Raw genomic sequence first — 72,089 nt, 5'->3', positions numbered from 1 at the left:
GAGCTGATAAATGTATGCACCCAGGAAATGCTTCAAGTTGGTGAAATGAGGGCAGGGTGGGGGAATATAAGAGGAGTCCCAGAAGGCTAACATTATGTAACTGCAGTTTTCAATGAAATTTCAAGTAGTGTAGACCTATGGAAGGCGAGTGTGCACAGGGGCTGACAGTGTGTCCTGGAACACCTCAGCTATTTGTGTGGAAAGCCCAGCTAGGGGACAGGAAAGTCTCACCACAACCAAGAACAAAATGTGGTAGGAAGTCATGGATGAAGTTTCTCTTGAGCAAACTTTGACATGAGGATATTTTGTCTGCAAACACCATCCCATGAACCCAGCTAGCTTTCCAATCACCTGAGTTTAGCACTAATTGGGCTACTCTGTCTACCTGACCAACATATGTTACACAAACTACCTTTATTTTCAAGTTTGAAAAGACTTATGAAAAAAATACATACATATCCAAGAAATGTGATCTAGAAACATTATGATGCAGCTGCTATAGAAATCCATCAATTACATTACTTTACCTTTAAACCCAGAATGTGTCTCTCAGAAAATATGAGCTGACCAAGGAGGCTTACCCCCGTTATAGATGGTTAACTCAACATCAGAAGATGTGCATTGCAATTTTTCACTTTAATTAAATTACCCAAAACCCCCCACATTTTATCTCAATAGATGCAGAAAAACATATATTTGATAAACTGAACATTCAAATTTTAAATCTATTTGTAAATATATAAACAATAAATTTCCTTTATCTTTATGAGATATGTTCTAAAAATTAAAATATCAGCAAAAAGCATACTCAAAAGTGAAGTGATAAAAATGGAATGCTTAAATACCAGAAATATGACAATATCAGCTATTGCCACTTTTCACATTATACTATACTCAAGGCCTGGTGCACAAAAATTTGTGCACTTGGGGGGTCCCTCAGCCTGGCCTGTGCCCTCTCACAGTCTGGGACCCCTCAGGGGATGACCACCTGCTTGCTTAGGCCCGCTCCCTGGAGGATTGGCCCTAAGCTGGCAATCAGACATCCCTCTGGCAGCCCGGGAGCCCTCGGGGGATGTCAACTTGCCAGCGGGGAGCAGGCCTAAGCTGCAGTTGGACATCCTTAGTGCTGCTGAGGAGGCAGGAGAGGCTCCCACCACCACCACCACTGTCAGCTCCTGCTGTGGGAGTACACTGATCACCAGGGGGCAGCTCCTACATTGAGCGTCTGCCCCCTGGTGGTCAGTGTGTGTCATAGTGACCAGTCATTCCCAGTCATTCTGCTGTTACGGTCAGTTTGCATATTACCCTTTCATTATATAGGATAGAGGCCTGGTGCTTGGGTGGGGGGCTGACTGGTTTGCCCTGAAGGATGTCCTGGATCAGGGTGGGGGTCCCGCTGGGGTGCCTGGCCAGCCTGGGTGAGGGGCTGATGGCTGTTTGCAGGCTGGTCAAGCCCCACCCCTAGTGGGGACCCTCACCCCATGGAGGTTTGGCCAGCCTGGGTGAGAGGCTGATGGCTGTTTTCAGGCTGGCCAAGCCCCCCCTGGTGACAGAAGCTCCCAGCCTCTCCTTTTTTTCTTTTTTTTTTTTTTTACTCTGGGATTTATTTACCTTCTATAATTGAAACTTTGTAGCCTTGAGAGGAGCTCAGAGCCGGCCAGGGTGGGTGGGAGGGAAGCTTGGCTTCCTCCATCACCAGGGGCAACCCAAGCTCTATGGCCACGGCTGGCTGAAAGCATTGTATCTGGGGTTTATTTATCTTCCAAAATTGAAACTTTGTTGCTTTGGGTGGAGCTCAGAGCTGGCCACGGCAGGCAGGAAGCTTGGCTTCCTCCATCATTGGGACAACCAAGCCTCCTGCTTGCTCCAGCTCCGTGGCTGCTGGCCACCATCTTGGTTGGGTTAATTTGCATATAGTCACTCTGATTGGTGGGCATGGCTTAAGGCATAGCGAAGGTATGGTCAATTTGCATGTTTGTCTTTTATTAGTGTAGATTTTCTTGTCCTGCCATAATACTAGAAAAATAAATCATGGATGAAATACTGAACACTCTAAGAAATCTTAATTAGCTCTAGATTGTTCTACCATTCAACAAAATATCAAAATTCCATCAGCAGAGTAGGGTGTAGTTTTTCTGAGCACATTGATAAGTAAATTCATAAATGTATATGGAATGACAATAGCTAAGATTTAGTAAAAACACATCTGTCTTAGAAGAATACCTTGAAATATGACAGGGCATTGGAGATTGCTGGAGAATGGAGGACCACTCAATAAAGGAAACAGAGACAATGTTTCCTATTTGAAAAAATTAATTAAATTTTAATATATTAAACACCTAAATGTGAGTGAGAATTTTAAATTGTTATGATAAGTATAGGTCAATCTCTTTATGAATTTGGAGTAGTGCATTAGGTAGAATTAAAAGCTCATATATGTTAACAAAAATCCCAAAATTTTAGTGGTTTAACCATTTACTTGCTTAATTCTTCCTCATATAACCTTTGCCACTGTTCCAGGGCACACAACCATGCAAGCTGGCAGATCAAGTCCAATTTGTGCGTTGTTTTGTAGTTTTTGCTCAAGCTTTTAGTGTCATACATAAGAATCCATTGCCAAAGCCAAGGTCAGAAAGACTTACTGTTATGTTTTCTTCTAATTAAGAGTTAATTTATAATTTTCAAACTTATATTCAGCTCTTTGACCTATTTTGAGTTAGTTTTTGTACATGGTGTAAGTAAAGGGTTCAACTATATTAATTTGTATGTGGCTATCCAGTATATCACCACTATTTGTTGAAAAAACAAAACAAAACACCTGTTGTTTTCAACATCAGTTGGTCTTGACACTTTTATTTGAAAGGATTTGGTCATATATGTAAGGGTTTATTCCAGACGCCTTACAATGTTTTCGAGCAGTACCTTCATCTTTTGGCCACTAAAATGCTCTCCTACTACTTTTTTGTTGTTGTTGTTAATCCTCACTGAGGATATTTTTCTCCATTGCTTTTCAGAGAGAGTGGAAGGGAGAGAGGGAGAGAGGGAGGGAGGGAGACAGACACATAGACTGGTTGCTTCCTGCATGCACCCCAACTAGGGGCTGAGAGCAAACCAAAAGCCAGGTATGTGTCCTTGACCAGGAATCAAATCCATGACCCTCCCTTGGGTGGGCCCATGCTCTAACAACTGAGAAACACCGGCCAGGGCCTCCTATTACTTTTTATTTGACTTTTTCTTGATTCATTGTTTGCTTGGTAGCTGTAAACCTTTGACTGTTTTCTAGGGTTCTGACAATCTTGGCTCTGACTATTCCTGCTTGTTTTTTTAATGTTTCTTTTAGGGGACAGGTTCTTGGAGCTCCCTATTCTGACATTTTGTTAATGTCACTCCCCCAGAATGCTCTTTATATTTTAAAAAAAAAGTTTTCTAAAGCATTTTCTAAAGCACAATTGAAATAATTAATGTCATAGAAGAATAAAAACAAAACAAAACAAAAAAAGAATAAAAGGAGGACTTTGCCCCTGTAACATATTAAACTTGTTTTAGCGGCCATTAAAAACAACCCTACAGAGCTAAGTGGAAAATTAGCAAACAGATACAAGAGGTTGCAAGGTTAGTGTGTGATAAAAGTGAGATTTCCAATTAGTATGGAAAAAACAGATTACTCAACTATTGCAGGGCAATAAGCTACCTAAAAAAAAAAAAAATCATAGTCTATGATTTATTTTATAAACAAATTAAATTCCTGTATTTAGTTCTTATCATTTAATAAAGGTGATTATATAATATTGAAGTATGTGGAAGAAATTTCTAAGGTACTCCCTAAAAAAACAACAACAATAACAATAAAACTTCACAAAATAAATTGTATAGGATATCAAAAGATAACTAACTGGAAAAAAATCTGGTATATTTCAGAAAAATATTTAATATAGCACTATAACAATAACGTAAGTACCTATGCATTAAGTAAAATCCTTAATATTTTATTTAATAATAATAGTTAACATACAATTTAATGTATTGTAAATGATATATTTTAAGGCATATATCAAAATTATAATTTTAACTTCATTTTTCACAATATGATCAACAGTTTATAACATCCTTAACTACCTTTTGAGTCTATACCTTTAAATGTCTCCAAAACATTGCATCTCAGAATTCAAATTTTTTTTAACAAATGGAGACCTTTCCCTTTTTGTACACTTAAAACATTTCTGAATCTTGTGTATTACAAAAGCACTGTGTTAAAAATCTTGCACGTGCAACTTTGTGCAAATGTCTGATAATTCCTTTGGGAAACATTTCCTAGAGTGACATTTCTGATTCAATTTATCTCATTGAATTATCAACTTATTTCACTAAATTGATTTAGGTAGCATTTGAATATATTGTACACTCATAAATACTTTTTCAAACATGAAAATTCTTAGTTTTCTTATTCTTTATAAAAACTCTCTATTTTCTAAAAGAGACATGGTATTTTTATTTTACATTATTTTACAAAATATTCTTTCATGGGTGCATCTCCTTTTGTTTTTGAAACTTTTATTTAAATGTTTTTCCAATTCTTTTAGGTATTTTTAAAATAAATTTGTACAGCTTACACATTAATGTTATAACATACAATATGTTACAAATGCACTTTGTTTTTCTCTTTGCATTTTATTTCTGTATTATATATGTTTTATTTTTCAAATTTTCTACAGTTATCACAGTTAAAAATCAAGAGGAAATTAATGAATTAAAAGATTAAATGTATTATAAAGTAAGTAATTAGAAAATATGGAGAAAGGAAAAAAAATGTTGACACATGGAAGCAGTGAGAAGAATGGATTTGTTCACCACTGAGGACAAGGAAGCAGATTCTTGGGAGAAGATTTTTGCAAACAGCAGCTCCAACCAGGGGTTATTATCTAAAAAAAACTCATACAACTCTATACCAAACAAACATTCCAATAAAAAAATGGGCAGAGGACCTGAACAGGCACTTCTCCCAGGAAGACATACAAATGTCCCACAGATATATGAAAAGATGGTCAACTTCACTAGTTATTTGGGAAAAGCAAATGAGATGCCATCTCACACTTGTTAAAATGGCTACTTTAAAAAAGATAGTAATACACGTGTTGGAGAGGTTGTGGTGAAAAAGAAACTCTCATTCACTGCTGGTGGGAATGTAAACTGGTACAGCCACTATGGAAAACAGTATATAGGTTCCTTAAACAGTTAAGACCATACTTACCATATATCTCTGCAACCCCTCTTCTGAGTATTTATTTACCTGAAAATTGTGAAAACATTTATTTGCAAAGATATATGCACCCTTGTGTTCATTGCAGCATTATCCACGGTGGCCAAGATAGGAAAACAACCAATGTGTCCTAAACAGATGATTGGATAAAGAAAATGTGGCACATATACACACGGACTACCGCTCAGCCATAAGAAAAGATGAAATACTGCCATTTGCCACAACATGGATGGACCTTAAGAATATCATGCTAAGTAAAACAGTCAGACAGAAAAAGTTAAGAAACGTATAATTTTACTCATGTGTGGGATACAAAAATAAAACCCAAAATGAATAAACAAGAAAAACAAACAAATAAAAACTCAAAGACACAGACAACAGTATGGTGGTTGCCAGAGAGAAGAGAGGTAGAGGGCAGTAAAGGGTAAAGGGGGTCAAATATAAGGTGACAGGAGATGATTTGACTTCGGGTGGTGGGCACACAATGCAATACACCAACCATGTGTCCTAGAAATGTACATGTGAAACCTATATAATGTTATTAACCATTGTTAACCCAATAAATTTAATTCTTTAAAAAAGAGAGAAAAAAAGAAGTATGAGCTCAACCAGGCAAGTTTCTCCAGCCGATCTACATATATGGAATTGGCAGCAAACAAAAATCACTACCCTCTCTTCACTTCCACATTTTTGAGTCCAAAGAAAATTTATTGGGGTCATGTTTAGCTGGAGAAGGATTTTTTGGGGGAGAGGGTAGGTGGTGTTTAAAAATGGCTTCACCAGACTGCACGTTAAGGTCAAATGTATCTTTAGAAGATGATTTTGGACGGACATTTTCTCTCTGGTCTTTCTCCTGTCTATATTGAACACATTTTAGTTACCTTCCATATAGACCTTAACTCCAATTTCCTTTGCCTCCCTGGTACATTCTTCCCAACATGAGGCCTTATTCCTCTCACTGTTCTTATTCTTTTACTAATTTATTTATCTATAAAGATTAGATTAAACCACACTGAAATCTGGGGAAACTTTCCTTTTATTCTGGTCTTCCACTTTTTTATTATTAAAAAAATAATTTTCATTTTTTCAATTAAGTTGACATACAATTAATTTTAGTTGTATAATCCAGTGATCCAACATCTAACTTTCTATGTGATCACCCTGATAAATCTAGTACCCATCTGACACCACATCCTATCTAATAAAAGAGAAACATGGTAATTAGCTGTGCATCTGCTACCCTTCCCATTGGCTAATCAGGGTGATATGCAAATTAACTGTCAGCCAAGATGGCGGCCGGCAGCCAGGCAGCTTGAAGCTAACAAGAGGCTTGCTTGCTTCAGTGACAGAGGAAACCAACGTTCCCCGCCTGCCTTGCTGGCCTCTGAGCTTTCAGTTTGAAACATTGTTACAAATATAGAAGCTAAACAAAACCCCAGAAACCTGCTTTCAGCCAGCTGGGATCTCAGAGCTGGAGTTGAAACAGTGTTTCAATTATAGAACCCAAACAAACCAGATACCTGCTTTCAGCAGCACAGGCCTCAGAGCTGGAGCCAGAGCTAAAGCTGGCCCAGAATAAATTTAAAAAAAAGAAAAAAAGGAGCAGTTGGGAGCTTCAGTCACCTGCCAGCCTGAAAACAGCCCTCAGCCCCTCACCCAGACTGGCCAGGCACCCCAGGGGGAACCCCCACCCTGAAGGGTGTGTGACCAGCTGCAAACAGCCATCATCCCCTCACCCAGGCTGGCCAGGCACCCCAGTGGGGACCCCCACCCTGATCCAGGACACCCTTCAGGGCAAACCAGCCGTCCCCCACCCATGCACCAGGCCTCTATCCTATATAGTAAAAGGGTGATATGCCTCCCGGCACCAGGATTAGCGTGACAGGGGCCAGCACTCAAACCCCCTGATCGCCCTGTGGCTCTGTGTGTAACAAGGGGGCGGGGCCACAACCTCCCTATCCACTCTGCTCAGTTCGTGACAGGGGAAGGCGCCATAACCCCCTGATCAGCCCTGCTCTGTGCCTGATAGGGGGGAGCACCCCAACCCCTTGATCGCCCTGCGGCTCTGTGTGTGACAGGGTGCAGTGCCCCAACCCCTCCGCCCCCCACAGGCCCTGCACTGTGTGTGACGGGGTAGAGCCATAACCTCCCATCGGCCCTGCCCTGAGTGTGACAGTGGCGGTGCCCCAACCCCCTGATCGGCCCTGCTCTGTGGGTGATAGAGGGTGGCGCCCCAAGCCCCTGATCTGCCCTGCTCTGTGTGTGATGGGGGCGGTGCCCCAACCCCCCTGATGGGCCCTGCTCTGTGCATGACAGGGGGCAGTGCCCCAACCCCCCAATCGGCCCTACCCTGAGCGTGACTGAGGGTGGCATCGCAACCTCCCAATCCGTCCTGTCCTGTGCATGACAGGGGGCGGCGCCCCAACTCCCCAATCAGCCCTGCTCTGAGCCCGACCAGGGGCTGCACCTAGGGATGGGGCCTGCCCTCTGCCACCTGAGAGCAGGCCTAAGCCAGCAGGTCGTTATCTCCCGATGGGTCCTAGACTGTGAGAGGGCACAGGCCAGGCTGAGGGACTCCCCCCCCACCCCCGAGTGCACAAATTTTTGTGCACCGGGCCTCTAGTATAATTATAATATTATTGACTATAATTTTTATGCTGTACTTTACATCTCTGTGACTATTCTGTAAACAATTTGTACTTCTTATTCTTTTATCTTTTCATCTATCCTTCCAATGCCTCTCCCACTTTTTGAAAACCTACTCTCCTAACCAACCTTCACTCTGGCAACCATGAGTTCTCTTTCTGTTTCTATAAGTCTGTTTCAATATTGTTCGTTTATTTTGTTCTTTAGATTCCAAATATCAGTGAATCATATGGTATTTGTCTTTCTCTGACTGACATTTCAGTGAGCATAATACCCCATAGGTCCATCCATGCTGTTGCAAATGGTAAGATTTCATTTTTTATGGTTGAATAATATTCCATTGTATATATGCACCACAGCTTTTTTTATCCACTCATCTACTGAAGGACACGTAGGCTGTTTCTAGATGTTGGGTATTGTAAATAACGCTACAATGAACATAGGTTTGCCTATGTTTTGTCCAAATTAGTATCTTGGGTTTCCTTGGTTAGATCTGTCATGAGGCAGTTCCATTTTTAATTTTTTTTGAGAAAACTTCATCCTTTTTCCTACAGTGGCTGCACCAGTCTGCATTTCCACCAACAGTGCACAAGGGTTCCTTTTTCTGGGGAGACTTTTTCTTACATCAGATTATGTTAGGCCACTGTCATATGTCATCTTTGTTGTTGCACAGATACATTTACCATACTTGACATTTTTAATTGTTTAATGTTTCTCTTCCATGAGTTTAAGAACTTCACTTCTTTTTACTTTAAAGCCTAAATTCTTAGAGGTCTACTCCTGCTGCACAGGCCAGCTTGGTTCTCCTCCAACACAAAGCCATTCTCCTGCATTGGGCCTTTTCCCAGAGATTTCCTCTATGAGAAAGTTATTTCAGATAACTACTTAGATAGCTTCTTCACCTGTGTCAAGCCTTTGCTCAAAAGTTATCATATTTAGTAGAGCTCCAGGATGACCCTATTCATTTCTGCAACTAACTCCCTCTACCCCACACTGCACCCCCTATCAAATCCCACTTCCCTGATTTGTTTTTCTTCAGAACGAATGTTTCAGATAATTTACTCATATTCTGTCACATTCTCATCACAATGCAAGCTTCATGAGAATAAAAATATTGTCTGATTTTTCTACTGATGCATCCAAAAATAAAAGTGATCAGTGGATGAGAGGGGACCAATGAACACTTGTTAAATATATAGTGCTGAAAGTGTCATAGACTTTCAATAAATAGTTGATAAATAAACTAATTCATGAATTAAAGAATACCTCTTCACATGTATCTCTGTAAATCTGTTTTTTTAAAGAAATTATGGAAGGAACATTTATGCCCTTTTTCTTCAGAGATAGTCTTTATTGATTCTCTATTCACATAATAATTAGTCCTCCTGTTTTTTAATTGTGTCATGATTGGATATTTTATTATAAATTTGGTTGAGTAAGAAATTTGCTTAGCTGTTCTTGAAATGATACAACTTGGATTGATAAAATTGCTAAATATGTATTTATTATTTTTAAATTTATTTTCAAAATATTTACATACAATATACTTTTAAATAACACATTATCTTCTTGCTACATTAAATCATTTCTTTCTTTGGCATCATAATTTTTATATGAGCTCAAATGAAGAATGTCCTTCAAAATCTATGCAAATTTTATAGAATACAGTGAGCACTAAATAGATGGAACTTCATATTTAATTAGAAAAAATCAATTGTAGATTACTCTTAATTATTGGTATTCATATTTTATTGTTTCATGTGTACATTTTAATTGTTTGCATAAATTTGTATATCCATTAGAGTTGGTCATTGAACAATGTGGGTGTTAGGAATGCTGACCCCCACACAGTTAAAAATCCACTTAGAACTGTAGTCAGCCCTCCACATCCAAGGATTCCCAAATGCAAATGGAAAATAGTATTTATTCTACTCCATACATCCATCTTGGAAAGTAGTAATGTTAAGGCTAGTCACGATTATTTAAGCTGTTGTTAGAGTTGGTTAAGGTCTTGGAGAACATCTAGTCTAATGTATTTTGTAGATGAAAAGTTCAAGTGTCAGAGCATGAAGGTGACATGATCAAGGTCATGTCACACATTCATCAATATTTGACATCAGAACAAAAAACAACCTAGGCCTTCCAGCCTGTGTATATACTTGAGAGAATATGCTCAGCGGCAATTAAAATGGAAAGATTAAAATTCACCTTTCTTATATTTGCATGCACAGAATTCTTCTCTTTACATCTGTACAAAAAGATATTTTGCCTCATGCCGGGGTCCAACCCCAGCAGGTCCAGGGGTCCCCAAAGGTGTGGACAGAGTTAGTGAAGAAGGAATGACACGAAGAGGGCGTTCAGATGATCATCATAGCAAGGTTCTCTAGCCACGTTCTGGTCAGGATCTCCAGTGAGGTTCTGGTTAGGATCTCCAGCAAGGTTCTGTGTCCATGTTCTCTTGCTAGGTTCCCCAGCCAGGTTCTGTAGCCATGTTCCCTCGCTAGGTTCTCCAGCCAGGTTCTGTCCAGGTTCTCCAGCCAGGTTCAGTCACCAGGTTCTAGCCAGGTTCTCTTGCCAATTTCTGTAGTCAGGTTCAGTCCAGGATCTTTTGCCATGTTCTCTCCAGCGAAGTTCTTCTGTCTGTAGGTTCTGTGTAGGTTCTGTCTTCTTAGTTCTGTGTTCTAAGCTCTGTATTCTAAGTTCTGACTCTTGCTGTCTTGTTACATCTGTATTTATACCAGTTGATTCAATCCTATCAATCTCTATTCCAAAGGTTAGGGCGTTTCTTATCTCCATTCCAGGGAGTAAAGATTATGTAGCTTAAGCATGATTGTTCGTAGTTAAAGTGATTAATTACCCGCCTGGCACTTAGTTGAGGGGTTTTATTCCCTCCCTAACTTCAGGGGAAAATCCCTACCTGGGGAAACAACCTTTCTCAGAGAGGAGACCTTGGTTAAAACACATAGTGCCAAGAAGGTGAGTAAACATATTAAGAACAGTATGCCATATATGCCAGGTCCTTTGAAACAGCAAGGATGGACAGGCTCCCGGCAGCCTCATGGCATAAAAATAAGAAATTTTGCTAGCTTCTGAAATTAGTATGTAAACATTTTCCTCTGCATGAAATAAACAGAAGCTAATAAAATTCAGAGAATCAAACCAAGTGACCCTCATACATTCACTGCCTAACCCCCATCCATCTGTCTCACTAAGTATTCTGATGATGTTACATGAACCAAGTGGAATGGCGATATGAGTCAAAGTATCATGTGAGCAGTAGCTGTGATTTTTGTCTTATAAGTTTTATGGAGGAGATTAGTAAGTTGGGTGGGAACCTAATGAAATTGTTCCCAAAATATGTACAGAGAGCACCTTTCCTATTGTTCCTGTAAAATACAGAAGCTTGGGCCATAGAGAGAGTCAAGTCACTCTAATCAACACTACTTTTAATACTACCATTAGCTAATGTAGCCCCGTTAGTGATATAAAATGTAAGCAATTATGCTAAGATTTTCAACTGTAAGGGAGAATGGGACACTGAGTAGAAGACAGTAAATATGATAGGGATATAAAACTACATTCCTCAGAATAAACACGATCTTGATAAATATTCATCAATGCTCCTTTTATTCATGATAGCAATTCATAACAATTGCAAAAATAATATAAAAAGAGCAATTAGAGATGATTAGAATTCTCAAAATCTTACACTCAGATGAAATGAAATATTTTTTTCAGAAGTCTTCAAATGACAATTTTCAGAATTAGTTTTAAGTTTGCATAACCTAGAGTGATCTGAACTTATCTTACTGATTACTCATGCTGAGAGAATATAATTACGATGATTCTAATATTGTTCAAAATAATTACTGCAGCTCAGCAAGTTCAATATAAACTTGCACTAATGTGAGACTATCTGGAGATAATGTAAAAAGATCATGAACAAAGTCCAGAAGATATATTGATGTCAGACCTGATAACCAAGCTGAAAGCTGTAGATAGTGTCTCTGAAACTAACTTGATACTGTTTTTTGACTATGTGATTTGTTACCTTTCGCAGAAATGGGCTTCTGCTTTAACTGTGATTATGAATAACATGCAATTCCACAAGTCATTTTAATGTTCCTGTGTTGTGTAGTGATAAATATTTTAACATAATTTTATTTGGTGATCTGTCTTAGGTGCATAAATTCTATTTCAATCTATTAAATGAATTATCTTCTTTAAGAAGATTTCAATTAGAATCTGCAATTAAAATTTTGGATGGAGATTTTGATGGGTGATCTATTTATTCTTAATTAAAATTAAAATAAAGATTGCCAAACACCTCATCATTACATTAATTTCTCAATGGACTTGAGAAGCATGATGTTTTGAAGACACAGGAAATATGTATTTGAATTATCAGACTAACTCTAACTTAAAATTTGAGAATATTCTTATGCAGAAAATTCTTCCTTAAGATTAATCACTAAAGTTTCAGGATTAAGAATAATGTTAAAAGTAGAGAAAAAATATGTCAACCAATAATTAAAATTTTGAATTGTCTATTTATTTCATTACTTATCAACTACTTACTGAGCTCCTATTTTAGTCTAGGCTCTAATCTCTGTGCAGGAATATCCCTAATATCCATGTCTCCCAGATTTTCCTGATTATGACATTCACAATATCCAGTTTCCTACTGTCTTCTCTCTACCATCTTTATGATGTGGCTTTGTACTCATGTGTGTTGCATGAAGACTTTAAGATGTCATTCCATCTCCAGTGTCATGTTTATATTAAGCAGGAGGAGGAGAGAAAGAAAGGAGGTTGGTGAGTATATAAGACAAGCAAAAATACCCCCTGAATCCTTAAGAGCTTTGACACACATCTCTTGGCCAGACCTATGGCCTAGGGTCACTCTTGGCTATAAACAAATCTGAAAAATGAACATTTTATTGAGATGTACAGCTTTCTCAACAAAATTAAGGTTTTAGTTATCAATAAAGTGGGGAAGAATATACATTGCACCGGCAACCAACAGTGTCTGCTGAGTTATGGATGAGAAAGACAATGTTGTAAGAAAATGATAGAATTGATAAAATCAGATTATATAAGAATGATTTCTTCTTAACTATTATCAAGACCAAATGTAAACCCATCCCTTCTCCCTTCTTTATACCCTTGAAAATCTATGTTGGCCTGACTTCTTCCTTTGTTTTTTAAGAATGCCCTTGATTCTCAATCCAAATGTTTTAAAAACTACATGAATTTCTACAATAAAATTTCTAAAAAGCAATCTCAAAAAAGTAATTATAACAATTTTCAATGTTTATCCACAAAAATATTGAAGTAATCTAAATACCCAACAATAGGGGTTGGCTTAGTAAGTAAGAGAACAATCACCCAAAAGAATTGCATGTAGCCATTAAAGTGTAAATATATTTGAAAATAAACTGTTTATTAGAAAGACACTCATGATAGGTTTCATCAGTAATGGTAGGATTTTAATAGGATAATCAATGCAATCAATGTTAAATAGGTAGATATGGTCATATACAGGGTGAGACAAAAGTAAATTTTCAATTGTTTGCATGGAAAATAATATAATAATTAATAATAATAATAATAATACAAAAAAACTCTACATTTTATTTAGTCACAATTGTTAGCCTACTTTTGCTTCAACCTGGAATGATATCTTAAAATATTCATGCAACACACTTGAGGACAAAAGCCACATCATAAAGATGGTAAAGAGAAGACAGTAGGAAACTAGGATATTGTGAATGTTATGATCAGGCAAATGTGGGAAACATGGCTATTAGGGATATTCCTGCACAGAGATTAGAGCCTAGACTATAATAGGAGCTCATATTTATATTAAAATATAGATATGTTTCTTGATCTATGTTAATGTTAGGCTATTTTTCTGAATAATAGAGTATAATCTTACTTTATTTTTTGACTTGTTATTATTTTAATAAAATTAAGTCTAATAAGAATTATTTGGTGAACATTAGAAAAGGAGGCAGGAATGAGGCTATTGGTAAATATGATTCTATGTAAAGTTTTTAGTGTGTCTGAGTGTCTAAACCAGGGATAGGAAAGTAGTTTTCTATTTAGGAGACAATGTTGTCTAATTGTATGCAAGACAAACGGGGAGGTACAAGGCAGGCATGGGAATTTTTTCAAAGTCCAGTTTAATCTTAAGAAAAGCAATAAAGTAGATTTGAGTAAAGTTTTTTTTATTATTATTTTTAGCTCACTACCCTAGATGGACAATACAATATTATTTCCCCTTGAAAAACTCTTTGTATTTGATATTTTTTTCTGTAAGAAGATTGTCTCTTATGTTTACATTTGCCACTTAGCTCTGAGTTGCCTGGAAATTTCTATTAAGATTCAACTTTAGATACAATTCTAAAAAGTGAGAATTTCTACTCATATTCTCTATTGTGCATTTTCTCAGTTGCAAGAAACAGAACACACTTTGGCAGCTCAATAAGATGTGAATTATGGAGACGGTAGGATGGATAATTTAATTGTTTAAGAATTTTGGGGAAGATCAAAAGCCAGCCTTTGAAACTGCCCCAGAACACACCTCCCACCACACCATGAACTCCTGGAACACCAGGCCCCGTTGCACAGCACCAATGACAGCTCAGACTCTCCCCAGAGGCTCTGGCACTGCCACCCATGTACTAGGCACCAGTTCCACCACAGTTTTCTGAAGATGAAGATGCTTGCATGTGCTCAACTCCTGGTCGTGCCCACATCTAATTCAGTGTCTCATGGCACAGCACCTGGACCACAGGCCGGTGCTCCAACATCAAAGGAGACAAGGGCCACACTTATTCTGGCTCATGTACGTTCCCAGCACACACAGAGAGGGTTTAATATGCTGGATGTCCTGAAATGACCCATGCTCTCACTACAAATTCTATACCAGGGTGGTTTCAACAAGGTGTCGGGATCACTTTTATTCCATCCAGGTAATGACATATGAGAAATACCTCCCTAGCACTCTTAGTTATAGTGATTGCAAAGGACATGAATCAACCTTAACAACCTACACGCCTGATTACTAAAACACACACACACACACACACACACACACACACACACACACACACACACACAGATACAAGCTTGAATAAGTTACAGCTTTCTAGCTTCTTGGTCATAAGTCCTTTTGTAAAATTTTTCTGTTCTCCTTTTTTCTATTTTTTTATTCAATCTACTCTTTAACTCTACTATACAGTGTCTAGACATGTGGATAGTACTAAAATATGTAGTTAATAGTAATATGTAGTTATGTATTCCAGGATATTATATTTGGAATATTCATCTTCTTTTCTCTTTTGCATTTTTCCCCTCGTGGTACATTTATGATATTCTCTTCAGCCTGCTTCCAGTCTCTGTCTCTCCGTTGTGGATTAGTGTAATTGAATAGAGTGTTTCAAATAATATGCAAAGAAAAAAATCACTTCTGAATCTCAAAATCATGTTTTCTCAGCAAGAAAAACTGGCTTAAAGACATATTTTTTTCCATGGGAAGCATTGCTTTCTAAATAAGGTTAGCATGTCAAAAGTTAAGGTGAGAGGATGTTTATCATAGATTTTTTTTTTCAAATAATGTAGAGAAGATACTATTTCTACTTATTGCTGCTACATCATGTGGTTTAGCCCTAAGTATGGAAGAATATGGTTAAGAATTTAGAAATTGCCTAATTCTGTTCTGTTGGGTTGCACAGATGACAGAATGAAGAGAGGGGAGTAGGGAGAGGGAATGTGATTAGATCAGAGCCAAGGTCCTCATTCTCCACCCCAGCTTCAAATTGGTAAGAGGTATCTTTAAAAGCATTCCTGTCTATAGGCTGCAGCTGGAAAATTCCCAGGCTAGTAGCCCTGTTGACTGCAGCCGATCACAAGCTTCCAGGAGAAACCCTGCCTCCAGGTACTCCACAACCGCAAGTGAAAAATGCAGGGTCATGGGGGATGACCGAAGGAGAGATCCCTCTTCTCTGAGCTTACATTCTGAAGGTGGGTCTGTATGAAATAGTTTGAGATAATAGCAGTGGGGTCTCTGCCCCTTTTCCAAATAGGACTCCTAGACCACTCAATTGGAAGAACCTTTAGCACTTTAGGCAGGAAAAGCTCCTGAGAACAGCTCTCCCCACTTACCCCCGTGTGTGAGGTTGGTGGGGCGGTGGGGGAAGGATGAAAGGGACTCAGAAATAAGATGTGAACCCAAAGACGTCGGCAGACATATTAGCTAGGAATCCTGCCAGAAAAGGCTGCTGGATCTGGTGGAAATGGCTTTGCAGTAAAGATTTATGATTCAGATAGATGGGGCTAAAATGAATTTAGAATCACAGATGGGCCTCAGAAGATAGAGAGCACCCACTTGGAAGAACACGGAGCCTGAGCCATTCAGACGAGATCGGGAGCGTTCCGGGTGGTATGGCCGTAGACAAGCCTGAGCCATCCAAATGGCAAGTGGGCAATACTTTCCCGGAGCACCACATTTTGGCAGGGGGTGCTATGGTGGCGAGGAGCGTCTTAGCAAGCCACCCAAAGCCTTGCTCAAGGGGAGGCCAAGACAACAGAAGAGGAGCCCCGTAGCAGATGGGAGGCACTCTTCTGCCATCCCTTCAAAGCTTCTTCTTAGCATCCCCCACACAAACTTTTTATAAAAAGGTGGGTTATACTGGCATGGCATCTACGAGATAAACTTTCACCCAAAAGCTCAGTTTAAAACATTAAATCAGAATAACATCCCCCAATGCACGGTAGGAGAGGACTCTTCAGGGAGAGTGAATTAGCTGCAGGGAAATGCATGCGGCCCATTGGTTTGCCGCAAACCTGAAAGAATGAGTACTGAAGTCTCTAATGAGAATGTCTAATAAGATAGAGGCTGCGCAACACTGCACATCCGAGCCGCTGTTCTGGGACAGATGAGCGAGTCTGATTTAGTAAAAGTATTTCCCAGGAAAAATAATGAAGGTTAGACAATAACACAAATTACAAAGAGACAATATTTCCAAATAGTAATCAACCAAAATAAATACGATTTATACCGTCAAGATTGCTGTAGCTAAGATTGGTAAACAGTAAAATCCTCCAATTTTAAACACAGAGAAAAGTTCTAATCCCAAAGCTCAGGTGACAGTGACAGAGGATTTAACTAAAGCTAATTATATGGATGCTTCAAATGAATGAGCACCAGCCATTAGCTTTCTGGGTCTCTGATGACACGTGGACCAGAGTGGCATCCATTAGACAAGACAGGCGCACAGTGTGATGCTGAAGGCTTTGGTAAGGGCTGTGGATACTTGAGTAAGCACCTGAGTAATTACAGTCTATTTGATGTGGCAGGACTTTCATGTATAAAAAAAATGCAAGAAAAAATGTAAGAAAGTGTGTATTCGGATCTTTAACTGTAGCCTGTCAGGTTGCAATAATAAAGAGCAAAATAAGATTAGATTTTATAAAGAAAGTAGACTTTCATATAGGTGATGGCGAATACATAGAATTTGAATTCTAGGATGATAAAAGAAGTGAACCTACACTGTCTTCATAACTCTTCAGATTCTTTGGGGATATTAAAAATATATATAATAGTAATCTCTGAAACCACTCATTGTGAATGAAATCATTTTTCAGATGACACAAACACCCACAATCTCATGCACATATTCCTACATCTTGAAATGAAATGATAGCACTGTTTAATAGTAATTGTTCTATTTACTGCTTTTACTTAAAGATGGAAAAAAATGTGAGTTGCTTGCATACATTTTCGTTTTAAAAATTTACTCACCTATAAATCAGGAAGTATAGGAACCACTGGAAAAAAAAACAAACAAACAAAAAAAAAACAGATGGCACCCAAAATTCAGAGAGCTTCCAATGTCCAAGTTAGAGGTTGCATTACTTCCAATAATAGATAAGTAATTCATAATACATATATTCTTATATATAAATTAATATGTATATGTATATAATTTCTTATACATTCTATTTATCACTGAGGAAGACTAAAAGACAAATTCCCAATATGATACACTGTTCTTATTTGCTCTCTGTTTGTTCCTTGGCACATGACCATATATAACATTTTTCCCTTAAATTTTTCATGGATTAAAAATCAGGAAGCAAACCCATCTTCACAGGACACTAGTACAGCACCTGATGCTTTTAGTAATTTTACATCTTGAATGAAAGAGAGATATATTGTTTAGTGTAATACAAACACTAATTACATCATTTATATGTATGTTAAACACCAATCTTACCATTACATAAAGACATTTGAAGTAACGGTGTATTGTTTGAAACATGTAGAATAATTATCCTCATTTCCAAGTGGTGATTCTATGGAACAAAGTCTCAATGCAGGTAGTTCTCCTCTTTTTTTCCCGGTTGTTTTTGTTAAGTAGAAATTGCCTTTGTGGCAGACTTGTTAGCTTAAAAATCCCGAAATTCATTTTCACAGTTCAGCTAAAGTTCACTGTACAATTTCTGGCACAGCAAGAAGAGCCTGAGTCGATAAGTATAGAGAATGATCTGGGAACGAAGTCAGCATTTTTATAGACCACGGTTTTTAAACGCTAGTATCTTTCCTTCTGTAAATCCTTAAAAGCTATCATGGAATTTGTCCCTCTTAACTTTTCTCAATAACTCCAGAAATAACTTCTTTTTAAATATTTGAAGTCATTTCTATAAGTGATATCAAAGCTTGATATATATTTTTAGTTTTAGGCTTTTCTGAACTCAGCTATTTATATTTTCAACAATATGGAAAAGACATCTACTTATGAGGTAAAATGAAACTTGGCTCATAGCTACAGTATTTAACGCCAGTGAAAATGAAGCATTTCTATTCCATATTTAGAAAAGAGTGGGTATTTTGCTTCTCAGATATAATAGCTATCTGAATTTCCTTGCATTCCACTCAAATAAAAATGATCACTTTTTAACAGAATAAAAAAATGAAAAAGGTTCCTGACTTGCCGGGAGCCGGTCCATGCTTGCTGTTTCAAGGGACCTGGCATATATGGCATACTGTTCTTAATATGTTTGCTCACCTTCTTGGCACTATGTGTTTTAACCAAGGTCTCTGAGAAAGGTTGTTTCCCCAGGTAGGGATTTTCCCCTGAAGTTAGGGAGGGAATAAAACCTCTTAACTAGTGCCAGGTGGGTAATTAATCACTTTAACTATGAACAATCATGCTTAAGCTACATAATCTTTACTGCCTGGAATGGAGATAAGAAACGCCCTAACCTTTGTAATAGAGATTGATAGGATTGAATCAACTGGTATAAATACAGATGTAATAAGACAGCAAGACACAGAACTTAGAATACAGAACCAAGAGAGACGGAACCTAGGCACAGAACCTACACAGAACATTCTCTAGAGACAGAAGAACTTCGCTGGAGAGAACATGGCAAAAGATCCTGGACAGAAACTGACCTCAGAACCTAGAGACAGAACCTAGCGAGAGAACATGGCAAAAGATCCTAGACTGAACCTGACTACAGAAATTGGCAAGAGAACCTGACTAGAACCTGGTGACTGAACCTGGCTGGAGAACCTGGGCAGAACCTGGCTGGAGAACCTGGGGAACCTAGCAAGAGAACTTGGACACAGAACCTGGCTGGAGATCCTAACCAGAACTTCACTGGAGATCCTGAACAGAACTTGGCTGGAGATCCTAAGCAGAACTTCGCTGGAGATCCAGACCAGAACTTGGCTGGAGATCCTGGCTAGAGATCCTGGCTAGGCTGCTGATCAACTGAACGCTGTCTCCGTGTCCTTCCTTCTTCGCCGACTCCATCCACACCTTTGGGGACCCCTGGACCTGCTGGGGTTGGACCCCGGCACTGACTAATTTTGTAAGCACTTCTGGTGTGTTGTCTGCTTGTTTACTTGGCCTTCTTCAACCCCCACTGTCCAGGCTGGGTAAGGATCTGTGCCGGCAGAGCCCTGTCATGGTGGACACGGCAGGTTGTCAGCCCCATGGACGAACCACAGCCCCATTTTAGGCCTCTTTGATTTCATTTACTTGCTTTCTGGACATTTACACCTTAGTATGTACTGTCTTTGGGAAGTAAACTGCACAAGGTATGTGTGAACAAAGTCTCTTAGTCATTTTCAATCTTCCTAAATTTTCATTCTGGTTTTGTATTTTAGTTCATGTAAATCAAAGAAGCCCCTACCCAAGTCAGTTTGGCTCAGTGTCAGCCCACAGACAGAAGGGTCCTGGGTTTGATTCTGGTCAAGGGCACAAACTTTGGTTGCAGGCTTCATCCCCGGCACTGGTGGGCCTCCTGCAGGAGGCAACTAATTGATGTGTCTCTCTCACATCCATCTTTTGCTCTCTCTGTCTCTCCCCCTCCCTCCCACTCTCTCTAAAAATCAATGAGAAAATATCCTCTGGTGAGGATTAACAAAAAAAAAAAAATCAAAGAATCCCATCAGTTATAGGTGGGACCTCAGAGACAAATCAGCAGAAGCTCAGGTTCACAGTTTATGAAGACTCTTGTCAGTAATCTGGTTCTTGCTTTATCAACACAAATAATACTATTTTAATCTTTATGTCTAAAATGGTTAAGCTACTTTCTTTTTCTTTTTAGAAGTAGCCCTTCTGACAAAATTTCCTTTTGAAATCCCTCTCCCATCTTGGAAATAATTCACAAAGGGCTGGGATTTAGTTGAGTGATCCTATAGTTTTAATCCCTTTTGCTAGAAGATTAAAAATGAAACTAGATTCAGGCCACCATGAGTGCTGGAGCACAGGGCAGTTGAAATGAGTAAATGGGGCTGAATTAAGCAGGGGCTACATGGAGTAGAAGGCTCTTGACCCAAATCTTTCTCAGAGCACTAAGCTCATTTATGATCATTTCGAAGCCATCCTTCATCAGATTGAAGTGGGCTACATTGGACTTGGTTATTTTGAGGAATTTAAAGTAGAATCAGATATGCTTATACCACAAATAAGAATTTTCTGTATCACTCACATGCTACATGGAGATTTACATATGAGGCAAAAAGCACAGTATTTAATCTTTCAAAATTCCAGGCTTAATATTTTTGGTTTCCAATGTAATTGTAAGGCACGATTTCTTTCCCACTGCAGCAATGACTATAGTAACACAGCAGCTAATGGAGAAAGGAGATTTTGTTTAAATTGATTGCTAACCTAGTGGAACATTGTGTGTGTGTGTGTGTGTGTGTGTGTGTGTGTGTGTGTGTGTGTGTGTGTTGAAATGGGGCAGATGATTGGGTGAATTACTTCAGAACCTGGTTTCTTATCTTTCCTAAAATACTCTCCACTACTTGTTGTATCTTCCTGAGCTTTGTAGAAAATACCCAAGTTGCTGGTTTGATTATTGTCAGTGGAGAGTTTGCGTAAATATACAGTGCTAATCTTTTATTCAGTCCTTTGAGTTCCTTACTATTTATGCTCTAATATACCCCTAACAAAAAGAGCAATTCACCAACAGAATCTGAAAAATAACCTGTGGAACCTCTCTTTTCAAAATGGTTCCCTTACTAGTATCTCCAGGTCGGAAAAGAAAAACAAAAACAAACAACACAAAAACATCCACTGGTGGCCAGCAGCTCCAGACGGCCTTCCTGGCACCTGGGCCTGCCTGGCCGTCCCAGGGACAGCTTCCATCACCCCATAGGCCACAATAACCTGCACATTATTTACCTCCTCTGGTCGAACTCTATACGGGAAGAGGCTGTCTCAGCCCTAAGTGTTATCCTTCTTCCTTTTCTCACAATTTTAGGGGATCTTCAGAAATCTGCCCTGTACCTTCCAAAATCTCAGAGTATATTCTGTCTAGAGATTTGCTCTGTCTGTTTTCCAGGGCAGTGTCCCAAGCATTTCATCTTTTCATTGCTCATTAGTTAGATCAAAATGTTGTCCTCCATCTAGTTTCTTCTACGGCATGAGCCAGATGGCTCTCCTAAGGGCCTGTGAAGGTGGCACTGGCCGATGATCGGCTACTTTGCTTTCCCTTTCCTTTGTATTTGAATTTAATGGGGAGATTAAATGGCCAGAGTTTTAATTCTGAATAGGGAAGCCATAATTCCACCTTGCAACATTCCCTGAAGTGTATTTCTTTGCCCTGGTTCTGAAAAATAACCTTAGAGGAGAAAAGTTTTCCTGAAACAAACTTCTCTTAGAAATTCACATATATCAGCATAATCAAAGCTTGGGAATTTTACCCCTTTCCCCACTGCTGATTTTCAAACCTTTGATTCAGGCTTTTAAAAATATATTTAACCTCTGAACTCTTTTCTCCATAACATTGATTACTACACCTCAGAATTAAAAGGGCCCAACAGAGAATCTCTATGGAGGTTCCTGATGTGGAGGAGATGTGGAATGGATGAATATAGACTCCTGCTGTCTACGGTCCTTCTCAGGACCCAACCCAGGATCTTCTAAGCAGCGGTTCTCAACCTGTGGGTCGCGACCCCTTTGGCGGTCGAAGGACCCTTTCACAAGGGTCGCCTAAGAACATCCTGCATATCAGATATTTACATTACAATTCATAACAGTAGCAACATTACAGTTATGAAGTAGCAACGAAAATAATTTTATGGTTGGGTCACAACATGAGGAACTGTATTTAAAGGGCCAGAAGGTTGAGAACCACTGAAGCTTCCAAAGGCGAGACTGATGGAAGTTCACTCTACCCCTCAAAGTCAGAGTGACATAGGAACTTATTTTTCAAACCAGCTAGTAAGTGTTTCAGTGGAAAGGATCGCCACTGATAGCCAGGCTAGAACAACAGGAGGAAAGTGGGACCACCCCGACAACCTGCCATGTAGTCACCCACGATAAAGTCACCGAAAGCAGCAGTGTATTTATTTTTAAGTATAATATCAAATTATTCCTATTCACATCAGTCTCTAAATTTTAAAGAAATGCATTCTCTAAGAATAAAATTGGAAAAAAGCCTCCAGGCTATTTTGGCTGATGAATCAGCCCACATTTTCATTAGAAACTCGAACACTGTGCAGAACACGATGAATAAAGAATGAGGCTTTGTTTGGCGAACATATGACATGGGGGGTTTAGTAATCTGTCCCTTATTGTGTGTCTAAATTGGAATGCCCAGATAATAATTTAGCCTAAGCCAGCAAGACGAGATGGTGACTTATATAAATCATATACCACTGAGTATATAGCTCACTAAACAAATACCAACAGGAAGACTAATGTTTGCCTAATGGTGGCAAATGTCAGACAAAATGTAGATTCAGCAAAGCAATCACCATGAGCCTATACAGAACAGTTCTGTGAAAAGGAACGTTAAATGGCGTGGGTGCCCCACTGTCTGTGGTGCTCCTCCTTGGATGAAAGTGAAGCATTTCCTTTGTTTTATGACTAGATTGAAGTTTAGTGGGGGAAGAGTGAAAAATATGAATTCAAAGAAAGAAAAAAGGAATGGAAGGAAGGATTAAAGCAACACAGAAAGGAAAAGGTAACATTTTTGATTCATTGAATATGATTTCATTTAGTGATTGTCGTTCTACACTAGAGTATAATAAATCATTTTCTGTCCCACTCACTGCTGTTCACCCTTTGTAATGCCCTGCACACAGTATGTACTCAAATATTAAGTAAAGAAGGAGTAAAGGAAGAAAAGTTTAAGGAAAATTAGACATGTATCTCAAATTAAAATATAGCCCCCCCCAAATACTATGCTATTATTGCCTCTTGTTCACCCCCTACTGAGGATCAAACCTACAACCTGGGCATGTGCCCTGACCAGGAACCGAACCTGTGACCTCTTGGTGCATGGGAGGATCAATGTTCAATAAATTGAGCTACACCGGCCAGGACCTCATTATTATATTTTTAAATACAAATTTAAAAATGAGAAGTTCATCATCTGTTTCTAACTTTTTTGAATTGTGTCCTTTATTGTTTGGAAGATGGTGTTCTTTATAATATAGCTTCATCTAAGTGAACGGTGTATACTTTGTAATAATACCACTCTGTTTAATCAGTAGTTCAACACATTCAGAATCTGAAAATTTATTAGAAATGTTTATAGCAATGTGTCTTAGATACCTGGGCATGTTTTTTGGTATTTAGGTCACATACTTTTTGTCTTCCACTTACAGGTGCATTGGGAGATATTTTCTGTGTTGTAACCTTGAGATATGGGCAAGGGGGTATGGTCTAATTATGACTGACATTTGAATCTGAGTTTGAATATCTTGTTCGTGAATAATGAGCATATTCTTTGAAGTTAACTAAAGTATTTATTGAATAGGGCATTGTGCAATGTACTATCTAAGAATAAAACAAAATGTATTCCTTTTCCTCAGGGATCTTAGAATCTATATGTGAAAAAATGTTAAATAAGAGAAAATATTTTACTAAATACGCAGAATGATTAAATGCTAAATGATGGGACATTCTTGTTCTTAGTTTGTAGTGAGGAGCTAGTAGGACAGAGTTAATCTAGGAATTATCTGGAGACTATGGAGTGCCTGGGATTATATATATTAAACTAGAGGCCCAATGCATGAAATTCATGCACAGGGGCGGGAGGAGGGAGGGGAAGGGTGTGTCCCTCAGCCTGGCCTGTGCCCCCTTGCAATCCAGAATCCCTAGGCCTGGCCTGCTCTCAGGGCCTATTGGGGTTTTCCTTCCCCCTGCTGCTGGCAGTTGGCCCTGCCCCTGCCACTGCCACTGCTTGCCATCTGAGTGGCGTTGCCCCCCCCCCCAACCCCGCCACCAGTCGCCTCCCTCTGCGGGTGACAGGTGTGGGGTGCAATTGCTTGCCTGGCCTGGGCCTCCCCATTTGGGGCAATCACGGAGCCCCCCCTCCCCAATCGATTGCCCCCCTGGCTGGCGGCCTGGGGCTCTCTCTGCCGGGCGATCATGGGGTGTGATGGTGGGGCCCCCCAACTAATCACATTGCACCCCCCTTGGCTGGCCTGGTGCCAGTGCGTGTCATAGTGTGGTCATCCGGATGGTCATTCTGCTGTTCGGTCATTTGATCGATTTGCATATTACGCTTTTATTATTATAGATGTATGTGGAGATTATAATTACTGTCAAAATTATAATGGATGTTGGAAAACATGTTTGGAGTTTACAAACAGGCTCTTATCAGTCAAAAGGTTTCATAATTTAAAATTTGATAGACTGTTTAAATTGGTAGAAAGTACAATCCCTTAGTCTTCAAAAATGGATTATACTGTTTATTATGATTTGAGTCTAAATAATGAGTTATAGAAGCTGTATTTTCACAATGATTATAGGGAATAGTTGAGGAGACGGATCCAGCTACTGAGAGCAGATGTCTTGGATGTTCAACTGAATCAAGTGACAGCCATGCATGCCTGACAATGTGATATGGTCCACCCTGAGCCTGTTGTAGACAGAATTTCATAGATTGCAAGTGTTCTTAGTGATGCAAGCTATAAATTCTTGGAAACCAAAATAAAAACAATGGAAGCAATGCAGACCACTGCTTTCCCCACTCCTCATAAATCAGTGTCTTGGCTCCCAGCATCATTAAAAGGAGAAAATAAGTAATAAATGTGAACACGTTGGGCCACCTTCCTGGCACTAGATATACTTTTGATGAATCCTTAGTAGTCTTTCGCACCATCTAGAGAGAAACAAGCACATAATTGAACAAGTTTCTCTTACTGTGTACCAAACATGCAGTTCCAAGTATGCTGATAACATTCTGGTTCTTAGAGAGAAGAATCTGTTCTATGAGATAATATTCCTGCTAGATAAACAAGAATTAGGGTTAAAAGGAAGCAGAGATCCCTAGCTAGAACAGACATTGGGGATATATAACCCTTCTCTTATATTGCAGAAGAAAGACATGGATTCTGGAGAAATAACTTAAGCTTCCCAAGCATGCCCACTCAATCTGAAATCCCACTGAGTCTGAAATCCAGGAAACTCAACTCCCAATTCTATGTTCCATCCTCTGCTGCTACTCATTGCCTCCCCGGTGATCTGATACTTAGCCTAAAATTAACAGCACAGAATGTTCACGAATTTTATTATGGATTATGAGTACTAGAATAAAATTCAGATAATTTGTGCAGTCTAATATGAACTAAATGTGTGATTTCAATGAAGATTGATGGGCAATTAAAAGAGGAGTATCTGAAATTGTGAATATTCCAGGCTGGCTAGCAATGTTTGTGTCTATTCTGAGTTAGGTGAGTTGAGCAAACCGAATACACCAAATTATCCACATCCTGATTGCTTTTCCCTCAACAAGATGTTTTTGTTATTATGATAGTAACTCCAGTGTAAGTTGGTGTACTTCCGGAGAGTGGGTCAGTCATTGTGATGTAAAATATTTGGTTGCTCTGAGAGTCATATTTTTCATTGAAAATTAATTTGTCATTCTGTTTTTATATAGTTAATTATTAGGAATCTGTTATGAAAATTAAGAAAATGGTACCATGAGTATTCCTGGCTATGTTACATTTAACATTATCAGTTATTCATTTGTCAACCTGGGCTTATACGTTAGTCTCACAAGGATGGCAGATGTGAGTCCATAACTGAGAAATGAAGTAAAGTTTGATGTGCTTAGAAGTATTCTGGCTCCATCAAGCAAAGAGCCAGACCCTGATTATGGTAAAGACAAATACCATATGATCTCACTAATATGTGGAATCTAATGAACAAAATAAAATGATGAACAAAATGGAACCGGAAGCATGGATACATGGAACAGACTGGCCTGTGCCTGATGGGAAGGAGGCCAGGGGTGACTGGAATAAGAAAGCAAAGGGGGCAAAACTGGTTTGGCTCAGTGGATAGAGAGAGCGTCGGCCTGTGGACTGAAAGGTCCCAGGTTTGATTCCGGTCAAGGGCATGTACCTGGGTTGCGGGCACATCCCCAGTGGGAGATGTGCAGGAGGCAGCTCATCGATGTTTCTCTCTCATCGATGTTTCTAGCTCTCTATCTCTCTCTCTTCCTCTCTGTAAAAAAATCAATAAAATATATTTTTTAAAAAAAGAAAGCAAAGGGATTAGCTAAAGAATATATATGCATACCCCATGGACATGGACAATAGTTTAGTGAAGGCCAAGGGCACGGAGGTAGGAGTGGATGGAGGTGGGAAAAGGAGAGGAAAAGGAGAATATGTGCAATTATGACAACATTAAATTTTTTAAATAAGAATAAAAATTATTTTTATATACACACACAAGTATCTTTGGTGATACTTGGGAGACAATGGCCAATGGGTGGTTACCAAACCTTCTAACTTCCTGAGTTACCTTGTGGGGAATGCACCTATCCTCATCTATTTTCATTTAACATTTAGATCATGCTTGGACTCCTGGGAGAGCATAAATAACTCCTTATTCTGTTAAAGAGTTACTATACTCCCTTAAAAGGAACTCATTCTTTCAAAATTTCCTACATTCCCCTGAAAATGTAGAATCCATGTACATGACACTGATTATACTCTTTGGCTTCAGATAGTTTTGAATTGGTAAGGAACCCATGTGTGGGGGTAAAATCATGAGGCGTCAACCCTCTGCTCTTATTTTTCATCAGAGGCAATTGAGGGCCTCACTCTTGAAGACCACAGACCACAGCTAAAGAAAAGTTTAATTCTTTCTTTTGTTCTATTTCTCTTACCAAATGTTCCAAAAGGAAGATATGCATTCTTAAGCAGGGTCAGATGGATGGGTATTTGGATGTTACCATTCTTTAAAGTGTGTATGTAGGTTACACAGTATTTGTATATCTTATATATTTAGTTAAAAAAATATTTTTAAAGCAACTGATTTGTTTTCCTTGAGCACAGCACTATTTTTCAAACTGTGCATGTAAACATTACCATAGTCCCAGTGGGAAAGTGCTATTTGGAGTACCTGCAGTGCCTGGGGCTGCTGAAGTTCGGCTTGATATATTTATTAAACTCGGTAATAGACATCTTTTGATGTAAGATGAAAGAGGTTGGCTTGCATCATGATCAATGTACAACTCTCAAAATATTTATAAACAAGAAAATGTCAGGACTCCTGCATAGGTAAAAGCCTAAACCCTTTTGGGAGTAAACATGGCAGGTGGTGGGTGCTCCAATGACTGATCTCGCCGCAGGCTCACAAAATACAAAGTTCTAATGCAGTCAGCATACTCCACTGCATGGAGGGCTCACCATCAACAGCACTGTAGTTGAGCAGAGGGTCTATAGAGCTAGATCACTGACTGTATCACTCTACCCAGGATTTCATAACCTCTGTGCATTACCATTTACTCACCTGTAAAATGGTGACAACGAGACTCTGCTTCTAAAGTCATTAGCTGCATGTCTGGCACAGAGTAAGGACTCAATAAATGTTAATTATGCCATTAGGAGTTGTTTGTTGAAATACCACTGTGCTCTATGTTATATATTATGGGAACAGCTGAGTCATATTAAACATATATGGTGAATTTAGAAACAAACCCCTGTGCAAATGCCACTCCACTGGGCAAGGTTGATACACATGAATCATCAGAATATTGCCTTGACTATCAGATATCACTTGGAGAAACCAAGGGCATAGAAATTCAGAGAAAGAGGAAAGTGACATAAATATGCTTTGAGAGAAATCTGGGCTGGACTTCCATAGGCATGAAGATTTGCCTTAGTGGGAGAGAGACTCTCCAGACCAGAGCAGAATGATAGATGAATGGCAGACTTGCCTTTTCTGGCATCAGATATGTGTATCTGGATTAATGTAGACCGGAAAACTCTGGTCCAAATGAAGGATGGGAGACTTCCATTTCAGTCCTGTGGGCAAGGAGCAGGGTAGGCATGGCCACATGACCAGAGGTATCTTGTCTCAGTGCTTCCAAAGCTTGGAACATTTCATAGGTCAGATGGCAGTTCATGCCAAGAGTAGAAAATAGTTAGTGTCTATTATTCTCTGTAGATTTATAGCCCAAGTCCTCGCTTTAAACGTTCATAGTGAGCACAAGAATGCATTTTTGATAAGATTCGTGAAGTATGATGAATCACAAGAATTCCATAAGGTCATGTTTGATGGTGTAAAAATAGGAAGTTAGGCACAGAGACAAAAGTGAGTAGGAAACATCAAGTTTATCATAGAATAAAATAACCCAGATACCAAATGGAACCCCTTGTCTTTTATACATTAGCTATATGGGTTCCAACCAGCAGGCGCACAGCCTGTGCAAATATAAGTAGTCCAGATATTTTGTTTTTGTCTTTCCTAAATTTCTAGAGAGCAATGCTCTCATGGTCACTGACCCTAAAGAATGTTAGAATCCTCCTGAAATTGCACTTACTCGCTTGATCTTTCAGTTGATCATACATTTTAAGTGTCTCCTAGGTGTGAGGTGTTCCTGCAGTAGCAATGCTGTGAAGGTGAAGGAAAGGCAAGGTCTATGTGTAGATTTCAGTACCAAGAGGTTTAGTTACTGGGGAAGAGTTCATAAAGTCTAACATATCTTTTTTTTTTTTAATATATTTTATTGAGTTTTTACAGAGAGGAAAGGAGAGAGATAGAGAGTTAGAAACATCGATGAGAGAGAAACATCGACCAGCTGCCTCCTGCACACTCCCCACTGGGGATGTGCCCACAACCAAGGTACATGCCCTTGACCGGAATCGAACCTGGGACCTTTCAGTCCGCAGGCCGACGCTCTATCCACTGAGCCAAACCGGTTTCGGCAAGTCTAACATATCTTAATAAATCATCACTTAAATATTTTTAAGAGTAAGAATCTACTGTATATTTAGCATTCTGGTTGCCATAGGGTGAAGAGAGTCATTTTTCACTTGTTTCTATGACTTTGCTTAGAACATAAAGACTTCAACATAACCAGTTCGCAAAAAAACATATATAGAAACGCATGGTTTCAGATTTTTCCCTAAGCAATATGTTTTCCTTTTTACACTATTGCAAACATTTTTATATTAGTGCTCTGGAAGTTTCATTGTTATTTTTGTGTCGCATTTGTTATTGTTTTAGGTCTAACCATGGATAAAGAGATTTTTAAGGATTTATATCTTTATAAAATTGACTGTGAATCATTTAATTCAGCTAAATTGAAACGGAAATTAATTTTAATAGAGAAGTAGGGTAAATCAATTGAGTGTTTGTTGGATGTAATGTGCAGATATTTCATTGGAAATCTAATTTAAGTCCTCTGTTGAACCTGGTTTACAGGCAAAGACTGGGAGTGAGTTATGGTGCTTCTTCAGAAATATCCCACATCTTAGCTGCAGTAGATTGGATGGGCCTAGATTATAACAGTAGGAAAACGTAATCAACACCTATTACACTGTTACAAAACTATGAACATTGTTACCTTGTGCTTCAGAGAAAAGACAAAGATGTTGTCATAATACTTACTCTATAGTGTTAAAAACAAACATTCAGATATCTCTGCAGTGAAAATTATAGAATAATTTTCAATACTTAAAATTTATTGAAATCCTAAAAAGTAAAAGAATATCTTGATATTCTGCTTATATTTCCCCAGAAACATGCCATTTGTTCAACAGAATGTGCCCAATAGTGTGAACCTTACCCAGATGAATCTCTCATTTAAGAGAATTTTCTGTCTTCAGGGTAAAGTCTGGAATTCTAAGCATTTAAGGCTCTTGTAATAGTCAGAACTTTAAGGTGGTTACTCAAGGTTTTGAACACTATAGAAATGGAATTTATGCTCATCAAGGCCACCCTAGTACTAGGCTCTCTTGAGTCTAGTCCTTCCCGCCCATCCTTGCCAAATTTTAGCATTAGTCACAATAGCCAAAAATATGGAAACATTTTTTAAAATGTTTCATTAACAGATGAATGGATAAAGAAAAGGTGGTGTATACATACAATGAAAAATAATTCAGTAATTCAGTAAAGAAATCCTACCATTGGCATCAATATGAGTGGACCCGGAGGACATGAACCCACTAGATGAGGGATTTAATAGAGTCAGACTCATAATAGCAGAGAATAGAATGGTGGTTTTCAAGGGAGGGGAAGAGTGGAATAAGGGAAGTTGTTTTCCAATAGAAATAAAATTATAGTTATAGTTGCTGAATAAGGTCTAGATTTCTGCTGTACAACATAGAGCCTATAGTTAATTAATAGGGTGTTCTGCATTTAAAACTTGTTAAGAAAGAATATCTCGGGCTGAGTTCTTACCCTTCTCCCCCCAAAAAGGGGACATAAATCTTTGGGAGTTCATCGATATGTTTATTACCTTGTTTGTGGCAATAGTGCCGAGTGTGTTTATGCATATGCCCAAACTCATCAAAATGTATACATTAAATATGTGCACTGTTTTGTATATTAAGTATGTTTCAATAGAGCTGAAAAAATGAAAATGCAAAAACAAATAAACAGAAATAAAGACAGACCTTTTAACAAGCCCATGACTAAGTCATGACGCAAAGAACAGAAAAGGATTCTACCTGAAGAAGAAAGGGATGGCCGTGCTAGAGGAATGGGGATGCACAGGTGATTCTACACCTCAATGTCAAGCACACCAACTTCAGCAACCTCGGAGGCATCATTTGTTATCAAAGAAGAGACAACAGAGGATGAGAAACCTGCTCAGGAATAGCTCATGCTTACAGATACTTGTGGCTGAGCATGGGGAATTCACGGTGACATGAATGAGGACAAATAGAACATTACCTTCGTAAGCCACAGCCTGAAGCTGAATATCAGGGGTGAGTAGTTTCAGAGAGCATGTATGTTGAGGGGAGGTGAATAAGCAAATTCTGAGTGGTGATTTGCGGACCAGTCCTTGCCTGTGGTTCTGCACAAAGCAGGAAATTGTGTCTGGGGGCTGCTATGCCCCCGATTCCTTGTCTATGACAGATTCAATGGTCAAGGCAGACAGGATCAATACTGGTGCAGTAGCAGGAAGTTAATGGGAATATCTGAATGGAAGAGAAGTGACTTCTTCTTTCAGCAAAAGACTTCAGGCTTGTAAGTACCAACATTATTGATCGAGTTTATAAAATTGTGTTACATTCATGCAATCACGCTTACGGAATTCACTTCTCCTCTAGCTCTGCTGGGTAGTCTACAGAGATGAACTTGATAATAACAGTCCCTGGGCAGGCTCCCAGGTGCTTCCTTTAAAAAGATGGAAACAGTCCAAATGGCTTTCCCTTTTTAACTCTAGAATCTTCTTAAAGTCATTGATGTTGGAGGAGGCTTCGTTTGAGTAGCTGCTCCTCATTAATGCCCATTATTTATTAGTATAAATATTGATGAGGAAGGAATGCTTCTGGATTTCTGGCTCTTTTAATGTGGCAAGATGAGTGAACAAGGACTGCCAAACAGAAGCCTGCTTATGATTTATCTCAAGAGGACACAGTCCTTGCTCCAAATTATCACATGCCTCTGAGAGCCACTTCTAATGTTCTTTGTCTCTGGAAACCAACCCACAAGCTCTTCAGTTAGTCTTTGCTCAGTGGGCAGTGAAATGACAGGGACGCTAAGCAGGAGGGTCTGAAATCCAGCTTTATAGACACTTGAAAACATTAAATGTGCAAATACTAAGAAATTAGAGAAAAGCAGGAAACATATCTGAGAATATTATAATACCTAGCAAGCAGTTTCTTTCTTTCTTATCACTGTGCCCAACTACTGGGACAGATTGAAGGAGATGAAATTAATTAAATGGAAATCTAAAACAAATGAAATGGTGTTTTTTTTAAGCTCCCTGAGCCCAGCCAGTGTGGCTCAGTGGTTGAGCATTAACCCAGGAACCAAGAGGTCACTGGTTGGATTTCCAGTCAGGGTACATGCCTGGGTTCTGGGCTCGATCCCTAGTTGGGGGCAATACAGGAGGCAGCCAACAGATGATGCTTCTCTTTCATCATTGATGTTTCTATCTCTCTCTCCCTCTCACTTCCTACCTCTCTAAAAATCAATAAAAATATATTTTAAAATTAATTAATTAAAAATTAAAAGTTCACTGAAGTAGCCATAATGGATATGTCCATGCCAATTCAATAAGGGGCCATGAGACAGAAACACTGCAGTATGGGGGCAATTACAAACTTCGGGCTGGGGACAGTGCTAGTGGCTAGCTTCTCAACTCCTCAGAGCAATTTCCACACCCAGATCCTACTCAGGTTTAACTGAAAGTTAATGCAAAGCCTTCCTAGATGGGTGATGGTGTGTCAGCTGAGTCGCACAACTGTTACATCATTTTCGATAATTTAATCTTCCTTCCAGCTTCTTTTTATATCAGCAAGCAAAAACAAGCATTTGAAATAAAAACTAGCAAGGTAAATCCATGCAGTGATGGTGGAGAGATGTCATGGGGACCCCGTCAGGCTGGTGTTTAGGAAGGAAGTGTGCTGTCTTTATGAAATTTAGTCTAATACTTCACTGGAAAAACTTACCCGAGGAAAAAAGTGTGATATTAGTGAAATCGGTTGGTCTGAAGTACAGAAATCTGCTCATGCTGACAGAATCAAGTTGAATACTGTTAACTTATTTGAGAGGACTTTTAGGGTCTTTCAGACCTCTGTGATACACTTACATCTCATCACAATCTAACACATTCCATATTAGTAGCTAATACTGACTGAGTGACCATAATGTGGAAGGCACCATTTTAAGCACCTAAACACATTCAATTTCGTTTAATAGCAGCCACAGTTCCAAGAGGAAGGAATTGTTATTTCAAATTCCTGATAAATAAAACAACTGAAATTCAGAGAGTTATCATTTTTTTTTTGGTAGTAAACAGTGTAACCTGGATCCAGGCTCATCTACCTGTTCCCAAATCTTGCTTTTTTAACAGTTATGAAATATTGCCTGACTAGACCTTGTGATTAACAGCTTCTGACTAGATGCTGTGGGATGTGAATAAAAAGCCGTGTTGTTCCTGACCTGAAGGAGATAACAAGTGCTTGAAGGGTATCTAAATCTACCTACCTGTCCACCTATTTGTAGATAAATCTATATATCTGTATGTAAGTATATATGCATATGTAAACTAGTTATGTATGTATCCATAGAATATACTTACATCTCTCTATGTAGAGAAACAGTGATATTTACAGAAACAGAGATAGGTCTAGATCCCGTTAGGCATCTTGCCATACAAAGAAGAATTTCATCCTACAAGAGAGAAGCCTGCAGCCGGCCTTCTGTAAACACACTACCATGGTTCCAGAGAGCAGGCTCTTTGGTTAACTTTAATGGACAGAGTACATGCTTCCACTTATTTGTATCTCCAATTTCTTTCTTCAGTATCTTATAATTTTCCGAGTACAGGTCTTTAACATCCTTGGTTAAATTTATTCCTAAGTATTTTTTTAAGCAATTGTGAATGGGAATGTTTCTTAATTTCCCTTTCTGATGGTTTAGTATTGGTATATGAAAATGCAACTGATTTCTGGATATTTACTTTGTATCCTGATACTTTACTGAATTGATTTATCAGTTCTTGTGGTTTTTAGTAGAATATTTAGGGCTCTCTATATACAGTATCATGTCATCTGCAAATGACAGTTTTACTTTTTTTCCCATTTGGATTCCTTTTATTTCTTCTTCTTGTCTTATTGCTGTGGCTAGGACTTACAGTGCTATGTTGAATAAGAATGGTAAAAGTGGACATCCCTGTCTTGTTCCCAATCTTAAGGGAAATGCTTGTAGTTTTTGCCCATTGAGTATGATGTTTGCTGTGGGTTTGTCATATCTGGCCTTTATTGCATTGAGGTATATTTCCTCTATTGCCACTTTTTTGAGAATTTTTATCATAAATGGGTGCTGGATTTTATCAAATGGTTTTTCTACATCTATTGATATGGTCATGTGGTTTTTACCCTTCATTTTGGTGGCATATCACATTTATTGATTTGTGGATATTGTACCAACCTTGAATTCCTAGAACAATTGATCACAGTGTCTGATCTTTTTAATGTATTGCTGGATCTGATTTCAGAGAGCAGACTCTTGGTCCTGTCTGGAAGGACTTTGATCCTCCTTTGACCACTTAATGATGCAGTGACATTGGATGACTCATCCTCCATGCTGTTTCCTCCTCTAGACTGGATATAATGCTATTAACAAGTGGGATTGTGGTGAGATTTACATGACTTAATGTGTGCACAGTCTTTCTAAGATTTCCTCATTATGGCTCATCATGCTGTATGTATCCATGCTATTCATCGTAGAGGAACTGGGAAGGGATTATCTGGAAAGGCCCAAACCTGAGGAAGGATGGCCACTGGGAAGGACTTGCCTTTGATAATTGGGAAGGAAGTGATAGAAATTTTGGCTCAAGGGGATAATACAAGAACCTATAGAGAAATAATTGAGCACTCTATGAAAGTAGGGCAGAGTTACCGCTACTTGACTGGAAGCCCGTTATTTTGTTTATGTTGGAGGAAAGTTTCCAAGACTTGGTTTAAATTTCTCCCTGAATCTGATTTTTTAAATTCTCTAATTTTTAGTTGAAAACCAACCAATAAATCAATCTGTGGAACAAGACTCCTCCTAGGTAATTTGTATATTTTCTTCTCTTTTTAAAAATATTTTTATTGATTTTTAGAGAGAGAAGGATAGAGATATAGAAACATTGATGAGTGAGGAACATCATCATTGATTGGCTGCCTCCTGCACACCCCCTAGTGGGGATCAGGCCTGCAGCCCGGGCATGTGCCCTGACTGGGAATTGAACCTGCAACTTCTTGGTTCTTGGGCCAGTGCTTAACCACTGAACAACACTGGCTGGGCTGGCTCTGCATTTGTTGTTTTGTTATTTGTTGTTTTTTGTCATTTGTATTTTAATTATAGCTTTCTGGAAAAACAAGGACTATCTACTACAGTGATTTAGATGAGCAACATTAATTCCTGGTTGGAAGAATTGTTTAAACAGACTCACATTTTATGCCTCTAGTCTCACATCATACCAGTGTTTGCCAACAGTTTTGGTGCATATGGTTTAAATGATAGATCTGTTATTTCATCAATTTCATTCATCTGTGCTCCCTTAAAATAGTGGGAATAATGAAATGGAGAAGCTGGTCAGTAGCCTGGAAATCAAGGGTCCAGCCTGACTCAACTGCTTTCATTATTACTGAAGCAAAGAAACCATTCACCGCTTGACTACAGTCCAGCCAGGTGTGCAATTACCACTGTGAATTGTTAACTTCACCACAGGTGGCTGATAGAGGAAAAGCTAATGATGTAATATCAAAACCAGGCTCTTCTCTCCCTCACAGTGTTTCTTTCTTCTCCGTGCCCTGGCAGTTCTGCCACATTGTGATGACACGAGATATGTTCCCATTAGCTTGCGTTCACTGTCCGCACCTCCACTCGGCAGGCTGATAGGTGCTCTTTGCTGTGTTCCAGCTCCAACTCAATAATGGAAGGAGATGCTTTGGGAGGCTGTCACTTCAAAGAGCAGTACCAAGTTAGGTACAACCTAATAGAGGAATCTGAATGTACAGAATCAATGTTTAAAAAAACATGCATTAGGGGCTCACCCCCAAGTACAATGAACAAATTAAGTGATGTATAAGATTTCAATGAAAACACCCATTTATCACAAAAGGACTTGAACTACCAGTTTGTAAACTTATTGAGAAAATTGCCAAGTTTTCAATTTTATCTATTAATACCAGCAGAGTGCGAAACTTGTAGGTTAGTGGTGAACAATATTGTTATATCAGTTATTTAAAGTGGGATTCTTATGGAATTTTATTTAAATAATGAAATGAGAAATATTTTACAGCATTAATTCAGGGACTATTTATGAATTATCTGTGACTTTGATAGGCAATCATCCTTTTAGTGTCTTTAGTAGGTACCTAAATAGGGATTCTTCTCCTAATTTCCCTGAAAGTAAAAAAGCAAAAATTCACTTGATTCCTCAATTTTTAGCCCATATGGACATTAATGATCTCTCATGCTAGGATATGGAGCAACCAAGCATCCATCCTCAAATGATGCTTTTTCTCTGCATGTCAATTTGTCTTGACAAAGATAAATTAATACACAGAGGGTTGTATGTAAATTTCCTATCTGATAATCAACGTTATTTCTCAGGCTAAGTTTAAAATCGCTGTCATTCTGCCCTGAGTTTTTGTTCTTATAAGTCACTCTCTAGTGTTTTATCACCCCTGCGTTTTTCAACAAATATCTGGGCAGCTGTACCTATCCCCAGGCCACTTTTCTCTTCTGTTTGATTTTCAAACTCCAGCAGCTTCTATTTTATTGGATCAAGCACAACTTATCTGCTCAGAAATTTGGCCTCCATTCGACCTGGAAAAAAGTTTGATTTAACTCTGGCACATCAAGCTCCAATCCACTACATCTTTTGTAAAAATACAAAGTTGCATAATGTCTATGGTTTAGAGAGATACCATAAGCATGTATAAATTTTATCACCTTACTAAAAAAAATTAATTTAACATATTTATAGTAAATATATAATATGCTATATAATTTGTTAGGTGCTATCTTAAAATGCTATTAAAATTATTGCAATATATTTTATGTAAATATTTATATAAATATGTGCCTTCTTGTTATATGTCACATTGTACACTTATCCACAAACATATTTGATGAAGTAACTTCATCTTAAATAACCTTGATTGGTGACCATAAGGAGGTTTTCACTTTTCTTTCATTTTCTTCCTTTCTCTTCCATGCTTTTCTTGACCATGGAAGCTGCAGCTTAGCCAAATACTTCCACACTTTAATTAGGAGAATTATAACCAAACATAAATGTTATTCTATAGTATAAAATCTTTACTTCATATCCTTTGAATATATTTGGGGTTTCATTATTGAATAAAATAAAATTAGCCAAAGACCTTTGTCAAGTATGTCCTATAAATGAATCTTTATCATTTTCAAGTTTTTCTCTCTCTGCCCATGAAAATCTAGTTTCAATGCCTTCCTTAATATATTTCCTCTCCCCGAAATTGTTTATGAGAATTTCTAAGTCATTTTTTTCTCTTTTTCTCTGAAAGCAGTTTATAATTTTTGAGGCATTCCTTAGTCAAAAAGAGTGTCTGTGAACTGAAGAGAGACGTTGTGTACAAAAAGCAATTGATTCTGCTAATAAAATAATTATAAAGGCACCAACATTTATAAGTTAAGCATATTTTCATGGCATTCCAGGAATTATTGACTTTTATATTCTTATTTCCAGTCCCCAGTTGGTCCATTACCTGAAGTTGTATCTTAGAAGCAGGGTGAAAGTGAGCAAACAGCGGAAACAGCTATGGCCTTGGCCACATGGTAAATGTCTCTTGGCCTAAGTCTGGGCTGCACAAATATGTTGAATCTGATATGAGATGGTGGAAACTCCTTCCTGACTAATAACCTCTTCTAACTTGTCTTTTTAATAAAGAAACTTCAAGTCCATCTTTGTGAAATTATGAGCAGGATATTATGACAGTTCTGGCCTCGTTAACATATTGATCCATATTATGGGCTCAGTTTGTTTTTGAAAATTGTCATTGACCAGGTATTCCTTTAGTACTTCAAAATAACTTTTGGGGAAAAGATTCTTATGACCTCATACTAGCATATTATTTAAGCCAATCTTCCTTTAATAACTGTTTTAAGTTGCATATTAATTGATATTCCAATAAGCCAGGAAATAAAGTTTCAATTATCTGTGATAGAATCACACTGGCTTTTTCTATAAAAGATTTATAGAGACACACTTTTCTGTAGACTATATTTTGTAATACATCTTAAAAAACACATTGACAACACCTTTGATGTAGAATTAATGATATTACAATGCTTATTATTGATTTGTATAATGAGAAACATAATAAGCATTATTGACTTTTTCATTACATTCCAAATAAAAAATGTTCCTTCAGTAATAAGAAAGTCCCTTTAACAAAGGATTGGTGAGGACTTCAGCTTATTTTATCCATCACATTTCATCCTAAATGTTTTTAAAAATATTTTAAATTTTTTTTCAAATAAAAATATTTCAAATGAAATATTTAATATTTAATTTTAATAAAATATTTAAGACTCAGCACTGAGTCTTTACCTGCATATCCCTTCAGCTTCTGTGTGAAGCCACCAACCCTGAAGGCCATGAAGAATGGTTTCAAATCAGGCATGAAGAGTGTATAAAAGGGCATTATCTCCTGGGGAGGCTTTATAAGTTTCTTGACTGGAACTATTGAAGTGTGGTGTGTTAAATGGTGACCCCCCCAAAAAAAATATGTTCACATCCTAATATTCAGATCCTGTGAATGTGACCTTATTTGGAAAAAGAGTCTTTTCAGTTAAGGACATTAAACTAAGACCATCCTGGACTATCCTGGTGGCACTAAATCCAATTACAAGCATCTTTATAAGAGACAGAAGAGGAGAAGAAAGGAGCACACAGGAAGGAGGAAATGTGACAATAACTGGAGAGATACACACAAAAGCCAAGGACAATAGGGATGCCAAAGTCTGGAAGAGGCAGGAAATGACCCCTTCTAGCCTCCAGAAGGGGTGTGGCCCCAACTGTACTTGGCTTCAGACTCTTGGCTTCCAGATCTTTGAGAGAACAAATTTTGTTATTTCAAGCTACCGTGATTATGGTAATTTGTTACAGCAGCCTCTGGACATGAATACAAGAAGTGATTTCCATAAGTTGGAATGTCCAACAAGAAGAGCTGGTAAGAGATTTCTGAGATGGCTTGGCGTTAGCTTGAATTCCTTACAATCTTGGAGTGGGTGGGAAATTAAAAAAATACATGAACAAGACTGACCAGGAAAAGCAGAACATAGTCACTTAGACTACTACACGGACACCAGCATCACCCAAACATCCTCCTCCCACTGGAAGCCCTGCCTGGGGAGCAAATGAGGTTGCATGTTGGGCACAAACTCTGAACAAAGGAGATCAGTAAACAAATCTCACTATTTAAAGAATGCCAAGGTAAATAGCCCCAAACACCCATCATCTATTCCACTAGAGAGATGTTGTTGCAAACAAAATAGAATACTAAAAATTCATTTTTTTATATATATTTTATTGACTTTCCACAGAGAGGAAGGAAGAGGGACAGAGAGCCAGAAACATCGATGAGAGAGAAACCTTGATCAGCTGCCTCCTGCACACCCCCCACTGGGGATGTGCCTGCAACCAAGGCACATGCCCCTGACCGGAATGGAACCTGGGACCCCCCCAGTCTGCAGGCCGACGCCCTATCCACCGAGCCAAACCTGTCAGGGCTAAAAATTCATTTTTAAGGCTTCACTATTTAAATATCACTAGAAATGACCACAACTTTTTCCTGTGGCTGAATATATAAATATACTAGAGGCCCGGTGCACAAAAATGTGTGCACTCGGGGTGGGGAGAGGAGGTCCCTCAGCCCGGCCTGTGCCCTCTTGCAGTCTGGGACCCATCAGGAGATAACGACCCGCTGGCTTAGGCCTTCTCCCGGGTGGCAGAGGGCAGGCCTAATCCCTAGGTGCAGCCTCTGGTCGGGCTCAGAGCAGGGCCAATTGGGGAGTTGGGGCGCCTTCCCCTGTCATGCACAGAGCAGGGCGGATCAGGAGGAGGTTGCGATGCCACCCTCAGTCACGCTCAGGGTAGGGCCAATTGGGGAGTTGGGGCACCGCCCCCTGTCACGCACAGAGTAGAGCCCATCAGGGGGGTGGGGCTCCGTACCCTGTCACACACAGAGCAGGGCCGATCAGAGGGTTGGGGCTCCGCACCCTGTCACACCCAGAGCCCGCAGGGTGATCAGGGGTTTGGTTGCTGCCCCCTGCCACACTGATCCCGGTGCTGGGAGGCCTCTTGGCTCCACTGATCACGGGGCCGGGAGGCCTCTCTGCCCTGCCACTTCAGGGCTGTTTGGCTTTGCTCTGCTTGGAGCCTGAGTATGCAAATTAACCGCCATCTTTTAGCTTCTATAATTGAAACATTGTATCTTTTGGAGTTGTTGCTTCAGGAGCTCAGAGCCCCACAGCTGCAGACGGGGAACCATGGCTTCCTCCATCGCTGGGGCAACCAAGCCTCCTGTTCTCAGCTGCCTGGCTGCCAGCCACCATCTTGGCTGACAGTTAATTTGCATATCTCGCTGATTAGCCAATGGGAAGGGTAGCGGTTGTACGCCAATTACCATGTTTCTCTTTTATTAGTGTAGATATATATATATACACTATTTATATATATATATATATATCCTGCCCAGGGCTGGTGGGTAGGACCATATATATATATATATAAATAAATGTGATTACCTTAATCAGACCCTGTGTGTGTTTTTCAGTTTTCACCCATTAAAAGTTAGTTTTAGAGGTAACCTTTCAGAGAGCATTTCCCTGCTTCCCACCCAGTTCTGACAGGTCCCTGGCTGTAAACTCTTGTTGGTCAGCAGGCTATATTTTCTGACCATGAAGGTGGAAATGCCAGGGATACAACTCTTATCTTTGCTCATCACTAATCCAAATCCAAACTCACAGAATTTTATAGATAAAATTAAATTGGATAGAAAAGGTAGCTGACCTTCAGATAAAGTCATTTTGAAGAATTTCAGTTAGATGTGACAAAACAAGAAAATAAAAGTGGGAGGCTGCTCCAGAGCGAGAGCTGATAAATGGCCAGAAATGTCTTTCTCTAAAAATATTCAGTCCTTGCTATCAAGAGAGAAATAAGCACGCAATAAGCCAAATAGGCTCTCTCTCTACATTTGTGGCTTTAAGGAAGAGCCACGTTTTACCAGGAAGATAGTGCTGCAGTTGGAATGCAGTTCATGCCACCAGACACAGGGAAAGGCGTATTCACAAAGGCCAAATATTAAATACATGCTAAAAACAAGAAATGAAGCTTTTGTTTTCAAAGAATTTCTTTGGCTGCCATATTTACTATACTCTGGCTCAGTAATTATTCTGAATTTAACATATAAAAGACTTCCAATTACAGCTTTAGGACAAAGTGACTACTTAGCCTGCATACAAATTGAAAAGCCCAACTCCCTCCATTCCAGTGCCTCTTGCCGATGAAAATGTAATTCTTATTTTTAGGTTTTAGAAGATGGAAGTTGTAGTCAGAAAATTTGCTAGACCATGTTAGCTGTCCCACTTAAATTAAGTGATATCGTACTTATTCCCCAACTAAATTAGTTTTCACCAGGATCTACCAGCATAGCAGACACAAACTCCTATTTCCCAACATATGTAATCTATTTTTGGTGACATCTTCAATGGCTAGGCACAGGGGCACTGAGATGTGCTAAATTATTAAATGACAGTGCATTAATTCAAGCTCTCCTTAGGAAGTAGTCATAGAATGTTTCTCCTTCCAGATTAGCAGCCCGGACAAAAACAGTGCAGATTTCCTGAGCATGATTTGTTTCCTGAAGCCTCACTCACACACCAAAACACACACACGTACTCACTCGGGGCACAAACTCCAGGCTAGGCTTCTTGTGCTTGTTTGGGTTATAGTCATGTTTTTAGTCTTAGTGAGATGTGACTGATATACAGACACTCACACACATACCTACATCTTGAGACTGTTTTCTTTGCTGGAGTGGATGAAAAGGAGGAATACTTTTTTATTTTATTTTCAACCCTCCAAATCCTAGAATTTCTGAAATCTACATTGTAGTTCCTTCAAATTTGGCCAGCTCATTATTGTGTTAATCTCTTTTCTGGAGTATCTTATTGTGTGCAGTTAGTAAGAGACAAATGTGCTTTTAACAATCTTTTGCAAATCCCCCTGTGTAAACCAAAAGACCATTAGGTGTGTGTGTGTGTGTGTGTGTGTGTGTGTGTGTGTGTGTGTGTGTGTATGATCTCCTATATAATAAACAGGTAATATGAAAATTGACTGTCACACCCTCACACAAGATGGCTGCCCCCATGTGGTCAAAGTTGGCCACCACAAGATGGCCAGTGGGGGAGGGCAGTTAGGGGCAACCAGGCTGGCAGGGAAGGGCAGTTAGAGGTGACTGGGCCAGCAGGGGAGGGAAGTTGGGGGCAATTGGGCTGGCAGGGGAGGGCAGTTGGGAGCAATCAGGCTGGCAGGGGAGAAGTTAGGCGTAGATCAGGCTGGCAGGGGAATGGTTAAGAGGTTATCAGAATGGCAGGCAGGCAAGCGATTGGGAGCCAGTAGTCCCAGATTGTGAGAGGGATGCCCGTGGGATCGGGCCTAAACTGGCAGTCGGACATCCCCCTAGGGGTCCAGATTGGAGAGGGTGCAGGCTGGGCTGAAGGACAACCCCCCAGTGTACAAATTTCATGCACTGGGCCTGAAATTTATATATATATATATATATATATATATATATATATATATATATATATATATATATATATATATATATATATTCTTCAATGCAACATTTTCCCCCAAAATCTTCTGAACTTTCTAAGATGGGTGTCATCTTCTCAGCTCTCTATAACACTTCTTCAGCACTTCCCATCTTTCTATTAGCTACCTTGTCACTGTTAACTTCCAGCAGCCAACTGATCCCAAACAAAATGCCATATCTTTTGTTATGATAGCACTTGGGTGTGATAGTACAGTTACTTTCCTCTATATTAATGGATACAATTGTGCTGCCTGAGGAATAGACACAGACCTTGAAGACCTGAATAACCAGCTTTTATTTAGCTCTCAAGTATGCAAGCTGACTGTTTCAGCTAGGGTAGGTGGAAGTCACTGTGGTCTTGGCTAACCTGATCACATGCCTGGCAGTTGACTGCTGATCATCTATCTGATGGGTCCAGTGGATTGACAGCGACACTCAACTCAGCTCTTTTGTTTCTGTTATCCGTTGCTCGGACCTGTGGGCTAGCCTCAGCATGTCCGTCTCGTGGCAATGACAGGCAAGACCAGAAAGTGTGAATTTAATCATACAAATGTTCTCAAGTTTCGACTAGCATCACTTTGCTGACATCTCAGAACAACTTAAATGTCAAGCTCAGAATCAGATGAGGAGAAATGTTTTATGACAAAGGTGAGGGTGCTGGAAAAGAGGAAACATCAAAGTCAGTTTTACAATCAGTCATGTAAATAAAGTGAGCTCCCAGTTTCTAAATGAAGGGGAATTTTAAAACATTATTGTGATCCAGAGGAATAAAGTAACAATGAACCCATATACACTAGTTGAGAAAATTTATATAGCTCTTATGAAAACTCATATTTTTTAAATCTATATTTTATTTTCTACATTTCTGTATATTTACTTTCTCTACAAATATCATGGGTCTGTACTGACTTTAAAGCAAGAATCTGAGTCACCTTTAGCCTATTAAGTAAATATGAAAACTGAGTCTTTCAGGTCTACAGACATTTCCCTAGACATGATGGCAATGAGATGTGACCGCTTCTTTCCCATCCAACTGGAAATAGGAGACATCTCCTGGCCAGGGTCATCAGAATGCCCTCCACCCAACCAGTTGACATGGAAAGGCGCTAAAGCATGAGGGACAGATACATCATATTTTTCGAGAATGGCAAACATTTGCATTTTGATTTTTTCATGAACACAGAGATTAAAATAAGAATCTCAAGAGAACTAAACCCAATATACCCTCTGACATAAATATATCTTAGAAAAAGTACTTTCTCTAAAGAAGCAAAATCTTAAAAGTCACATTCTAAATATAGGCGCCAGAAGTGGATTTTTTTAAAAGCACCAAAGATGGTCTATTATGCTGTAATTTCTTCAGAAACAGAGGATTAAGTATGGATGCCCAATCAATAGATGAAGTAGCTAAGGTGACTAGTTAAGTGATTTTGAATTGGACTTTAGACAATAATACAAAGTCCTTGTGCAGTTTGCTCTAACTGCATCATTTGTAAAAAAAAAAAAAAAAAAAAAACAAAACGGTTTTCACTTTGTAGTTTAGTGAAAAATCAAATATTGGATTCAGCTCTTAGAATGTCTTTCTTGAAAAGTTGGACTTTTCCATCATTAAAGATAAATCCATGCCCTTTTTCTTCCCTGCAGCATCTTTTTTTATGGGAGTGACATCAGCGCTGCCACCATAGAGCAGATGCCACAGATAAACAAAAGAGGCATGCACTTGTAATTAACAGTAGGATCCTGCACCATCTTGAAATAAATATGACACATTAACAAATAAGTGCACCTCTGGAGGCAATCATTTTACAAACGGTCTCCAAAATCCAAAGTAAGCTCTCCATCATTTTGTTTTTCCAAATCCATAGGGATTCTGAAACCAAAGTGTGTGTGATGCTTTTTATGAGCTGTTCCCCAGATCCTTACCTTGGACTGTCATTAGAATACTCACGCATCTGTAGGAAAACGGAGGAATTGTGTAGTATATTCCAGAACTAGCCCCAAGTTGTCACTGTCAGATAAAGGAAAACTGAAAACTTGGCCTTGACTATTTCCAAAAAGAGCAGAAGTCATGTAGTAACAATGAAGATAACAAGATTTTGTGTTAAGGTGAACAAAAGGGATTCATTTCATGAACATTTTTTGTTGGGAAAGAGTCAACTTGTGGTCCACATAACCAGCCTTTAACAATATATACTAATATATGCACATATATAATTATATATATACACATTATATGTACACATATATATATATACACTTATATACACATTCTATACACATGTGCATTATATACATGTATATGCAGTTATCGATATATAATGTTTATACAGCAATATATGTATGTATAGTATGTATATATGTGTGTATATCCATTTATGCAGTATGCATGTGTATAGTATATATAACATGTGTATGTATATAACTATGCATAAATACATATTATATAAGTACATATTCATGAATATATGCAATATATGACATACATATTCATGATATATGTAGATGGTGTGTATACGGACATGCTCGGAATAAAAGTCTAAAACTAACACTCATCCTATGGATAATACACAATATTAATGTATTGTTTAACTTGAAAATTACCAATACTCTTTTTGCTATTTTCCCAAATTTTCTTCAGTCGTTCCCAAGTCCTACCATGAGGCTCAACAATGAACCACGATCTGAAGACACTTCTTATCAAAGAGCACGTGTGTTGCCTTGGAGAGGGAATAGGTCATCCAGGCTGGGCACTGGTGAGAACACTGTCACTGAGCACAAGAGACAGGCCCACTTGTTCTGGTGATGGTGGGAGAGTGAGGGGCTGCCCTGGGAGAGCCTCAGGAAGCAGCATAAAAAGGAAGAAGTCAGTGCATGAGAAGAAGTCACCTGAAATAGACTCCGTGTTACAAATGCCTTCCTGGCAGTATGACCTGTGCACGTTAACTGAAAGGCCATCAGAGCAACCGAGCACGCCAGCCTTTCTGGTGAGCCCAGGGAACAGGATGTGCCTGACTACCCCACAATTGTGTAAACTAATTTCTTCCGATGAGTCTCTTCACAACTCTCTGGTGGAACTATGACTGATGCATGTACCCCCTGTGAAATGGGAAGAACCACTGGTTTCACTAAAGAGAGAATGGTTGTCTTTATCCTATTATATTAGGGGACTATAAAATTAGGTCAGTAGTTAAATTCAAGTATTTTTTTTTTTGTAAAACTGCCATTATGTGTACATTTTAGAGCTTTGGTTACAGCCTGAGTATTTGCAGAAATATTTTATCTCACATTTGACGCTATAGGGTATAGAGAAAGAAATACTATAATTAAGAGAAATCTAGGATCAATTTATGTACTTCCTAATCTGGTGGCCTTGGGACAGTTATCACAACTCCATAAGTGGCTTTATTTGGAAATGTGAGTAGTATCTACATGGCAGTCAGGAGTTAATGATTGAATGAGACAATATATGTGAACATGTCATATACACTGCTAACTACTTGCTTATTAATATAAATTGAACAAGGAGCTGGTTTGCAGGTCCCAGAGCATGGAAGTTGCTCTTGCATTTTTAAAATTTTCAACGCAATAGGTTTAGCCCTGGGAAGATACTGCACAGATAGGACAACTTCCTAGAGCAGAATGGAATGTGAGCTACGGTTAGAAATTCAATAGAAAGGAGGGAAACACAAAGAAAGCAAAGTGCTGCTTGTCAATTATAACAATTTCAGCCCTATCATTTCCAGCTGTTCAAATTATTCTGCTGTTGTTTGCTATTTTGTGATTATAAGGAACCCACTGGTGATCTCCACAAAAGTACTGAATTGCTTATTTCATAAACTGTCCCCTACTTCATAGTAATTGGGCTACAGCCTTGTTCATCTGTCTTAATTTTGCCTGAACTTCTCAGTCAGTTTGAAAAGCTTCAATTCTATTAGGCTCCTGGAACTTTTGAAATCTCCTTGATCCATCTCAAAATTGCAAACTGACCATCACCAGCCAGCCCCACTTCTCTTGATCTATTATTGTTCACCACTAAGAAGAAGAGCTGGAAATTTGTTTCTATATGGTTTGCCCCAAAGACTGAATATGATTTTGAGTCTCCAAGTGAAAAACCTAACGTTCCTTCTCAATTAGTGAATGGAGAGATTTCTCCCCAGGAGATAATGCCTCTGTTGATATGTTATTTGCAAATCACTTTGAATCTGGGACAAAAATCTAAGCTTAGTTTTGTCCTGGGACACGTGAGGAACAAGAATATCACTTTAGATGTAGAGTCCTCTGATCTTCTGGCTGAAGTGACAATCAAAAAATGTATATATTTTAAGAGAGGTCCTATGACAGCAGGCACCTTGCAAAATGCAATACTGAGACCAGAAAGAGAATAGGTGAAAGGAAAGGAGTGATTTGGATGGAGAGATTAACATTTTTCCTTTAGTAATGGAAGATTTCTCAGGGTATGGTTGACACAGATACATGAAATGTTAAAATGGTAATGCGATGTAATGTGATTTTATCCCAGAGTGAAAGGGATCATGGCAAAACATATTTGGAGTGGAAATGATGATGCCATAAAACAATCAGAATAATAATGATGCTTCAAGACCTAAATTAGAGCTCACATTTCTATTGTTCCCATTTCACCATTTTCATCAATTCAGCTAACTTGGTCTGAATATTCAACAAATATATTTGGGGAACTTATCCTGTGCCACCATGCAAGGTTCTTGGGAACATAGATGAGAAGACATAATGCACAATCTCATAGAATCACAACATACAATTGCTAGTCTCTACCATTAAACAGTAATTCTCCCTTTTGCTCTCCCAAGCCCTTGGCAACCACCTTTCCAAGGCCTAAAGTGAGTAAAAGTCTTGAAGAAATATATAATAAAGGGAAATATTGAGGGGGGGGAAGAAAAAGAGAAAAGAGAGAGAGAGAGGGAGAGAGATGTCTGTGGTGGAGAAAATGGAAAGGAGAGGGAGAGGTGGAGAAGAGGAAGGAGGAGAAGGAAGATAGGTAAAAGAAGAGGAGTCAAGAGTCAGAGGGAGGAGGAAGAGAAGGAGAGGTCAGGGTGAGTCAAAAGAGACCTTTGCACTCTTATGTGAAATTCACTATTAAGTCTAAATAAACTTGAGTCTGATTCCTGTTTACTTCAACCCAAAAGCAATAGTTGGACATTTTGTTACTTTTTCATATATTTTTACACTGTTCTCAAAGTTGGTGATCAAAACATGTATCAAGTCATGTATTTTATTTTTCAGCAAAAATCAAAAACAAAACATGAACACAATTGCCTGATTTTATTCCATCCTGCCCTCCACTTACCAGTTGAAAACTGAGTTGGCTACTCCAATCTTTTAAGCTCAATAAATATGCTGTTTTGTGAGTACAAAGTGAAATAATGCATTTAAAGAGCCTAGTCTAGTGTTTGAAGCCAATAACTATATTTAGAATATAGAGCCTCGCACAGACAAACGGTAATTGTAATTATCCAGATTATCATAAAAACATCAATATTTTTATTAACATAAAACTGAGTTTTAATTTTAACACAATATTCAACATCATACACAACAATGAAAATAACACAGACATTTTTATTAAAATCAGAAATAGGACAAAGTACATAATATATATGCAATTTTATTTCAGTCAAAGTCCCAAATGGCTTTTATTTTGAAACTTGACAATATAATTACACACTTCTTCTGCAATAAAAAGACATGATAATTGAGGAAATATAGAAGAAAGATAATGAAAGAGGAATTTCACTGCCAGATATTGTGTAAGCTATAATAAGTTTTAAAGTACTATTAATTTAAGAACAGCCATATCAATGGAGGAGAACAAAAATCCTAAAAATAGACCGAAGTAAAAGGATGCTTGCTATATGATGAGTGAAATTTCCAATAATTTAGTAATACGCTTGATGAATGGCACTATGATAATTGCTTCACACATGAAAAAGTTGACTGTGATTTTTCATGCAATATGTCCTCATAGATAATAGATGACTAAATATTTAAATATAAAAAGAAACCATGAAAGCACTCTAATACCACATTTAAATAGTTAGAATATCTTTGAATAAGGAATTTTTTTTCCAATGTCAAAATTCTTAACATTTCTGCATATAAAAATATAAAGATTTTTTTAAAAGAAGAGACATGTTTAGGACTCTACTAAAAACTACTTTGTGTAATTTTATATATAAGTTATTACAAAATAAAAATTAACAACAGTAGTTGTAACCATAGTAAAGAAACACTGAACAATTAGGTAAATATCCTATCTAATAAAAGAGAAACATGGTGACTAGCGTACGACCGCTACCCTTCCCATTGGATAATCAGGGAGATATGCAAATTAACTGCCAGCCAAGATGGCGGCGAGCAGCCAGGCAGCTTGCAACTAACATGAGGCTTGCTTGCTTCAGTGACAGAGGAAACCAACATTCCCCACCTGCTTTGCTGGCCTCTGAGCTTGCAGTTTAAGAAACATTGTAACAAATATAGAAGCTAAAGAAAACCCCAGAAACCTGCTTTCAGCGAGCCCGGGATCTCAGAGCTGGAGTTATAGATTGTTTCGATTATAGAACCCAAACAAACCAGATACCTGCTTTCAGCAGCAGAAGCCTCAGAGCTGGAGCCAGAGCTAAAACTGGCCCAGAATAAAAAAGAAAAAAAAGAAAAAAGGGAGCAGTTGGGAGCTTCAGCCCTCAGCCACTTACCCAGACTGGCCAGGTACCCCAGTGTGGACCCCCACCCTGAAGGGTGTGTGACCAGCTGCAAACAGCCATCATCCCCTCACCCAGGCTGGCCAGGCACCCCAGTGGGGACCCCCACCCTGATCCAGGACACCCTTCAGGGCAAACCAGCCAGCCCCACCCATGCACCAGGCCTCTATCCTATATAGTAAAAGGGTAATATGCCTCCTAGCACCGGGATCAGTGGAGCCGCGAGGCTTCCCAGCACCGGGATCACCCTGCTGCTCTATGTGTGACAGAGGGCGGGGCCACAACCTCCCTATCTGCCCTGCTCTCTTTTCATGACAGGGGAAGGCACCCCAACCCCCTGATCAGCCCTGCTCTGTGCCTGATAGGGCGGAGCTCCCCAACCCCCTGATCGCCCTGCGGCTCTGTGTGTGACAGGGTGCGGCGCCCCAACCTCTCCCCATGGGCCCTGCTCTGTGTGTGACAGGGTGTGGCACCCCAAAACCCCCCACCCCCACGGGCCCTGCTCTGTGTGTGATGGGGTAGAGCCATAACCTTCCCATCAGCCCTGCCCTGAGTGTGACAGTGGCGGTGCCCCAACCCCCCAATTGGCCCTACCCTGAGCGTGACTGAGGGTGGCATCACAACCTTCCGATCCACCCTGCTCTGTGCATGACAGGGGGTGGCGCCCCAACTCCCCGATCGGCCCTGCTCTGAGCCCGACCAGGGGCTGCACCTAGGGATTGGGCCTGCCCTCTGCCACCCGGGAGCAGGTCTAAGCCAGCAGGGCGTTATCTCCTGAGGAGTCCCAGACTGTGAGAGGGCACAGGCCGGGCTGAGGGACCCCTCCTTCCCCCCTGAGTGCACAAATTTTTGTGCACTGTTCCTCTAGTTTATACATATAAAAGAAGATGTTTAGCTTAGCCAGCTAATGCCTACTGAATTTTGTGTAAGGGAGAATTGCTAAACTCTCTGATTATGATGGTGCTTCTATGATTACTTCTTTCACTGCTACCCAATTTTGCATCATATTTTTGAATTTGTGTTTTGTGTGCACACAAAATTAAGAATGTTATATGTACTCAATGAACTGACACTTTTATAATTAATACATACTCTAAGTCATCTATGATAATTTTCTTGTTTGGAAATCTACTTTGTTTGAAGTTAATATAACACATCTAATTGCATTTAGATTGTTTGATACTGTCTTAAAGTCTCAGATATACAGTTCTGCTATTTTCCCTCCCTCCCTCCCTCCCTCCCTCCCTCCCCGCTCCATCCCTCCCTCCCTCCCTCCCTTCCTTCCTTCCTTCTTTCCTTCCTTCTTTCCTTCCTTCCTTTCTTCTTTTCTTCCTCTTTCCTTTCTGTCTGTCTTCCTGTGCATCAGCTTGGATAATTTCTATTGGCTATTCTCTGATTTACTCACATATTGAGTTCCACACCCAGGCTCTCAGTAGATCCTTTCTTTTCGGTATAGAGGACTTGTTGAGCATTGTCCAAGTATGCATCTGATGGTGATCAACATTGTTTCTTTTTTTTGAAACTGTTCTTTTCAACTTTATATTTAAAAGCTATTAAAAATTCTAAGTTTCCTTTTTTCTTTCAACACTACAAAGTGCTGTAGTGCTATATTAGAGTGAAAGATATGAGTACAAATGCATATTTATTTTAATATATGTGAATAGATAAATTAAAAAATAAATATTGATATGGGTGTATATATTGGTTAGTGTACAAACACATTTCTAGCTCTGCCCATAGGGGGACTCACAGCCATGACACACACCTGATTCTTTGTTCTTAAATATCACATTTCCTTAGGAGACAGCACCACTTGGAGAAATTGCTGATTCTAGGGCTGGAGCAGAGAAAATGCAAGAAGGGCCTGGAAACTCCTATAGAGGCGCAAAGTGCTCAAAAAACAGGGTTGGGGGCAGGTGGGCACAGGGGTGTGTAATGCATTACCTGAAAGCATAAAGCTAATGGCCAAAGCTGCTATAATATAAACAAATGACAATAATAATTGATAATAATGGTTTTGGACTAGATATCCTTTATTGTATAGTGATATAAATAAATTGTTGAAGTTTATTTATAGCAATATACAAAAATGGACATATCCTCCTTTCAGAAGAATGTCAGATAAAATATATAGATTCTTCCTCCTCCATTATATAGCTTAATTTTCTTCTTCCAAAGAATAGCATATAAAAAGAGAAAAATCATAACTGCACAGTGAAGAAATCTAGCAGACACAGCTTTAATCAAATGATCAATGTTAAAATCACCAGTAATAATTCATATTAATTATATATAATCAATATGATATATATCTCATTAATATGATATCTATCTATTGAGCTAGTTATCATCAATATCTAAAGCAGTTTTGGCCATTAAGTAATGGACCTGGTTGTATTCCAATAAAACTTTATTTCCTGAATATACCTGCATGTCTTTGCTTATGTCAACTTTTTTCCCCCAATAATACCCCTTTTTCTTTTATTACATTGCAATTACTGCTACTGCAGACATCAAATAAAACCCATCTTTTCAGACCAAATTCAAATGTCCCTTATCATAGCTTTTTCTGAGCTGCTATTATAATCAATTTCTCATGTGTGCTCTCCTAGTCATTTTAAATTATTTGTTTCCTTTGTTCCTAATAAAAGGCTTTCTTATAAGATGCATGGTAAATATACATCAGAAATTTCTTCTGAAAGCATAAATTTCACTCCAACTACATGCAATGTGAGAACCCAAATATATGCATTCTTGTCTTCTCATTTTAGAGTTTATGGAATGAAATTGAATCTTAAATAGACAATGCATGAAAAACAAACCAAAAATCAAAACAGCTCATTAAAATCTAATATATTCAGATTGTTAGAAGTTAAGATACCCTTCAAGATTGTTAGCAGTCAAAATGCCCTCACTTATCTACAAAAATATAGTAAAGAACATATTTAGTGTGCTTGGAAAGTCAATGGATAGAAAGGGAAGTATATAGAGAAAATATTTAGTTAGATTTAAAAAAATAAAGGAAACAAAACTTATTTAATCCAAGATTTATCAACAGAATAATGCAGTGCATTTTAGCAGAGACCCTGCTGCACAAGTCATTACAATCAATTAGGTTTCAATTATTTAGTAGCATAGAAAAAGGGTGAGAACATTGTGGCCAGCATTTCAAAAAAATGGCATCAAGCTTTCAAAACGTGAGCATGCTGGTGTTGAATATGATATTTATACAGGGGGCATTAAAGAGAAGATCAAATTGCCTTTTAATGTAAGGAATTGGATAAAGAAGAGGAATTGAGTAAACCCAGAGTGTAATTTTCTCATGAACAGAATTGATGGGACGTGCTCAGGTCAAGGCTAATGTGTGTCATTATACAGCTGAGGCAGGAATCTGACACTTCTTTGGCCCTGGTATAAAATGTAAAGTGACATGCTTTTATTTTCCACTGGGACAGCTGTTACGATTCTCAGATGAGAACTGGCCCCAGCTGGCATGGTTTAAATGGAAATACATGTGGATAATAACTGAGGATTATAAAGCTGTGCTAGCTAACCAGGAATCAAATTAGCGGTAAGTAAAAGCGTTGTTTATATTCCTGCTTTTAAATCTTCACTGAGAGTCGCTTATATATTATTAGCATGGATCTTTATGAGTTAAGGACTCAGGAGCTAAAAGGACATACTTAGCTCCAAGACATCCCCTGGTGATGGTGGTGGTGGTGATGGTGTGTGTGTGTGTGTGTGTGTGTGTGTGTGTGTGTGTGTGTGTGTGTGTGTACACATCTATCTTCCTGTATGTGCAAAAATAGGATAGATACTAATTTGTTCAGACTCCATCACTCTGAAACAAACCTTACCTAGGACTTAATGCAATGCCTTTTCAATCTACTTTGACCTCCTTCTCCTCAGGAAGGAATCTAGCAATTTGAGTATGAGTCAGATATCCATGCTGAAGCTGCAGACCCAAGACTCTCAGCAACAGTCATGGACCTGAACATGGTTGTTGTCTTTGGGGATTGCTGGGAAATATAACTTACCCCATTGCACTCCCTGCCCTAGGAACTCCCTGGCGTCTCCAGCTCATGTGTGTCAAGTCTCATTTGAGTCTAACAGGAGTCCAGAACTGATACTAGGGAAGATGGTGATTAACAGGGCACTGGAGGAGGAAGCATTGAAACCCTTTATTCAATCTTTCCTTTACCAGCTCTGTGTCACTTACTTCCTGTAATCCTACAATGTACTAATGAGCTGGGCATCACTGCCATTCTACTGATATGGAACCAGGTAGAGTTTCATTTGCCAGGGTCACACAGCTAGGACACAGCAACCACTCTCTGAACCCAGAACACTCCAAGTCTGAGAATATATTTTTCATACCACACTCCATTGATTGTTTATAGTCGAATAAATGTAAGTTATTCAAGTTTTCCCTGAGTATTAGAAGTGAAAAGCACTTGAATGTTTTAAGAAGCATTTTTAGTGGTTTTGCAACTAACGTAATTTTCCAACTGACAGACATAAACAACACTGAGATATTTCCCCATGGGCAAGACTCACATCAGGGACTATTACACTTGGTTGGGAAGTGTGTTCCTAGCACAATTATGCTCACAGCCGAGTCATCGGCCTTGTCATAAATGAAAGCGGAGCTCCAAGCACTCTGCCTTCCTTTGCCATCTGACAGATTTGAGTGTCGCTGTGTGGCCTGCTCAGCAAGGAACAGCTTTCAGGCATGCACCGCTGGGCAGCTCTGTGGGACATCCGACGCCCTTATTTATGGGCAGAAGTCTTCCAAGTTCGACTGTTAAGGCAATTTTGCAAATCATGAAAATAACTCTTGACTTGTGGAATGTTTATAAATATTTCCACAGTGTAAACTTCTTTCCTCTGTCTTGGAAAATGTGCTGCAGAATACAGCCATCATCTAATGTCCTGAAGCATCTTTTCTTAGAATCTTAGAATTGGTGGGATACTTAGAGGCCATCCCAACTCCCAGAGCAAAACTGCCCTGGATGATATCCCCTTCCAAACTCTCCATCATTTCCAAAGAAGATTCCATTGTCAGTTCTTTCTTGATTGTCTACATTGTTTTCCTAGGGATGCCTGTTTTGTCCTGTATTCTTCCATACACATCATATCAGATGATGAATACCATTTGATAATCACTAACATTCTCATTCTCTACTACATTGTCTTTTAGATCAAGTACCCTGAGTTTCTTCCATCTTTCCACATGGAATTTTGTCCCAAACTCTGATAAATGTGATCCCTGGACTTTGCACCATCTCTGAATTCATTTGTGAGTATTTTCTTACAGCAAAACATCCACATAAAAAACAAATGTGGTTGCCGAAACCGGTTTGGCTCAGTGGATAGAGCGTCAGCCTGCGGACTGAAAGGTCCCAGGTTTGATTCCGGTCAAGGGCATGTACCTGGGTTGCGGGCACATCCCCAGTAGGAGATGTGCAGGAGGCAGCTGATCGGTGTTTCTCTCTCATCGATGTTTCTAACTCTCTGTCTCTCTCCCTTCCTCTCTTTAAAAAATCAATAAAATATATTAAAAAAAAAAAAAAAAAAAAAAAAAAAAACAAAAAAACAAATGTGGTCACAACAGCACCAAGACCTTATCAAACACAGCCTGGAAGCAATTTTGATCTGAGTATAAAACACCAATTTTAGCAAATTAACAGGACAACAAACTTTTTCACCTGCCACTTTTCCTATTTCATTGTGTTTATGACAAACTTAAAAAAAAATTAAATTCTCATGTCAAAATACTTATCTTTTTATAAAAATTAAATGTTGATATTAAATGCAGCAATTTTAAATAATCACTGTTTAGTTTAACATTTAAAATTAGGAATCACTACCTCAACTGATAAAAATAATTTTGAAAATATACTTACTTCTCTTTCCAGTATACATTTCACCCTCTTTATCTGGAAAAGAAAGATGATAGAATGTGATGGCAGGTGACCAAAAATCTCTTTTGAAAGTTTTGTTTATTTTACACCCCCACAATATTACTTTTTCTGGTTGTTGAGATGACTACAAATCCTTTAAATCTGTATTAAATTTAGCTGTGACATTATTATCTCTAGTTTATGGAGTGGAGGTATATTTAGACGAAGAGATTCCCCAATTTCAGCCCAGTAAGCCTTTCTGTGACACATCTATTCCTCTCCCTGTCCCATATTAACCTGGCTCACATGTATACCCCACACTCTGTTGTGAGGTTTCCTATAACACACTTGCAGCCCCTCTCTTAACACTAGTTTATAAAATCACTCATTAATTATTGACAATAGAGTCATCTCCTCACCCTCAATACTCACTTCCCCAAACTAGCAAATGTCTCACCTCTACTCTTGAGCCTGTCAAAGTCAGTAAAAATGAAATAAGGGCCTTTCTTCAGTGCTTTTACTGCTTTCTCTGTTAGGGAGGGGTGCTGATCAGGATTACTGAGGAAAACTGTCCTCTCCAAGCCACCATGCAGTACATAGAAAACCGGACTTGCCATGGGGACAGAGTTTCAGCCAGAATACAGTGGGGATGCGGTTCATTTCTGCTGCTCAGTCTTTCACCTTAAATCTTCCACTTTCAAAAGATGTTTTTATTGTTTTAGAAGACAATTGTCCAGGTACCCACACTGCGATGCCCTACTGTGAGTCCTTTCCATCACCAAAACATTTTTATTGAGTTACCCACCATATAAGGGCCCATTCTCTGAAAAACTGATAGTGAAATCTGGCAGGCATCACATTCAGTTTAGCAGTTGCCTTCCACACTTAGAAGAATTTTTGTCCTTGAAGAGGAGAAAGGAGAAAAGTATTTTAGACAGCAGCACTTTGTACGTAGCATGATTTAAAATTATTTTGACAGTTTCTGAACTTTTTGTGCATTATTGTCTCCCTAGTAACAGGTAATTGAGTAAGGTAGATGAATGTGGGAAATGAAAGCACTGTTATTTGAGAAGACCCACCATGCAAACCAAAAGTGGAGACTGTTACCACCCATCTTAGCATGTCTGCATTGAGATGAGCCAGTGGAGGAAAGAGTCAGGCTGCCCTGGCTGCATATTTATCTGGAAGTGCTGTGCTCCAGCAGAAACCACAAAATAGAACCCTGGGCACACTGGCTCGCCAATATGTTTTATTTGTACTTTGTCAAATAATCAATGATATAGGCAAACTGTAGAATAAGAAGCATTGAATAACTCAATGCCCGTACAAGATTATATTAAAACTAGAGGCCTGGTGCACAAATTCTTGTGCACTCGGGGAGGTCCCTCAGCCCGGCCTGTGCCCTCTCGCAGTCTGGGATCCCTCGGGGGATGACCACCTGCTGTCTTAGGCCCGCTCCCTGGGGGATCAGGCCTAAACTGGCAGTCAGACATCCCTCTGGCAGCCCGGGAGCCCTCGGGGGATGTCAACTTGCCAGTGGGCCTAAGCTGCAGTCGGACATCCTTAGTGCTGCTGAGGAGATGGGAGAGGCTCCCACCACCACCACTGTACTGGCAGCCATCAGCCTGGCTTGTGGCTGAGCAGAGCTCCCGCTGTGGGAGTGCACTGACCACCAGGGGGCAGCTCCTGCATTGAGCGTCTGCCCCCTGGTGGTCAGTGTGTGTCATAGTGACCAGTCATTCCCAGTCATTCTGCTGTTAGAGTCAATTTGCATATTACCCTTTTATTATATAGGATAGAGGTCTGGTGCATGGATGGGGGCTGGCTGGTTTGCCCTGAAGGGTGTCCCTGATCAGGGTGGGGGTCCTGCTGGGGTGCCTGGCCAGCTTGGGTGAGGGGCTGAGGGCCATTTGCAGGCTGGCCACACCCCCTTCAAGGTGGGGGGTCCTGCTGGGGTACCTGGCCAGCCTGGGTGAGTGGCTGGTGGCTATTTGCAGGCTGGCCAAGCCCCCCAGCAAGGATCCTCACCCCATGAGGGTGTGACCATCCTGGGTGAGGGGCTGATGGCTGTTTGCAGGCTGGCCATGGCCCCCAGCCATCCAAGCTCCCAGTGGAGGATGGCTGGAAGCAGGTATCTGCAATTTATTTATCTTCTATAATTGAAACTTTCTTGTCTTTTGCAGAGTCCACAGATGGCCAAGGCCGTGAATCTTGGCTTCCTCCATTGCCGGGACAACCAAGCCTCCTGATTGCTCTAGCTCTGTGGCTGCCGACCGCCATCTTTGTTGGGTAAATTTGCATATAGTCGCTTGATTGGCTCGTGGGCATGGCTTGAGGCATAGCAGAGGTGCGATCAATTTGCATATTTTCTTTTATTAGATTAGATGGACAGGTAGCTCTGAGCAGACCAGTGATGCTTGTTCACTTATCAGCAGGGTGGGGTGGTTTGAAATGCATCACCCACAACAAATGTTTTCAAGTTCTAACACCTCTGCATCTATAGACTTGATGTTGTTTAGAAGCATGCTCTTTGCAGATGTAGTCACGTTAAGAAGAGATCATACTGGTATAGATTGGCCCTGAATACAATATGATTGGTGTCCTGAGAGGTGAAATCTGGAGACACTATTCCCATTATTTTCAAGTCCAAAAAGGTGGAAAAGACTAAGGTACTCTTTGAAATTAAAGGAGATAAAAACTAATGAATAACTAAAGGCAGGATATGATTTTTGAATCCTGAGCCATAAAAAAAGAAAGAAAAAGAAAGTGACATTGGTGGGAATTTGGTGAAATTAAAGTGGGAAGTGTGAGTTGATGCGAAGCTTTGTATCAATGTGGATTTCCTGATTTGGAAGTGTACATGTTGGTAATGTATGATTGTTTCTATGTGATATACCCACTAGAATTTTGTATAGGCTGCTAGGGCAAGTGTTAAAAAATCTATTCTATAGTACCTTTATCTTCATGTCTGCAGCTGGCTCACACATGATTCAGTAAGAGGCTTGATAATGGTGAGTGTGTGGGAGGGTTATGTGTGTGATAGTGATGAAGATGGAGATATGAGAGAGAGAGGGTGATAGAACAAATGTAGTAAAATTATAACAATAAAGAATTGGGGAGTATGAACCAAGGGGGTGTGGAAATCTTTGGGGCTTATTTAAAATTTATCTGTAAAATTAAAATCATTTCAAAAGAAAATTTAGGCATCCTATCTAATAAAAGAGAAACATGGTAATTAGCCATGCCTCCGCTACCCTTCCCATTGGCTAATCAGCGAGATATGCAAATAAACTGCCAGCCAAGATGGCAGCCGGCAGCCAGGCAGCTTGAAACTAACATGAGGCTTGCTTGCTTCAGTGACGGAGGACTCCAATGTTCCCCGCCTGCGGCTGCAGGCCTCTGAGCTGCAACTCTAAACAACTATGTAACAAATATATAAGCTAAACAAAACCCCAGAAACCTGCTTTAATCCGCCAGGCTTCAGCCAGCAGGATCGCAACATTGTAAGCAAAGGCCAGACACCTACTTTCAGCAGTGGAGGCCTAAGAGGTGGAGCCAAGCCTCAAAGCTAAAGCTGGCCCAGAATAAAAAAAGAAAAAAAAGAAAAAGAGGAGCGGTTGGGAGCTTCAGTCACCTGCCAGCCTGAAAACAACCCTCAGCCCCTCACCCAGACTGGCCAGGTACCCCAGTGGGGACCCCCACCCTGAAGGGTGTGTGACCAGCTGCAAATAGCCATCATCCCCTCACCCAGGTTGGCCAGGCATCCCAGTGGGGACCCCCACCCTGATCCAGGACACCCTTCAGGGCAAACCAGCCGGCCCCCACCCGTGCACCAGGCTTCTACCCTATATAGTAAAAGGGTAATATGCCTCCCAGCACCGGGATCAGTGTGACAGGGGGCAGCGCCTAAACCCCCTGATCGCCCTGCAGCTCTGTGTGTGACAGGAGGTGGGGCCACAACCTACCTATCCACCCTGCTCTGTTTTCGTGACAGGGGAAGGTGCCCCAACCCCCTGATCAGCCCTGCTCTGTGCCTGATAGGGGGGAGCTCCCAACCCCCTGATCGCCCTGCAGCTCTGTGTGTGACAGGGTGTGGCACCCCAACCCCCTGATCAGCCCTGCTCTGTGTGTGACAGGGTGCAGCGCCCCAACTACACCCCCCCCAACGGGCCCTGCTCTGTGTGTGACAGGGTAGAGCCATAACCTCCCCATTGGCCCTGCCCTGAGTGTGAGAGTGGCAGTGCCCCAACCCCCTGATCAACCCTGCTCTGTGGATAATAGAGGGCGGCGCCCCAACCCCCTGATGGGCCCTGCTCTGTGTGTGACAGGGGGTGGCGCCACAACCTCCCCATTGACCCTGCCTTGAGTGTGACAGGGGACGGTGCCCCAACCCCCCAACCGGCCCTACCCTGAGTGTGACTGATGGTGGCATCACAACCTTCCATTCGCCCTGCTCTGTGCATGACAGGGGGCGGTGCCCCAACTCCCCAATAGGCCCTGCTCTGAGCTAGACCAGGGTTTGCACCTAGGGATTGGGCCTGCCCTCTGCCACCCGGGTGCAGGCCTAAGCCAGCAGGTCGTTATCTCCCGAGGGGTCCCAGACTGCGAGAGGGCACAGGCTGGGCTGAGGGACCACCTTCCCCCCTGAGTGCACAAATTTTTGTGCACCGGGCCTCTAGTCTATATAATAAAAGCCCAGGGATCATTATGGCAGAATGACCAGAATGACCAGGATGACCAGTGGTTTTAACATGCACTGTGGCAGCCAACCAGCCTGATCTGGGCCCCAATCAGCCCCCAACCACCTTCTTCCCCCATCCCCCATCAGGAGTGGAATGTCTGGCCAACTACCTTGGCTGGCAGAAATTTGGGGTCTCGGGCAACTTCACTGGACTTGTGATCAGGATGCCCGAGTTGGAGAAGGGGTGGGGAGACTTACCTGGTGGCTAACAAAGTCCCCACAAGCCATGCATAGCAGCCAGGCGTCTGGCCCTGGTCAGAGCAGTGGTAGGAATAGGGGTGGCAGGGCACAGGGCGTGGCAGTGCCCAGGAGGCACAAGGCCTGACCTGGGTGCTTACCCAGCCCACATGGGCCCAGCAGCACCAGCAGGTGAGACCTGGTGCACTGCTAGGCACTGGGGTTGCATAGCCAACCAAAGGAGAAGAAAGTTGGGAGGGTGAGGCCCTGGTGGAACCGGAGCCCCCAGAAGTGTGGGCAGTGCTGGAATGCACACATGCCCTCATTGGCCACGCCCACCAACCCAAAAGGATTTCAGAACTCCTGTGGGGTGGGCGGGGTTAGAGCTGCAAACCCTGGCAGAGTGGCTGCAGACCCAGTGCCTTTTCGGCCTTAGCACTGGAATTCTGCGGGCGACCAGTGTATTGGCTACCAGTGCGTCAGAGGTCAGCCCTGCTTCAAGAGAGAGGATGTGGTAGAAAGTGGCAAGGCCATAGGAGAGATGGGAAATGTGGCCATCTTCGGGAAACACAGCTGCCAGGGTCTCCAGTAACTATGAACAGATAATAATATTTAGTCTCCATTCTACAGAAGAGGAAGTTGGGACTCAAAGAAGGCAGCCTTCTGCAACTCCTCACCCACTTCTCATACCTGACCCTGTGCAGCATTGTTTTCATTGACAGTAGAGGATCCAAAATGTTTTTAGATCTTTGCTATTTTAGGCAGGAAAGAATTTAGCACAGGGAATTGGTGCTTGCAAAATCATCGGAAAGCTGGAGGAGCAGGTATTAGTCTGGGCCCCCAGGAAAGACTCCCTGGCAAGCGGGAGATGCTGCCTCCTCAGCCACAACTGAGTTCTAGGACATGCTGGCACAGCTGTGACCCGGGGATCAGGAAATTGCTGCCCCTGCAAGTGCCCTCCAGCTCCCACAAAACAGGTCACTGGGCACCGCCTCTGCCACCTGTGCATAGCCTGGATTCTGTTGCAGAAAAACCTCCACATCTCTGCAAACATGGTCACCAGCAGCAAACAGCCCAAACTGTGGGAAGATGCCTCTGCCCCACTTCTGCCTTCAAAATATTGTGCAAATGCATCCAATTGGCAGAAATGAATTCGTATCCAGAAATCTAGGTGCAAAGGAGTTTGGGCAGTTGTATAGTTTAATGCAACATATTTATTTTTTTAAAATATATTTTATTGATTTTTTTTTTTTTTTTTTTTTTTTTTTTTTTTTTTTTTTTTTTTACAGAGAGGAAGGGAAAGAGATAGAGAGTTAGAAACATTAATGAGAGAGAAACATCGATCAACTGCTTCCTGCACACCTCCTACTAGGGATGTGCCTGCAACCAAGGTACATGCCCTTGGTACAAACCGGTTAGGGCTCAATGCAACATTTTTAAACAAAAAACAATGTGCAGCCAGAGTCTTATTCCAAATGAAAGTGATAGACCATCAGAATCATCTGCAGATGTTTTGAAATACATGCAAATATTCTTTTTTTAAAAATATATATCTTTATTGATTTCAGAAAGGATAAGAAGAGAGAGATAGAAACATCAATGATGAGAGAGAATCATTGATTGGCTGCCTCCTGCACAACCCCTACTGGGGATCTAACCCACAACCTGGGCATATGCCTTTGGCCGGAATCAAACCTAGGACCCTTCAGTCTGCAGGCCAACGCTCTATCCACTGAGCCAAACTGGCTAGGGTTGCAAATATTCTTAAAGGGGATGTGTATATCTGGTGCAGTTGATTTATAAAGGAGGCATCAGACCTTCAGCCCAGGGGCCGATTGGGGCTGGCCAGGAGGAGGTTGGCTGTGGGAACGCACTGACCACCCGGCCAGCTGGGGGGAGGAACCCCACCTGTGCAGGAATTCGTGCACCGGGCCTCTAGTAGAGAATAAAATTAATTTCTTCAAAAGTGATTGGCAAGTCAGGTGAAATCCTGGCCTTAACCACTGTTTCAACTGAGTAGAAATTTCCATAGTACTAATTAATGTCAGATGCTTTCATATGAGGCATATTTTTTACATATTCAGAAAAGAGAAAATTAAGCTAACAAAACCAAGTGAAAAAGAAAACTACCAAATAAACATCAGTTTTGTCGCATAGACATTCATAAGAACTGTTATCACATTATGTTCAGGGTTTATTCATATCTATTAAAGGTTTAATATTTCTCAGTAAACCAATATTGAATTTCTGAGAATAATGTTATTGTTAGGGTAAGGTTAACAGATTTTTACAAAACAGACTAACAGCATACAGGAACAAAGAGGGCTGATGACTACATTACATAGAGGAAACTAAATTATTAATATATATATATGTGTATATGTATGTATGTATATATATATATTAATTTCAGAGAGGAAGGGAGAGGGAGAGAGAGATAGAAACATCAATGATAAGAGAGAATCATTGATTGGCTGCCTCCTGCAAGCCCTGCACTGGGGATGGAGCCCACAACACAGATATGTGCTCTGACCAAGAATCGAATCATGACCTCCTGGTTCATAGGTCAATGCTCAACCACTGAGCCATGCTGACCAGGCAAGGAAAGTAAATTCTAAAATTGAATGCAACAATTTCAAATTTTCATTATGTAATTAAGAGTAGACATTGATGTTTTTCACTTATTGATTTAAGAACTCATTTGAAACTCTCATATCCTGTGAAGAACAAAACTCAGCCTCCAAACCCATCAGACTGATGTACAACAGGCTACAGGTCCAGCCAACATGAAGTAGTTCCTTCTTTCCAGGTCACCCCTGTTACAGCCACAACCACAACCCAACCTGCAAACTGACAAGACACAATAGACAATCATAGGAAGATGCTCAAGGTAAAAGAAGAAGACAGGCTTCCCCAGGACCTGAGGATGTGCGGATGACATGGCAATGAGTCTCTGGTGAGTCCTCCAGGTTTCCTGATTGCCTCTTAGATTTCCCAGACATCCAACCCAAAACTACACAGACACAGTCAAACAAGCTTCGCCAGGACCAGAAATGGGCTAACAACGAAAAGCTTTTGGGCCACATCTGCCCTTCTCCACCCAAACACCAACAGAAAGACTGAAACATGAATCCTCTCAAAGTTTCAGCAGGGCCCAGTGAGAGCTGGTCCTACACCCCACCCTTTTATCCATCAAAGCAGGTGTCAGTTCTCAGTGCTGAGGCTGTTAGTGAGTTCGAGGGTCTCACCGGCCTTCCCCGACCTGGTGGACCCAGTCAGCACTCTGGTTCTCCTGCTGGAGTGGTGTTAGAGAAAAGCAGATCATGGTAGTTTGCAAAAATACCATCCGTTTTCTGAAGCAGAGAATGCATAGGCTATTGTGGCAAGTGTCACAAATAAATCTATTGTAGAGCTTATCTTCTTTAAATGAAAGCAGTCTTTAACTCTTCAGTATCTACCTTGTCACCCCTTTTTTCACTCCTATTCACTTACCTGCCAGAGTGAGATTTCTTGGATGTGCCCAACCTCTACAATATTTTAGATGAAAAATAAAAGACTAGATCCAATTTGTGGTAGCATGGAGATGACTCTTTAGAAGCAGAATCTCTCTCCTTGAGTTGCAGTCTCACCTCGCTTCTACCTCTGCCTGTTGCCCATTATCATCCTGCTTATCTTCTCAACCTAAACATCCTCTAATAGAGGGTGGCAAGTAAGTTATTGATCCCTCAAGGTGGGTTTAAATTAATGTGCCATTTTTCTTGGATTTACTTCCATTGAAAGACTTTTTTTCTCTTGTATATGTTTAGTTACTTGGGAAGAAATTTGAGTGATATTTGGGGTTTAGAAAAGAACCTATTTTATTGACTAAAGGCACATCACCAGGTAAAGGTCACTTTCTCCACAAATGCTCTGCCCCGGGAAAGAGAAGTCTTCATCTGGGCTACAGGCAGAATGACGATGGACGCTGCCAGGATGACTGGAGACAATCAGCCCCTGTTGCTTCACCCCAGCCTAGGAAATCGGGACTCAATCGTCATGGATGCCCAGCTGGTAGCATCGCATGCTCCATAGGAAAGAAACTGCAATATTCTTCTCCACAAGCAACAAGAGACAGATATGGCTGGGAGAGAACAACAGAGAAGGAGAGGAAGGTTCAGAAATAGGTGCCATACTATGGAGTTTTTCCTCTGTGAGTGTAATTTTATACAAAACCTGTTTCTAAAATAGATCTTGCTTTCTTTGAGAAAAATATTGCAAATCACATGTTCTGTTTGAATATATCTTGATGCAGAAGAAACAACTCCATAACTGCATCTCAGGAGAAGCTGCAGGGAGTCACCCCGTGATCAGATGCAGGACCTTTCTGTGCCCTGGCACGGATTCACATCCAGCTTTTCAGGGACAGTCTTTTTCCTTCCGGGCATGTGGCCCACTGTCTTCCTTAGTACATTGTACTAATCAGACCCCTGGGACTATTGTAATTTTAAACTTAGAAAATATACCCAAGACAAACATATTGCTTACATAGTTGAAAATGTCAAGTATCTAAAATCTAGAATTGGGAAATGAGACAATAAATAAGTAAATAATAAATAAAGACCATGTGTTCTTTCCATTTCACACTAGGCCGGAACACTGTTCTAGCAACCTGTCCCAAAGTCACCTGAATTTGATGAGCACAAATTTTTTAAATTAAATATTTAATTAAAAATTAAAATTCTAATTTTAAAGTTAATTTTAAATTATTTTTATTATTTTTATTGTAGCTTATTTGGTTGGGTGTCATCCCCTGCACCACCAAAGGGTTGCTGGTTCAGTTCCTGGTCAGGTCACATGCCCGAGTTGCAGTCTTGATCTCTAGTTGGGGTCATGCAAGAGGCAGATGATCTATGTATTGCTCTCACATTGATGTTTCTTCTCCATCTCCCTTTCTTTCTAAGAATCAATAATTTTTTTTAAAATTAAAAGTTTATTGTTGGTTAAGGCACTGGCCATTTTAATTTACTTTTCAGAAAATTAAAATGATAGATATGTGAATAATTTCTGCCCAGTAGGTAATATATTCTCACAGGTTGTGGTTTCATTTCCTTGTAGAATATGATAACTTTCTCTCTAGCTCAGCAATGGTCTTGTTAACTGTATGCCTATCAGTTTTTTGAGTTCTTCTTTGTGCCAGCTTTTTATCCTGTTAATCAGCTTAGCCATACTACTTGTTACAAATGTCTTTGAAACATGCTCATTACTGATATCTATGAGGATTATATTTTTAAAATATTTTTAAATTTACACAGAGACAAAAATAGGATATAGAATGTGATAATTCTGTAATACATCTTGGGTATTAATCTAATTTGCACTGTTGGGAAAACCCTGCTTTTGTATTAAATGCTTTATCTAATATTGACACAATAATTTGGGAACAGGGATTTATTTAAGATTTAAAGGAGTTTAATTCACAGAGAAAGCAGACATAACATTTAAATTGGATGTTTATGTTGGAGAAAAGCTATCAAGGAAAGTGGCTTCTATTTTCCACCCATAATTTATCCTCTAAGCCAAAGAACACAGACCTCTGTGTAATGCATGATCTATCTCAGATTTACTTATAACCTTCTTTCCCACACTCTTTTTATTTCCAAATAAGAATCAATAAGGGTAAAAATAAGAGGTTTTTAAGCCAACTCAATTGTATTATGTCCCCCAAAGATCAAGCAGTTCCAAGTGCTTTAAATTAAAGACTTTTATGCTGCACACAATGAAGGTAGACAAAGAAGTTACCCAAACTACATGGAGAGGAGGGAAGGATAAAACCTGGTCTCAGTTTTTATCCTGTAGTAGTAAAGTTGTTATTTTTTAAATCTGTGGTTCAAGGTAATATCACATTACCTGTGGGCAAGGCCTTTACACTATACCCTTAGTCGCCTCTCCCATAAAAGTGACACAATTTTCAATTCCAGACTATCAACACAAACTTTACAACACTGGACAGTCTTTTTAATATCTTAAGAAGAAGAAAAAGAAAATAAAAGCTTGAAATATTAAATTTTTTCTCTATGAGCTTATATATTACATATTAGACAAATATCAAAATAGTCCCTAAATTTTTTTTCTTTCCTTACCATACACATTTGTAGATGCTAGTGTATTTAATGTATTTTCTTCTGTATCTGCCCATTTTTGTCCCCTTTCCCCAATTTTAGCTGGCAGGATGCTAGGTCCTGCTTTTTAACAAGAGAACTTTGAGAAGCACAATTTTCCTGAAAGGTGTCCTGCTCTCTATTTCTATACTGCCATCCCAGCAGGAAAAGAGGGGTTGGAGGACTCTAGAAAGAACATGAAACTGGAAATGTTTTCCCCATTTGGAAGATGTGTGGTGCGTGCAGGGGAAAAGCAAGAGTGGGCAGCAGTACAGAGCTCAGGGGCCTGCTCTCCACTCTCTGGTATCCCCACCGCCCTTGCAAGGACTGACAGCTCCAACCCTGGGGTGACGTAGAGGAGTTGGAGGATCATATAGGTGGGCAGGTGGAGGAGGCAGAAGACCCCATGCTTCCCTCCACCAGTGTCCTAAGAATCCTTACAATAGGACATGGCAGAGGAGGGAGACAGGTTACAATTACAGTTGAAAGGCAGCAGTGTGCATTTTTTTGGCAGAATCTGGGCTTGAAAGGAAGATTAAATTAAATTATAACCATAGAAATGTGACATCCATACACCACAAAGTAGAATAACCTTGTGTTTGTTTCTCATTATTTATCTTTATGGGATGAGAATTTACATGCTGTCAAGAAACTTTAAATAAATCATCATGATTAAAAATCTCCTTGAGAGAGAAAAGTTGGGTGGTACCAGTGCCTGAAAACCTTCGACTGATGTCTTTCTCCAGGGATGTTCCATCAGCCTGAGCGTCCCTAAGTCCCAGTGAGATGGTGGAGATTTGCTAAATCATTTATTTTATTTTAATGAATATTTTAGGTAACCTAATAAACAAACTCAGGACTTACATAAAAAGTTTTCCACCGTGAGTCATGTTTGAGTATTATGGTACCTGCTTGGTGTCAGTTTGAATTTTTCCTTTTAGAGTCCTTAGCATCCAAAATAGTAGAACATCTGGCATCGAGTTCTTAATATGGTTGAGCCATGCTAGTGTGCTAAAAATAAATAAAGTATGCTTTCTCAAGGAAGAATGAATCTTACCATCTTGGTCTTTATTTTTCATTTACCTGGATTCTTTTCCATTTCACCTCTGATCTATAACAAACAATAAGCCTGTTCCTTCTCCCTCCTTAAATTTTTTTCAATTCAATTTCTATGAAAACAGTAACAGTCAACATACAGACATATACACTCACACTCACCTACAGCCATGTTTCTAGAGAGGAAGAAAGTGAATGGTGTAGGCAGGTAGCAAAGGAAATTGTGAAAAGGCAAGCAAAAAGTGGATTACCTTTTATCCTTTTATCTAGAAGCCATATAATGGTTAATAGCAAGCTCTGAACCTTTCTCTTCTCAGTCAGTTAGAATTCTCCCTACTTAATCATCACTTATAATTATTACTGTCTGTTGACCATCTGGGCCTCAAGTGGTTTGTATATATTTTCTGATGAAATGATGTCCATAATTGAGGACTCGTGTATAATTATGGACTTTTCCTTGCAATATAAAATAAGATCTATGATTTTGTTTGGAGACATGTAACTAAGGTATTAGAAGTAAAGCTTTCATTGGACTAAAATCAGATTCATAAAAAGAGGTTGTAATTCCAGAGACTATTTCAAATGTCTAGTCCCACACATCACACTGTATTTCTCATTTGGTGGCTTTGCCAGGTAGAGAGTTGTCCTACTGAACATTATAATTAACTAGTACCCTGGTGCACAAAATACATGCACATCGAAAGGGAATTAATTAGAGGAACGTAATTTGGACTCACTATCTAATATCAATAATATGTGAGCATGAGGCAGTCCACATTTCTGAAATTCAATGACATGAACTTTAGCTATTACTTTGCCAAATAAATGAAATTTACAGATATCATTTAAAAGAGCATTCAGCTTAATATTAAAAACTCTGGCTACCAAGTCAGGTCTGTTTTCAACTTTTTGCCAGCATTGTAAATTGTTTGCAATATCTGCCCATTTGGGGTTGCATGTCATGGTTATGAATAAATCGGGCTTGCCATACTTCGTTACAATTGCCATAGCATCCTGATATCGCTGCTGCATATTTCTGGGACTACCTTCAGAAGATGATGGAAATATTATCATTTTACAAATCAGCACATTGTCATTTTCAGATCTAGATTTGAGATAATCCATCAAACCACTATATTTTTCAACTCGCAACTTAGATTGGTTTGTTTTGATGAAATTTATCCAATTGGCCTCCATTTTTGAATACGAATCCACGATAAACTGTTGAGTTAATTTTCCTGCATTTAAAATAGGATTGAACGTGTCCCGCACAGAGAGATGAAATCCATAATACTGCATTTGTGTGACTCCTGTCCTTACATTTTGTCTAATATTATTGTCGATTACACTGTTGTCTCTGAGTCTTAATGCAATATCTGTTCCCCAGCCCTTTTCACCATGTGGGAAAAGAATAGGATATGTCATTGCCTCTAATGTAGGAAACAGGATATTGATTTGTTTCATTTTAGTGGCGTTCAGATTATTGGGATCTGGCTTACAATGAATGAGCAAGTCCCTTTCAAAAGGAGGTTCTCCATCTTCGTTTCTGAATATGACAGCAACCTCGGTTACACAGGGAGAATTATATCTACCTGGGTCACTGTTGCGATCATATTTAATTGCCATTGGGAGCAATACCTTTTGCTGCTGCTTCAGATTGGGCTTCCTTTTCTACCTCATGTAGCATCTTGTACGATTTTGTTAATTCATTTATTTCATGCATGAGGTTGTTGATGTTGATCATGAGTCTTTCTGAGCAGCCCTGGTTTTCTGGCATTGCTAATATTTTACTTGTAGCTTTGGTTGTATCCAAAATATAGAGTTGAGCAAACTTCTGAGAAACACCATCCGAAGGATGTAAAGTTCCAGTAGGGTGATAAACTTGTCCGTGTATTCTAAAACAGTATGGCCCATATCCTGATGGTGATGCAATATTTGCACCCCTGAAGCAAAAGCAAAAGAACTATTTATGGAACGAATATTTTCCACGAAATTTTTACTGTCAGAATCATTGTTTGTCATTAATCTTTTTAAATATGCTGGGTAATCTGGAAAATGTATATCATTTGGACAGACTTTCCCTTTGCTACAATATCGAGTAAATTTCCCATCGGATGGTTTTTCATCAGAGAAATTTTTTGATAGGCAAAATTCACATCGAATAGTCATTCCACCACAACTATGTTTGAGGATTGCATTCTCATGTACTCCATTTTTGCTGAGAAGGCAGTTCCTACCGGTATTGGTAGTACTTGTTGATGACTATTCTCTAGACATATTCTGTCGTCGCCACCGCCTTCTTTCAATTTCAAAGGCACGTTGGTCTTTAAACATTTTCTGTTGATAACGCCGGTGTTTTTCGGCATCAGAGTGACGTTTTTCCAGTAGCTGGTGTTCAGAAACATCCTGTTGGAGGCGCCGCCTTCCTTCAAGATCAGAAGTATGCTGCTCTGCAGACACTTTCTGTCAATAATGCCGGCATCTTTCAGCTGCAGAGCTACGTTGTATCAACAGTTGTTCTTTAGACATAGTCCCACCTCTCTACTGTCACGGTCTGAGATGCAGGTGAATGAGAGTCCTGGCTGTCAAGCCGCTGAGAGCTGTCTGACCAATGGCTGATTCTGGCTGATTCTGTGGGGGTGGGACTTCCTTCTCCCTGCTGTCAGTTTCCACAGCTGTGATGAGGAAGCTGGGGTGACAGAGGGAGCTGCGCCCTCCAAGGCTCCCTCTCTCTCACTCTGCTCTATGACCAGCGGTCTCCTGCTCTGCCAAGTCCTCCAAACCTCCCGCTCTCCACCGGCGAAGTCCTGGGAGCCCACAGGCGTGGCCTGGCATGGCAGGCCTCACATCCTGGACCTGCAATGGTCCTAGGAGCCCACAGCCTCGGCCACCATCGCCTCCTGGGGCACATGACACCTGCATATGCAAATTAAGTGCCATCTTTGTAGGGTTACTTTGCATAGTCACTCTGATTGGGTGGTGGGCGTGGCTTGTGGGTGTGGCTTGAGCATGGTGGAGGGATGGCTAATTTGCATGTTTCTCTTTTATTATATAGGATTATGGAGTAATATCAAATTATTGAATATATATTTACATGTATATGTGTGTACATATATTTAAATATGTGTGCATACATATATGCATGTGTATATATGTATATATGCACATATACATATATAATTCAGAAATTTCTTAAAATTATTCATTGAAAGCATTCTTCAAAATATTTATGTTTTTGTTTATTTTTCAAAATTTTTAAAGTGTAATATATAAAGCAATAGATCCAAATACTAGTACTTGTTAATTGAGAACTTGGCTAAGATATTTTTATTGGTGGCTATGTCACAACTTACATCGTCTTCTACTGTTGGACTTCTAAAATATCTTCAATACATGCTCTGATTAACATTTTGTAAACAAATTTTAGAGTTATTTCTGTAAAATACCTTCACAGGTACATAATTCCTGGGTTTATCTTAAATGATTTTTATGTTCTTGATAGAATTGATAATTGCTTTTTATTCCTTTAAGAAGGCTGAGAAATCTTATGGTGTTGAGTCTACCTGTAGCCTTGATATTTTTTATTTTGATATTTGCAGTTTATCTTCATTGACTTCTTTCTTGTTTAGACTTTTATTATGACACACTTTCAAAAGCGCCCCACATAAAAAACTCAGCTTAACGATTTTCAATATGTGTAAACACACAACAGCAACTTATGCCAACAGCACTGTTGATCGCTACTGTCAGCATCATGTAAACTATTTCTTGGGATTTTAATGAGCACCAAACTGATTTGGTACTTCTAATGCCACATTTTAATCATCACTAAATTAAAAACTCTACTCATTCTGTCTTGCTAGTATAGACCTCAGGAGGCTAACTGCAAAACTACACAGAATGCAGGACAGTTGGAATACATTTAAACTTTAGGGGCTGCCTGTGGTGAAAGATGTTTTGCACTGACTACCAACTCTGTTGGAAGTACTATGTGCTCTTCCATGTCCTAAAGTGGGACATTTTTCACTGCTGATGGCAGTAACATGCTGAATCCTTGAATGATGACAACTCCTATTTCACTCCTTGTGTGGTGGGATGTGACCTAAGGCAACAGAAGACATGAGATA

Source organism: Myotis myotis, unplaced genomic scaffold (genome assembly GCF_014108235.1).
Source record: "Myotis myotis isolate mMyoMyo1 unplaced genomic scaffold, mMyoMyo1.p scaffold_m19_p_1, whole genome shotgun sequence".
Taxonomy (NCBI): domain Eukaryota; kingdom Metazoa; phylum Chordata; class Mammalia; order Chiroptera; family Vespertilionidae; genus Myotis; species Myotis myotis.
Note: the sequence above shows the minus strand (reverse complement) of the source record.